Raw genomic sequence first — 72,089 nt, forward strand, 5'->3', positions numbered from 1 at the left:
CCTACATCATGTATAGCCATTTCAGTTCTTCCCAATTTATCTCCACAAACTTGCCCTGTGATATCAATAACTCTTTCAGGTCAGTCTGTTTTTCCTCTGGAAGGTAACTCAACAATTTATCCCAATTTTTAAGAACATCCTCGTTTTCCAATTTAATTTGAGGTATGTCAAATTCACAGTCATCTGGATTTGGTTCGTCACTTTGAGTGAGAATCATTAAAACCTCCTTTTTCTCTCCTTCCCTTTCAAAGTACCTTTTAAGCATATTCACATGACACACTCGGTGAGTCTTCCTTCTATCTGGTGTTTTTACCACATAATTCACCTCGCTTAATTTCCTTTCAATCTGATAAGGTCCAAAAAACCTAGCTTTTAAAGGCTCACCTACTGCTGGTAACAACACTAAACTTTATCTCCACTGGCAAATCTACGAACTTGGGATTTCTCATCCGCGACCCATTTCATCACATTTTGTGCAACTTTCAAATGTTGTCTAGCCAATTTATCTGCTTTATTTAATCGTTCCCTAAAAATTGACACGTAATCCAATAATGTAAGTTCTGATTTCTCACTCACCAATTTTTCCTGAATCAATTTAAGTGGTCCTCTTACCTCATGACCAAAAATTAGTTCAAAAGGACTGAATTTGGTTGACTCATTAAGTGCATCCCTAATTGCAAACAGTACGAATGGAATTCCTTTATCCGAATCCTCTGGATAATCGTGACAATAAGCCCTCAACATTGTCTTTAATGTCTGATGCCACCTTTCTCACGCTCCCTGTGATTCTGGATGGTATGCAGATGATTTAAATTGTTTTATTCCTAAGCTATCCATCACTTCTTTGAATAAACTTGAGGTAAAATTTGATCCTTGATCCGATTGTATTTCTGTGGGTAGTCCGTATCTAGTAAAGAATTTAAGTAAGTCTGCCACAATCTTTTTAGCTGTAATATTATGTCCTGGAATGGCCTCTGGAAACCTAGTAGACACATCCATTATAGTCAAAAGATATTGATTCCCACTTTTCGTTCTAGGAAGCGGTTCTGCGCAATCAATTAGGACCCTTGTAAAAGGTTCCTGAAATGCTGGAATGGGTTGTAATGGCGCTGGTTTTATCACTGCTTGAGGTTTCCCTATCACTTGACATGTGTGACATGATTCACAACATTTAATGACATCTTTATGTAGTCCAGGCCAATAAAAATGTTTCTGGATTTTCGCTTGAGTTTTCCTTATTCCCAAATGACCTCCCACTGGTACCTCATGTGCAACTCGCAACACCTCCTTTCTATACTCTACCGGCAATACCACTTGATGAACCTCTGCCCACTTTTCATCCGCCTGCATATGTAAAGGTCTCCATTTTCTCATCAAGACATCATTTGTACAGTAATAACACTCTGGTATACACTCAGATTCCTCTTCCGTGTATGCTTTCTGATCCATCCATTTTATTTCTACATCTTTCTGTTGTAACTCCGCCAATTTTTTTTTCTGAACTAAAAATATCCACCTCATCCTCCACCTGTTCTTGTTCTTTTTCAACCATCTGATCAAAAATTGTTTCCGATAATTGCACTTCAGCTTCATTTTCACTCTGATTTCTCCTCTTGTCTTAACCTGTGACTTTGCGACCTTGTTACGACACAATCCGGAAAAATCCCAGGATATTCGTCCTTCAACACTTCAGTTGTCTGATTTTCCACTGGCTTATCAACCACAGTAGGCATCACTCCCACCTGCGATCTAGCTATATCATGATCCAAGATAAACTGTATTCCTGGACAAGATAGTTTCTCTATTACTCCTACTACCACTTCACCACTCTTCACTGGACTTTCCAACCTTACCTTATACAATGGAACATGACTCCTCTCACCCTGAATTCCACATATTACCACCTTTTCTGGCAACATTCTTCCCAAACTACATAACTCCTCATCTCTTGCCATTAAAGATTGACTAGCTCCCGTATCTCTTAAAATTGTGACTTCTTTACCTGCTCCTCCTGATACACATGAGTAAACTTTACCCACACAAGTAACTTATTTAAAAAGATCTGGCACATTCTTATTAATCACCTCTTGATCAGGCTGTACAATAATTTGCCCCTCTTCGCTTCACTTGGGCTTTCCTTTACCACTTTAACAAACCCCACTCTCTTATTCTGTTTTACCACATCAGCCTTCCCAGTGCTTTTCTTCAACCACTGTGACTTTACATGGCCTAGGTTATTACAGTGTAAACATTTGAAACTTTTCATTCCTTTTCTACCCTCCTGGATTTCTTTTTTAATCTGGGGTACACTCTCCTTATTATCTCCCATCAGATCACCTTTACCTTTACCACTTGAGTATTTCTCATGTCCCCAGTTTCTATCCTGCACAGGCTGAAACTGATGTCAGAAACCAAGCGTTAATTCATGAACTAATTCATAATCATCTGTCATTTCTGCTGCTAACCTCGCAGTTTTCACCCTCTGCTCTTCCACATGAGTTCTCACTACACCAGGAATTTAATTTTTAAACTCCTCCAAAAGTATAATTTCTCTGAGAGCTTGATATGTTTGGTTATTTTCAAAGCCCTTATCCACCTATCAAAATTACTCTATTTGAGCCTTTCAAACTCCATGTATGTCTGACCAAATTCTTTCCTTAAAATTCTAAATCTTTGTCTGTAGGCTTCAGGCACCAGTTCATATGCACCGAAGATGGATTTTTTTCACTTCCTCATACGTCCCAGATACCTCCTCTGGTAGTGATGCAAACACTTCACTAGCCCGACCTATCAACTTTGTTTGAATCAGTAATACCCACATGTCTGTGGCCATTTCATTTGTTTAACTACCTTCTCAAATGAAATGAAAAAGGCTTCTACCTCCTTCTCGTCAAACCTTGGCAATGCTTGGACATCTTTAAATAAATTCCCATCAAGCCTTCGACTTTGACGCTCTTTCTCACTATCCTCATCACTATCATCCAACTGTACGATTCCCTTTACGTCTGCCAATTTTTACTAACTGTCATGTTTCATGGCCATTTTCTGAAGTTCAAACTCTCTCTCTTTATCTTTTTCCCTGATCTGTATCTCCCTTTCTCCTTCTTTTTGTTCTGCTGGGGCTATTCTTTCTTTTCTCCTTTCTTCTCTCTCCTTTTCTTTTCCCTCTCTCTCTCTTTTTCCTCTCTCTCTCTTTCTCTTTCCACTCTCTCTCTTTCTTTTTACTGTCTTTCGTATTCAAGCTGCTTTAATTCCTTCTCATGTTCCATTTGTTTAATTTATAACTGAATTTTTGCCATTTCCAATGAGTCAAACTGTATCTCAGGCAACTTTAAATTCTTTGCCACCGCCATAATGACCTCGTTTTTTCGCATTATGTCAGGTAATGTTAACTGCAATGATTTTGCCAAATCTAACAGTCTGCTTTTAGTCTCTGTCCGTAAGGTACTGTGTGTGACCGTCTCCACCCCCAAAAACTTCAGAGCCCCTGAAAAAGCCATTGTCCACAACACAATCCCCACTTAAAGTAGAATATCACACCTGAAAAACAACCACAATATGCTCACCCCTCACTGTCTTTAAGTTCACTAAGACAATCCAATAGATAGACTTTTATCCCCCTCGGACCTCCAATTTGTTATGGGCCAGGGTTTAGAGAACCCCAAAGTGTATCATGGAGTTCACCTGACCCACAACTTTTAATAGATTGTGGTATGGGGAGCACACGGCCCACTCTACAGGTGTGGTACAGCAGAAGTGGAAAAGTATTTTTTAAAGCAAAACAATGTTTATTCTATGAACGCAAGTTGATTTTTTAAAAACATACAGTGAACATCTTAGCAACCATCAATTCAAATATAACCCCCAAAGAATACAACACTAAATAATCCTTAAGCTGTCCTTTTAACATCCACTTCTGGCTGTGACTGCAGCTATCCAGCTATCCAGCTCTGGAAATGAAACTAAAACACACCCTGCAGCAAACAGCCTAAAACGAAAGTAAAAAGCTGGCAGACAGCCTAACTCCACCTATTCTCTGACATCACGACATCACTGCAGTAGTAAACACCCATTTCGTAAAGGTACTCTCACTACACATAGTTATATACATACCCATTTATAAACACCCATTTCTTAAAGATACTCTCACATGATAGTAGTTTGTCTTCCATATTCTGCTTTATTGCAGGCTGACCTATTTGAGTTATCAGAGCCATCAGAATCGAATGTGTCCCCAGAAATGTTTTAAAGCTTCTGTCATCTGATTGAATAAGGTATCCTTCTCTGCAAACTGAACTCTTGTCAAAACCAGGAGCCTATCCATGTTGATCACTCTAGCAGAGTCAAGTAATTTAAAGGCCAACACAGACTGGAAATTCCAGGTTGTGTTTCTGCAGCCTTTTATATAGTCTGCCAAATTCCATTATATAGTCTTCCATGGAGAATTCCGCTATTTTCCGGAACCTATCAAAATCCGACTATGCTTCATAAGCACTGAACAAGTCATCCTTTTTATAAATCTTATCCATATAACCTTCCACTGCAGACCTTCTTCTGAGTCTAACTCTTCCAATTCCAGCTCAGAAAACACTTTGCTTCGGATTTTACTGTCATAAGGTAGAGAATGAGCCAATGCCACACCTTGTTATCTCTTTCCCAAGGCCACATAACTATGGCACTTCTCCATTGGTCGTATGATCCCATTTCAGAAAATAAGGGGGGGGGGGGGGGGTAGTCATATCCGGTCATCTTTATCCTTGGTTCAGCCATATATCTTTTTTTTTTCTTCTCACTCCTTGGTTTGGTCTGGAAAAGTTGTATCTTTCAACCCTTCACATTTGCACAGCAACCATCCTCTGCTACCATTTGTTAGCTGTTTATCTGCTGTTGTATAAAGAGTCAAAGGTTATGCTCTTTTTCCACAAAGGTCTTTAATTTAGTTCAACCAAACTCTAACACCACATCACCTGCCACAAAGGCCACCTGAAGCCCCTTTACATATCAGTGTCAATTATTGGATACTTAACATAAATGAGACAACTAATAGAATGTCTCTTAACCCATTACTTAACAGTTTAGGTTTGTAAACATTGTGGTAAGACCACTTGAGGATTACTGAACTATAAATGAAGATGATGAAGCAAGGCTCACAGCTGTCATTGAAGCTGTCAATCACAGCCCGCTCAGGGAAATGAATGAATTGCATGCAGTTCAAAGATCTGAAGGATTTAAATGGTGACACAATGGGTGGCACGGTGGCCTCACAGCTCCACTGTGACATATGTTTGACCTGTAGTGCAGTGGAAGACTTTGGCACAAATTGCACAGATCTCTCCCTCAGGAGCAGTCTCAGTGAAGGCTGTCGTGGGTTGCCTAAATGAGTCCTACATTTCTTTTGGTTCCCTTCCTTTCCTGCCCCCACTGCCTCGAATTGGACATGAAATCTATCTCCATATCAATTAAGGGTTCGCCCCTGCGAAGATCAGAACTTCCACTGGAGGTGGGTTTAAGGCAAGGCTCCTGTTTCTTGTCTCTGTGGTGTAAATCCAGTCACCAAATCATCTGATCTGGATGTGATGCATCCGATGTTGCTGAGGGAAGTAAATGTTTAGGAATGCCCCATTCCTCCTCAGATACAAAACTGGTGCCGGTGAACTGGAAGATTCTAAATGCTCTAAAAATGAGAGAAGGATGAACCTCGCAGTTACAAGCCAATCATTTGAACACAGTGGTGGCTAACCTGTGGCCCATGGGCAGCATACGGCCCATCAGGGTTCTGACTGCAACACGGTCTGTTGAGTGAGTGAGAGCAGAGTTTGCTAGAGTGGAGCAGGGAGGATAAAAGAATGCCAGAAAGAGTGAGCCTGACAGTGGAGCCAGAAAATATAAGGGCGCAGGAAAGAGTGTGACCAAGAGCAGAGCGATTGGTTGCTTTTCCTCATTCATTTTTAAATACTTTAACAATTTATAGGTAGTTGTAAGGTTTTCTGCATAATAAAGTTTTCGTAACAGCAGCAGTAAAGCTGATTGGGAGAGGAAGGGTTTATTCATTAAAATAAAGAAAGGAAAATAAATATAGAACATAGAACATAGAAAATACAGCACAGAACAGGCCCTTCGGCCCACAATGTTGTGCCGAACTTTTGTCCTAGATTAATCACAGATTATCATTGAATTTACAGTGCAGAAGGAGGCCACCCGGCCCCCCGAGCCCGCACCGGCTCCCGGAAAGAGCACCCCACCCAAACCCAACACCCCCACCCAACACGAAGGGCAATTTTGGACATTAAGGGCAATTTATCATTGGCCAATTCACCTAACCACATCTTTGGACTGTGGGAGGAAACCGGAGCACCCGAAGGAAACCCACGCAGACACGGGGAGGACGTGCAGACTCCGCACAGACAGTGACCCAAGCCGGAATCGAACCTGGGACCCTGGAACTGTGAAGCATTGTGCTATCCACAATGCTACCGTGCTGCCCTTAAGAACAAATAAATCTACACGATATCATTTTACCGTAATCCATGTACCTATCCAATAGCTGCTTGAAGGTCCCTAATGTTTCCGACTCAACTACTTCCACAGGCAGTGCATTCCATGCCCCCACTACTCTCTGGGTAAAGAACCTACCTCTGATATCCCTCCTATATCTTCCACCTTTCACCTTAAATTTATGTCCCCTTGTAATGGTTTGTTCCACCCGGGGAAAAAGTCTCTGACTGTCTACTCTATCTATTCCCCTGATCATCTTATAAACCTCTATCAAGTCGCCCCTCATCCTTCTCCGTTCTAATGAGAAAAGGCCTAGCACCCTCAACCTTTCCTCGTAAGACCTACTCTCCATTCCAGGCAACATCCTGGTAAATCTTCTTTGCATCTTTTCCAAAGCTTCCACATCCTTCCTAAAATGAGGTGACCAGAACTGTACACAGTACTCCAAATGTGGCCTTACCAAAGTTTTGTACAGCTGCATCATCACCTCACGGCTCTTAAATTCAATCCCTCTGTTAATGAACGCGAGCACACCATAGGCCTTCTTCACAGCTCTATCCACTTGAGTGGCAACTTTCAAAGATGTATGAACATAGACCCCAAGATCTCTCTGCTCCTCCACATTGCCAAGAACTCTACCGTTAACCCTGTATTCCGCATTCATATTTGTCCTTCCAAAATGGACAACCTCACACTTTTCAGGGTTAAACTCCATCTGCCACTTCTCAGCCCAGCTCTGCATCCTATCTATGTTTCTTTGCAGCCGACAACAGCCCTCCTCACTATCCACAACTCCACCAATCTTCGTATCGTCTGCAAATTTACTGACCCACCCTTCAACTCCCTCATCCAAGTCATTAATGAAAATCACAAACAGCAGAGGACCCAGAACTGATCCCTGCGGTATGCCACTGGTAACTGGGATCCAGGCTGAATATTTGCCATCCACCACCACTCTCTGACTTCTATCGGTTAGCCAGTTCGTTATCCAACTGGCCAAATTTACCACTATCCCATGCCTCCTTACTTTCTGCATACGCCTACCATGGGGAACCTTATCAAATGCCTTACTAAAATCCATGTACACTACATCCACTGCTTTACCTTCATCCACATGCTTGGTCACCTCCTCAAAGAATTCAATTAGACTTGTAAGGCAAGACCTACCCTTCACAAATCCGTGCTGACTATCCCTAATCAAGCAGTGTCTTTTCAGATGCTCAGAAATCCTATCCTTCAGTACCCTTTCCATTACTTTGCCTACCACCGAAGTAAGACTAACTGGCCTGTAATTCCCAGGGTTATCCCTAGTCCTTTTTTGAACAGGGGCACGACATTCGCCACTCTCCAATCCCCTGGTACCACCCCTGTTGACAGTGAGGACGAAAAGATCATTGCCAACGGCTCTGCAATTTCATCTCTTGCTTCCCATAGAATCCTTGGATATATCCCGTCAGGCCCGGGGGACTTGTCTATCCTCAAGTTTTTCAAAATGCCCAACAAATCTTCCTTCCTAACAAGTATTTCCTCGAGCTTACCAATTGTTTCACACTGTCCTCTCCAACAATATCCACCCTCTCATTTGTAAATACAGAAGAAAAGTACTCGTTCAAGACCTCTCCTATCTCTTCAGACTCAATACACAATCTCCCGCTACTGTCCTTGATCGGACCTACCCTCGCTCTAGTCATTCTCATATTTCTCACATATGTGTAAAAGGCCTTGGGGTTTTCCTTGATCCTACCCGCCAAAGATTGTTCATGCCCTCTCTGAGCTCTCCTAATCCCTTTCTTCAGTTCCCTCCTGGCTATCTTGTATCCCTCCAATGCCCTGTCTGAACCTTGTTTCCTCAGCCTTACATAAGTCTCCTTTTTCCTCTTAACAAGACATTCAACCTCTCTTGTCAACCATGGTTCCCTCACTCGACCATCTCTTCCCTGCCTTATATAAATAGATAAAAATAAAATAAGTATCGAAAGCACACATCTGTGTAATTAAGAAATGTATAACCTGTAGTTGTAGCTGGTATTAGCTTTGATAAGCAGAAAAATTGTAATATTTGGGCAGCACGGTAGCATTGTGGATAGCACAATTGCTTCACAGCTCCAGGGTCCTAGGTTCGATTCCGGCTTGGGTCACTGTCTGTGCGGAGTCTGCACATCCTCCCTGTGTGTGCGTGGGTTTCCTCCGGGTGCTCCGGTTTCCACCCACAGTCCAAAGATGTGCAGGTTAGGTGGATTGGCCATGATAAATTGCCCTTAGTGTTGGGTGGGGTTGCTGGGTTATGGGGATAGGGCGGAAGTGTTGACCTTGGGTAGGGTGCTCTTTCCAAGAACTGGTGCAGACTCGACAGGCCGAATGGCCTCCTTCTGCACTGTAAATTCTATGATAATCTATGATAATATATGTATAAAGTAAACGTAAATAATCCTTTTGTTTTTCCCATTTGAGGTTGATGACAGTTCTATTAACATGTAAATGATTTGGCATTTTCTGTAAATAATTATGAAATATTCGGTGTGTACTATATGTATTTAATTTTATTCACAGGGTCATAGTTAGTGCACAGGTCCGATTTCAACCTTGCAGCACTGAGATGAAGGAGAGTCCCTGATGTGGCCCTTTCACTAGCCGAGGTTGCCCAACACTGGTTTAACATTAATGGTGGGGAGGTTTCTAGAACCAAGAGTTGAACTAACCCTGTTGTGTCACAATCCGGACAGTCAAATCAATTGCAGGCCGTGAACCGCCATGTTCAAATATCAGGACTTCTGGAGTCAAGCAGACATTTAACAGCAGCCCTGAAGAAGAGCGGACCAATTCTGGTCAATGGGTGAGTGTTTGTGCCAGCACTTCAATTGAGGGTGCCATATTTAAAGGGCTGACTGCAGCTTTTATACTGGCTCAACCTAGAGAAGGTGCAGCAGAAGCTAGCGTGTGGAGGAATGGAAGGAATGTGAGAAAGGACCATGTGGTGTTCTTTGTGTTCTTTATTTCAGGATGGTTGGCATAGTGTTCACATAGACCACAAAATAGCTTTAACTTAAACAAATGAATTTATTTACACTACTAACTTGGATTCGACAAGTACTCCTTAAGAATACACAGTTGACTAGTCACATCGAACGACACTCATGTGTTCTCACTGGAAGGACGGGGGTTGAGAGGCGACCTGATAGAGGTCTACAAGATTATGAATGGCATGGACAGAGTGGATAGTCAGATACTCTTTCCTAGAGTAGGAGAGTCAAGTACTCGGGGACATAGGTTTAAAGTATGTGGGCAAAAGTTTAGAACTGATGTACGAGGCAGGTTTTTTACACAGAAGGTGGTACATATATGGAAAGCGCTGCCTGGGGAGGTGGTGGGAGCAAGTACGATAAAGGAATTGAAGGGGCATCTAGACAAATATATGAAGAGGGTGGGAGTGGAAGGATATGGATTCCGTAAGTGCATTTGGTTTTAGTTTAGGCAGGTACCATGGTCGGCGCAGGCTTGGAATGCCGAAGGGCCTGTTCCTGTGCTGTATTATTCTTTGTTCTTTGCACAGCTAATTTCACTGTTGGTTTAAACTATGATCTGCACTCACTTGCACTATCTGCTCTTCTGACAACCATTAGCTAACTTCTGTGGACACTCCTCCCCTAAGGTCTCGCATCACTGCCTTATATATTTGTAACTGTAGCTCCCTCTAGTGGCTGCCCTAGACACTACATTAACCCTTGCAATGCTGATAGTTATGATAATACCACATCCCCCTTTCTTTGTAAAAGCAAATTATTATAACATTGGTTGTGATATTTTCTTTAACCCTTACCTTACAGGTGTAATTCTGGGTGGAACGGCAGCACAGTGGTTAGCACTTTCACTTCACAGCTCCAGGGTCCCAGGTTCGATTCCCACCTTGAGTCACCAACTGTGCGGAGTCTGCACGTTCTCCTCATGTCGGCGTGGGTTTCCTCCAGGTGCTCCAGTTTTTTTCTACAGTCCAAAGACGTGCAAGTTGATTAACCATGCTAAATTGCCTTTAGTGTCCAAAGGGGTTGGGTGGGGTTGCTGGGTTATGGGTATGGGGCGGAGGTGTGGGCTTAAGTGGGGTGCTTTTTCCAAGAGCTGGTGCAGAACCGGTGGGCCAAATGGCCTCCTTCTGCACGGTAAATTCGATGTCTATGTTTATTAGCTAGTAACTATCATAAAATCACAATAATCCTGTACATTAATTTATAATAACTGTTACTTTGCTTAGATGACAAAAGTTTCATTCCACAGTCAGTACAAATTAAGTCTCTCTGACAGTCTTCTCGTGGATCGTCTCAACGGAATGTTCAAGTTGTTGCATTGGTCTGCCACATCATCTTGCTGTGTCTGCACTAAGTAAGGATCTGGAAAGGCAATGCCCTTGAATATATCATCACGTGGTGCAACATTCGAAAGCTGTGGCTGAACCTTATGCTTGACACGCAGCAGTGCTCATCTGTTTCTCCTGAACAGCGATCCCTGTTCTGTTTTTACTAAGTATGACATTGGTGCTACTTGTTTCAGAACTTTTGCAACATGTTGCCATCCTTGTTCTGGATTTTCTTTGCTGCGACACAGCATTAATGGCATCATCCATGCATAATTTTTAATGGCCATCATTGCAACACTGACATTTCCCGATTTTGCTCGCAGAAGCTTTTCAGGACCATTAATCTGTGTAGCACCATGTTGTATTGATGTTTATCCTCATCTGCACTGAATTCAAATGAATTGTTCGAATGCTTGCAGTCCAGCCAAATTTTATAGGAGTGCTATTTTCCATTGGTCAGAAGCATTTTCAAGCACGGAGGCAGAAATAAAAACTTCAAACTTCTGCTTAAAGAAAGCCAAGTTCTGGCATATTTTACCATGTGTCTTGAAGTGGTCAGGCTTCTTGAGACTTTCCACCTTCTGATTAGTCTTCGTCATGGATTTTTTCTGAGTTATAGCTTCTGGATTGCGTCTTCAATCTCCTAATGCTATTCTTTCCTAATCTAACTGTTATTGCTTACAAGAAATAGATTCTTGGTACCATGTGGTACTCCTTGTGTTGCTTATTTCACAATGGTTGCCGTAGCGTGCACAAAGACCACAAAATAGTTTTAACTTGAACAAAGCTATGAATTTATTTACACTATCAACTTGGATTCGACACGTACTCCTTAAGAGCACACAGTATTCACAATAATACACAATAAGACCTCACTCCACTCATCTGCAGCTAATCACATGACCGGTTTAAACTATGCTCTGCAATCACTTGCACCATCTGCTCTTCTGACCTTCACTAGCTAACTCCTGCATACACGACTCCCCTAAGGTTTTGCATCACTGCCTTATATAGTTGTAACTGTAGCTCCCTCCAGTGGCTACTCTTGACAATACATTAACCCTTGCAATGCTGATAGTTATGATAATACCACAGGCCATGACATAGTGTCGCCTCTCTGGAGGTATTCCTGCAGGCGATAATGGATGAAAAGATAAGGGAAACCAGCATTATGGAGGTAGCACAGTGCATAGCCAGGGTCCCAGGTTTGATTCCTGGCTTCGGTCACTGTCTGTACGGTGTCTGAACGTTCTCCCTGTGTCTGCATGGGTTTCCTCCGGATGCCCCGGTTTCCTCCCACAGACCCCGAAAGACATGCTATTTGATGATTTGGACATTCTGAATTCTCCCTCTGTGTACCCGAACATGCGCCGGAGTGTGGCGACTAGGAGCTTTTCACAGTAATTTCATTGCAGTGTTAATGTAAGCCTACTTGTGACAATAAAAATTATTAAATTAGTATTAGATCTGGCTGGAAATTGGCTGAAGAGGCAAACAACTGTGGGCTTGCCACACAAATGTGGATGCAATGCCGGAACCACTTCAATGATCTTGTAAGGACTGGCATCCAAACCGAGGATAGCATCACACCAGAGCAGAATGCCCAATCATTTGCACATGAGATAATATGAAGCAAGTCTGAACGCATGCACCAGGCCCCCCAGTGTTGCAATGATGGCCATTAAAAATGATGCAACCTTACAGACTACAAGAAAATGTAGACAGACTCGTGTAATAGGAAGACAAATTTGATGCTGAGAAGTGGAAGGTCATACATTTTGGTAAGTTGAAAGAGAAGGGACATTACGAATTAAGTGGCACAATTTTCAAGGGGGTACAGAGAGATCTCATGGTGTAAGTACGTATACCTGAAGATAGCAGGTCAAAGTTGAGAGATTAGAAACAAAGAATATGTGATCCTTGGCTTTAGAGAAATAGAGTAGATAAACAAGAAAGTTACTGTAAATCTTTAGTTAGACCTCAATTAAAGTAATGTGTTTCTTTCTGGGCAACACACTTGGGAAGAAAATGGGGGCTTTAGAGAGACACAGAAGAGATTTACTGGAAACTGTATCAGAGATGATGTACAGACTGGAAAAGCTGAAATAGTTCTCCTTAGAGAAGAAACGACGAAGAAGAAATTTGATAGAGGCATTTAAAATCTTGAAGGATTTAAATCGAGGAAATGGCTGAAGGGTTGATCACCAGATGGCACAGATTTAAGGCGATTAGCAAGAGAATATGAGGTGACACGAGGAAAGACTTTTTTACGATTTGTAATGCACTGCCTGGTGAGGTGGTCAATACAGATTCAGTAATTGCCTTTAAAAGGAAATTGGATAAATGCTTGATTTAGGGGGATGTAGGATTATGGGAAAAGAATAGGAGAGTGGGACTAACTGCATCAGAGTTTGAATAAACTGGTGCAGACTCAATGGGCCAAGTTGGGCTCCTTCTGTGCGCTCTTGCACCTGTGAAATGGGCATGATGTCATTGAATTTCTAAGCCTACCTATTCACTTCTGCAATTTGAGTTCAGGTTTCAGTCCACCCAGGCAGCACGGTGGCGCAGTGGGTTAGCCCTGCTGCCTCTCGGCACAGAGTTCCCAGGTTCGATCCCGGCTCTGGGTCACTGTCGGTGTGGAGTTTGCATATTCTCCCCGTGTTTGCGTGGGTTTCGCCCCCACAACCGAAAGATGTGCAGGATAGGTGGATTGAACATGCTAAGTTGCCCCTTAATAGGAAAAAAATGAATTGGGTACTCTAAAATTTTTTTTTTTTAAGTTCCAGTCCAACCGATGGGGCAAGACTCCATTCTCTGCCAATGGCTGTATTTAAAATGAGTATGAGCACTGTCAACCTAGTTACTAATGGGCATGAGTCCACAGCATAAAATCTAATTGTGCACTAATAGGCACTAAAGTGGCATTGTTACCCAGAAGCAATTAGGACAGCTGGTGCGTGAAATAGAAATGTGACAAGGACGTCAGTAAAGGGCACTTTTCTAAGCTTGTTGGTATTGAGCGTTGATAGGGCAATGTGGCTGTGGTTTGGGAATGCAAATGAGATGTATTCAGGCTTATTTTACAGTTCATTTGCATCTTAGCATCAGAGTTACTGGGGGCATTTTCCGATGCCCCCGTGGCATATGTCTCGGCAGCCCGCCGCTGCCAATGGGATTTCCCATTGAATCCACCCTCCGTTGGGAAACCTGCGGCGGAGCCGGATTATTCCACTGGCGAGAACGTCTGGAAAATCCCCCCATTATTATTTCTTGTAAAGTCTATAAACTCTCAAGCAGAGCAAAAATTAGGTGCCAACTGTAATTAGTATGGAAAAATGTTCCGAAGGTGCATGCTGATTATTTCATTTTAAACATGGCCTTAATAGTCAAAGTTGCTACAGTGTAGTTACTGTCTGTCAAGCTGTTACAATGAGGAGGTGATTTTAACATCTGTACAAATTCAAATCAGTATGACATGCAAATAACAATTGCTTTAATTGTTGTGTCAAAAATGTTAAAGCAGTTATTCAAATGGCATACAATCCTTCGGAAATTATCACAGGTAGGACAGAAGTTGAGTCAGGGTTAATGATGTTTGCTAAATCTGCTATATGAAGACATAATGTACTCCATGAAATCTGGCAGAATAGAAAAAAAATTTGCATTTAGCAGTTCAAATTAATTTAATCTAAACTTGAATAGAAATCATTTTAGAAATTCTATTTCCATTGGAATCACTGGCAAAAATACAAAGAAGCTGAAATTGCCGAAAAGTTTGCAATTTTTTACATGACTTTCATTATGCAAAGACTTCATAACAAATTCATGTCACATAAGCTTATGACAAATGTTATATATCACTGCCTGCATGTACAAGATTCGTATAAGGAATGTACAAGTTTACAGTACCTTGGGTCATATATGTCCTGGAGAAAACAATCTGTGGTAAGTGCATAGAGCAACAAGGGACAAGACCATATCAGTATATCACAAAATATGAGCTTGACAACCATTTACAAGAAATCCCATTACTTAGTGTGAGTTTTAATCTGATTGAGAGGAGTAGAAATGATCTTAGTTCAACTTTAACTAATATTAAAGTAGGATTTTGCATGATTTGTGGTTTTAAGGAGTATTTAGCTAGATTTTGTAGTTTAATTATAAAATTGTGAATTCTTAAATGATGTTGTTGTTGCTCACAAGGCAGAGCAGGGGAGCAGAGCGTTTCTGGGTAGGAGAGACTATCATTGAGTAAGTAAATGAATGGTCACAAAATATATCAGGAGATGTTTGAGTAAGTAATTTAAAGGGTGCTTGGTTAAAACAAAAGCAATTTTACTTCAGGGATGTTACTGGAAAATTAAAATCTGACTGGGAAGCTTGGCATATTCACTTAGGTCAGAGTAGTTGCTGCCTAAACTGTGATGGAACCTGAATTGTTAAATAAAGATAGATAATTTGTACTGACTGAAGCATACGGAAATTAGTATTGAAGGATTAAGCAAACTGAGGTATCTTTCATCGAGTGTCTGATCGTTTCAGTGTAAGCAAGAGCTGATCTCATAATCATTAAATTGGAATTAACTTTTTTAAAACGCTTTTATTCCATTCTTAAAGGTAGAAAGCCAATGCGCAGAGTGGATAGGGCAAGCCCATAATCCATCTCATTGCTTGCTCCATAAACCAATTCAAATTCAAATTGAATCCAATTCATGGTCTCCACAAGAGAGACCTATAAGCTGCTAAATTTTCCACCTTCGACTCTGAAAATACGAGATGTGATCGGGCGGCGAATCGGGCATCCGGTCGATATCATCGTGCCCGATGCTGAACAGATCACCATGCGGTCCCTCACTGGTAGCAATAGTGAAGACCGCGTCCCATGCTGGCATTCAAAACCAGCATTTAAATACATTTGCATGGCATTAATGGATTAGACCTGTATGCTCCGGGCCTCTCCACCCCTCTCAGGCAGAAGTGATGTGAGCGCGGGTCACAACAAGTATATACAAGCGGGGACTGGGCGCCATGGCTGCTGAGGGAGCGAGATAAGGTAAGAAAAGCTTTAAAACCTGTTAAATACTGTTGTGCTTGTATATGTTTCAAATGCACCCATCTGGTAAACCCACAGGCCACTAGTTGCTCACTGTGCTGACAGCTCACTTTGTCCTGTAAATGTTCACTGAGCCCCTGGTCATTTGGGAGCCCAGCCAGGCCAACCCTCTGGAAACATCAATAAGATCGGTGTGGCTAAGCTCTATCAGTGGCACATCAGGTGCTGGCACTCCTCAGTGCACTCATCAGAATCACAGCCCCACCGCAGGAACTAGCAGAGCTCATCCTAAACGAAATACACATGCGCCATGACCTTTGGCACCCTCCCTGGCACACAAGTGACTCTATCAGCTAGCCCACTCCACAGGATCAAGCTCCGCCTGCCCACTGCACCCACCCTGCTGACGGGATAACACACAGCCCACCCAATGAGTATGCCCACAGATGACCTCACTGGGGAGACAGGACAGACTTTGCAGAGGCCATTGTGACCACTGTTTGTGGCAGCCACTGGTACCCATGTTGCCAGGGACGGGTTTTGAGGACAGTGGGTCCCCAAATCACACGCCCAGTGCCACTCACTGATGGGGACAGGGGTGCAGTGTGGAAGGCAACATATTGGGGGAACAGCTGAGGGGTGGGAGTGGGTTTGGGGGGCACATGTGGAAAGTGGAGCTTTTGAACTGTAACTCAGGGTCACCTTTTCGCCTGTTGGATCTGGATGGGCAAGGGAACACTCAACTGGCTGACGTGTCTTCTCCTTTCCCCCCTGCAGAGAATGAATTTTGAGTTCAACCCAGAATGCTAGCCATCAACCTGGCCAATGCACGGAAGTTGGATTCCCATGCAATCGCAGAAGGTGTAACGCTTGCCCCTTTACCTCTTTCATACTTAACATCCAAAGCCCATAATACTCATTCCAGGTTAAGCAGCGTTTCACTTGCACCTCTTTCAATTTGGTCTATTGCATTCACTGCTCCCAATGTAGTCTCCTTATGGGCAGCACAGTAGCACAGTGGTTGGCATAGTTGCTTCACAGCTCCAGGGTCCCAGGTTCGATTCCCGGCTTGGGTCACTGACTGTGCGGAGTCTGCACGTGCTCCCCGTGTGTGCATGGGGTTTCCTCCGGGTGCTCAGGTTTCCTCCCACAGTCCAAAGATGAGCAGGTTAGGTGGATTTGCGATGATAAATTGCCCTTAGTGTCATAAAATGTTATGTGGGGTTGCTGGGTTATGGGGATAGGGTGGAGGTGTGGGCTTGGGTGGGGTGCTCTTTCCTAAGGGCCGGTGCAGACTTGATGGGCCAAATGGCCTCCTTCGATAGCAGGGCAGTGCGCATGACTCATACCTCCTTCTGCACTGTAAATTCTATGATTTTGGAGAAACCAAAAGCAGACTGGGTGATCGCTGAGCACCTTCGGTTTGTTCGCACTAAGAACCCTGACCTTCTGTTGCTTGCCATTTTAACAAAAGACCCTACTCCCATACCCACATGCCTGTCCTTGACCTGCTGCAATGTTCCAGTGAAGCTCAATGCAAACTGTAGGAACAACATCTCATCTTCCAGTTCACGCTACAGCCTTCCGGTCTCAACATCGAATTCAACAACATCAGATGATTAGCCCAACACTTCAGATGACTACCCCACCTCGACCCATTTGTTTTCATCCCATTTCAGTTTAACTGTCTTTTACCATTTCTTTCCTTCTTATCTTTCTTTATATATATTTACACTCCCCCCATCTTATCCACCTTTCCTTACCCTTCTCCCCTTTGCTTCCCCCTTCCCCTCCCCCCACATCTACATCTGTCACAGTTTACCCTCTGATGTTAGTTTCTCTGCTGTTTGACCTTTCACACCTTTTGTTCTCTCTGGGGACTGCCATTAGCACTCATTCCCCTTGGTTTCTGTGGCCATTAGCACCCCGTTTCTCTGGGTTTCGGTGGCTATGACTCAGCTTTCATTCTCATTCCGCAGTATAAATATTTCCCACTTTCTCTGTCTTTTACTTTTGTCAAAGGGTCATCTGGACTCGAAACGTTAGCTCTTTTCTCTCCCGGCAGGTTTCTCTCCCAGACGCTGTTAGATCTGCTGAGATTTTCCAACATTTCGTCTTTGGTCGCAGAAGTTGGAGGTGTAGGGCCTGCTCTAAGAGGACCCTGCACAGGAGAAACCTGTAATGGGGTTTGCCACCATGGCTGGTATGCTACAGATCCAGCTGGGAGTGATAGATGCAACACATATCCCCCTATGGGCACAGGTTCACCATGGGGTGCCCTTCATAAATAAGAAAGTTCCACTCTCTGAACGTATAGTTGGTGTGCGACCGCCAGCTGTACATCATGCACGTCTACATTCGATAGCAGGGCAGTGCGCATGACTCATACATCCTGCGCATTCGACGGTTCCCCCACCTTTGAGGTGCTCCCTCGCATGAGGAGCTGATGTTGTGTGACAAGATTACCTGCTGAGATTACCCATTAATGGCTCCAGTCTAGAGGCCCCAGACTGAGGTGGAGCACTAGTACAACGACACCCATGCAGCGACCAGGAGCATCATCCAGTGGTGCAGTGGCGTCCTAAAGGTGTGGTTATGGTACCTGGACCGTTCCGGTGGGGCCTTCAATACAGCCCTAGGAGGGTCTCCAACATCATGATGGCCTGCTGCGTCCTTCCTAACATTGCGCAGCCGATGGGAGACATGCTGGAGAAGGAGGAAGAATGCAGGGCCTCTTCTGACGAAGAGGATGAGGAGGATGTCCAACAGCACCAGGGCATGGAGTCTGGACTGGCACAGCATGCCACCCAAAATGTGCTCCGTGGCTGTCACATACGGGAAAACGTAATCACCTTCCGCTTTTCACACAAGGGACCTGGCCACCAGCAACTCCATAATCCTGTCCCACCTCTCTATACTCTCCCCAAACCCCCGAAACTCCTTCCAAGTGTGACCCCTCCCCATAGCCGCTCAAATCTCCACGTCCCTCCTCCCTTCCCTCCACCCCTGATCGCCCTCTCCCTCTGAGGGTAGTGCTCATATCACTACAGGGTTTTGGCCCTGGGTTGGCAGTATCAGCGTGTCTTGTCCACGGGATGGAGGATGATGATGACTCACTGTGAGATGAGATCTGCTGCTCCTCATCTTTTCATAGAATCTGACTCCAGCCATGAGGGTCACATTCCACTCTCCACCCGCATGCTCCCTGCATGTGTGCTGGCCGTTCCAGCTCATGGGCCATACATCCTTTGGATAGGGCACGGGGGTGGGGGGGGAGGTTATGTAGATGATGAGCGGTGATGTGATACTCACTGGGTAAGCAGTCTTACAAAGCAGCCTCACACCGCTGGCCCCATTCCCTGCCATCTTTGAGGGTCAACCCAGCGGACTGCCTAATTGTCCTGCAGGCCCTGCCCCATGCCATCCTCCATCTTTGTTGTTCTTCCACACCAGCAACCTCCATCCCCCTCCAACGTCCCATCCAGCAAACCCTCGACACCCAGCTCAGCCCATCCTTCACACAGGATTGTGGCGAGTTGTTGTTTTGGTGCAAATGTTTTTAACAGTGAGTATATACAGTATTGCGTCCTGACCCCGAACTCTATATGCTGTACCTATGCCAACTTAACTGGTGTCAAACGTCTTCATTTTACATGGCCTACCGCTCCTTGTGGATGTGACCACAGACAGCACATCAGACGTGGAGGTGGCCTGCTGCATATGTTGCCCTGTGGTCTGAGGTGCCTTTGGCAGCTATCCTCTGGAGGGCCTGGACCTGGATGGGGCCAGCCGACTTTTGTGTATCGAAGATGACGAGGTGCCACCCTGTTCTGCCCGTCAGATGCGCCAGTATCAGGTGGTGGGGGGGGGGGATTCAGAAGGGCTGAGGTGTTCCAGCAAGTCCCCTGCAGGAGGTACCACCACCATCACCTCCTCCTCCCTAGGGGTGCACAATGGCTCCCGGTAACTCCATGGGACAGAGGTGAAGCCGGAGGGAGCTCCGGAGGCTCCACTGTCACTCAACAATGCCAGCCCTGGAGGCCACTCTTGTCTGAACCAATGTCTCGATGCCCTCAGCCATGGAGCACTGGGACTGGGACATCTCGCTCAGTGAGTGAGACATGTCTCTCACTGCCTTGGTCATGTCCATCTGGCACTGAGCCAGATCCCCCTGTGGCTGGCCCACATCAGTCAGCGCCTGGTTAATGCTCTCAACATGCTCAGCCATGACCCTTTGTGACTGGGCCAAGCTCTGGAGCGCCGCAGCAATGTCCACGTGGGCCCGGTACGTGGTTGTCTGTGACTGGGCTCCTTTATCCTGAGCCTCACCATCAACCGCACAGTGTGCCCCAAGCCTTGGGCGTATTGACCCATGGCTGTGACTTTTTCATCCAAGGCTTCCACCGTGGTCACCATCCATTCAGTGGTTGCCTGGGTACCACGCATTGTCGGCACCGTATCCTGCCCTGGAGGCAATTGGAATCCTCCAACTGTACCTGCAGGCACTGGAATGTTGCTGACACTCCCTCCTGTGAATCCTGGCTCTGCCTATGCATCTTTACTAATACAGGGCAGCACGGTAGCACAATGGTGAGCACAGTTTCTTCACAGCTCCAGAGTCCCAGGTTTGATTCTCGGCTAGGTCACTGTCTGTGCGGAGTCTGCACGTTCTCCCCGTGTGTGCGTGGGTTTCCTCCGGGTGCTCTGGTTTCCTTCCACAGTCCAAAGATGTGCGGGTTAGGTGGATTGGCGATGCTAAATTGCCCTTAGTGTCCAAAAAATGTTAAGTGGGGGTTACTGGGTTACGGGATAGGATGGATACGTGGGCTTCAATGGGATGCTCTTTGTAGGGGCCGGTGCAGACTCGATGAGCCGGGTGGCCTCCTTCTGCACTGTAAATTCTATGATGATGGGATCATCCTTTCCAGAAGCGCTACACCTGGCAGCACTACAGCTGGTTCCTGGGATCGGGCAATAATTCCTTTGAACAACAAAGAACAAAGAACAAAGAAATGTACAGCACAGGAACAGGCCCTTCGGCCCTCCAAGCCCGTGCCGACCATGATGCCCGACTAAACTACAATCTTCTACTATTCCTGGGTCCATATCCTTCTATTCCCATCCTATTCATATATTTGTCAAGATGCCCCTTAAATGTCCCTATCGTCCCTGCTTCCACTACCTCCTCCGGTAGCGAGTTCTAGGCACCCACTACCTTCTGCGTAAAAAACTTGCCTCGTACATCTACTCTAAACCTTGCCCCTCTCACCTTAAACCTATGCCCCCTAGTAATTGACCCCTCTACCCTGGGGAAAAGCCTCTGACTATCCACTCTGTCTATGCCCCTCATAATTTTGTATACCTCTATCAGGTCTCCCCTCAACCTCCTTCGTTCCAGTGAGAACAAACCGAGTTTATTCAATCGCTCCTCATAGCTAATGCCCTCCATACCAGGCAACATTCTGGTAAATCTCTTCTGCACCCTCTCTAAAGCCTCCACATCCTTCTGGTAGTGTGGCGACCAGAATTGAACACTATACTCCAAGTGTGGCCTAACTAAGGTTCTATACAGCTGCAACATGACTTGCCAATTCTTATACTCAATGCCCCGGCCAATGAAGGCAAGCATGCCGTATGCCTTCTTGACTACCTTCTCCACCTGTGTTGCCCCTTTCAATGACCTGTGGACCTGTACTCCTAGATCTCTTTGACTTTCAATACTCTTGAGGGTTCTACCATTCACTGTATATTCCCTACCTGCATTAGACCTTCCAAAATGCATTACCTCACATTTGTCCGGATTAAACTCCATCTGCCATCTCTCCGCCCAAGTCTCCAGGCAATCTAAATCCTGCTGTATCCTCCGACAGTCCTCATCGCTATCCGCAATTCCACCAACCTTTGTGTCGTCTGCAAACTTACTAATCAGACCAGTTACATTTTCCTCCAAATCATTTATATATACTACAAAGAGCAAAGGTCCCAGCACTGATCCCTGTGGAACACCACTGGTCACAGCCCTCCAATTAGAAAAGCATCCCTCCATTGCTACTCTCTGCCTTCTATGGCCTAGCCAGTTCTGTATCCACCTTGCCAGCTCACCCCTGATCCCGTGTGACTTCACCTTTTGTACTAGTCTACCATGAGGGACCTTGTCAAAGGCCTTACTGAAGTCCATATAGACAACATCTACTGCCCTACCTGCATCAATCATCTTAGTGACCTCCTTGAAAAACTCTATCAAGTTAGTGAGACACGACCTCCCCTTCACAAAACCGCGCTGCCTCTCACTAATACGTCCATTTGCTTCCAAATGGGAGTAGATCCTGTCTCGAAGAATTCTCTCCAGTAATTTCCCTACCACTGAAGTAAGGCTCACCGGCCTGTAGTTCCCGGGATTATCCTTGTTACCCTTCTTAAACAGAGGAACAACATTGGCTATTCTCCAGTCCTCCGGGACATCCCCTGAAGACAGCGAGGATCCAAATATTTCTGTCAAGGCCTCAGCAATTTCCTCTCCAGCCTCCTTCAGTATTCTGGGGTAGATCCCATCAGGCCCTGGGGACTTATCTACCTTAATATTTTTTAAGACACCCAACACCTCGTCTTTTTGGATCACAATGTGACCCAGGCTATCTACACCCCCTTCTCCAGACTCAACATCTACCAATTCCTTCTCTTTGGTGAATACTGATGCAAAGTATTCATTTAGTACCTCGCCCATTTCCTCTGGCTCCACACATAGATTCCCTTGCCTATCCTTCAGTGGGCCAACCCTTTCCCTGGCTACCCTCTTGCTTTTTATGTACGTGTAAAAAGCCTTGGGATTTTCCTTAACCCTATTTGCCAATGACTTTTCATGACCCCTTCTAGCCCTCCTGACTCCTTGCTTAAGTTCCTTCCTACTTTCCTTATATTCCACGCAGGCTTCATCTGTTCCCAGCCTTTTAGCCCTGACAAATGCCTCCTTTTTCTTTTTGACGAGGCCTACAATATCACTCGTCATCCAAGGTTCCCGAAAATTGCCGTATTTATCTTTCTTCCTCGCAGGAACATGCCGGTCGTGTATTCCTTTCAACTGCCACTTGAAAGCCTCCCACATGTCAGATGTTGATTTTCCCTCAAACATCCGCCCCCAATCTATGTTCTTCAGTTCCCGCCTAATATTGTTATAATTAGCCTTCCCCCAATTTAGCACATTCATCCTCAGACCACTCTTATCCTTGTCCACCAGTACTTTAAAACTTACTGAATTGTGGTCACTGTTACCGAAATGCTCCCCTACTGAAACATCTACCACCTGGCCGGGCTCATTCCCCAATACCAGGTCCAGTACCACCCCTTCCCGAGTTGGACTGTCTACGTATTGTTTTAAGAAGCCCTCCTGGATGCTCCTTACAAACTCCGCCCCGTCTAAGCCCCTGGCACTAAGTGAGTCCCAGTCAATATTGGGGAAGTTGAAGTCTCCCATCACCACAACCCTGTTGTTTTTACTCTTTTCCAAAATCTGTCTACCTATCTGCTCCTCTATCTCCCGCTGGCTGTTGGGAGGCCTGTAGTATACCCCCAACATTGTGACTGCACCCTTCTTATTCCTGATCTCTACCCATACAGCCTCACTGCCCTCTGAGGTGTCCTCTCGCAGTACAGCTGTGATATTCTCCCGAACAAGTAGCGCAACTCCGCCTCCCCTTTTACATCCCCCTCTATCCCGCCTGAAACATCTAAATCCTGGAACGTTTAGCTGCCAATCCTGCCCTTCCCTCAACCAGGTCTCTGTAATGGCAACAACATCATAGTTCCAAGTACTAATCCAAGCTCTAAGTTCATCTGCCTTACCCGTAATGCCCCTTGCATTAAAACATATGCACTTCAGGCCACCAGACCCGCTGTGTTCAGCAACTTCTCCCCGTCTGCTCTGCCTCAGAGCCACACTGTCCCTATTCCCTAGTTCTCCCTCAATGCTCTCACCTTCTGACCTATTGCTCCCGTGCCCACCCCCCTGCTTCAAAAATAAGACAGTAGGGAAACAGGAATATTGTTTAAATTATTTCAGTTCTACTATGGTATCTCTGAGACAACATTATTCAAAAAGAAAAAAATGTTACAAAGATTTCCTACTGTCTTAATTGATCCTTTGGAAGATCTTGGGTGAGCAGTGGCAGAAAATCAGTAGGGAATATGTTTTCTGTGTGTCTGCACTTAGTATAACATGCCTCCCATTCCTGGGATCATAGATGGACATTCAATCAGACCCTATGTACAGATTACGGCAATTGACTCTTTGGAATATTAATTGTAAGCAATGCCTATAAATGCAATACATCCATCATTCCCATTGCAGCAGAAAGGAAACCAAGTTTTGTTGACTTGCTGAGTCCATGTAACCTCGATCAGAAGCTACCTACACTCCTTCGCTGAAGCCGGCCACCACACTTTGCTGCAGCAAATCCGGAATTTGTTGGGCTACCGGTAACTGTCCAAAAATTCAATCGACCTGGTTGCTGACTCTTGCCAGAGTCCGGAGTGGAATTTCTTGGTGGGTGAAAGCCCTGCTGACCCCACTTATAGGAAGTCAAAAGATTCAAGCTGTTGTATCTCTGTCCAATTTTTCCAGCCAACTCTTCTGCAGTAATAAGCTCTATAGACTTTTAGGCACTCCATTATTAGCAATAGGTGAAAGGGTTAGAAGTTATACTTCAGCACTGAGAGCAATCAAACATGTTGGTCCAGATTTGTGGATCGGATTGGTTGTGACCTAGGATCTGCAACTTGACCCTGAATTAATATCATATCAGTCTGTGTTTTGGCCTCCCAATTGTTTATGATTCAGATTGAAGGAAGGAAGGAAACGTATTGCGAGCTATAGGACTGGTGGAATTTTTAATTAATTTTGAAATTTGCGAAGATTAGGGCCAGGCATCCCCAAAAGACTATTCTGAGGATTATTTCCCACAACACAAGGCTGACATCAGCTGCTCTTGAGTGTTCAGCATGGAAAGCCTACTCGCAATTCCAATGATTGTGGTTCTGGGAGAGGAACAAGTGAAGGGGCGGATGAAGCTTTAACATTTAGATCTCATTGGAACTCATCTGAGTCACCTTAGACTTTCTGACATGGGGGGCAGGATTTTCTGATTTGAAGACTAAGTGCTGACACCGGCATGGGAACAGTGGCGTTTCACTGCAGAAAAAACAGCGCAAAGGCTGCACCAATCCTCCATTCAGTGGGGTGATATCAGCCATGCAGCGTAAAGCCCCAAGCTTTACCTGCAGATACGGCCGGAGAATTGCCGCGTTCATGGCCGCGCATGTACACGCCGGCAGCCTGCAGCAGGCACGCCGTGTAACATGGCGCCGGCCGCGCGCAGACCCGGTCTGCCAAAAGCTCCCCCCTGTAACTCCCCTCGCCACCCCCGGACCACCTCCCAACATTCCCCCCCAGCGCCCGCCGAAACCCCCACTGCCCGTGGAACGGCTCCCCCCCCACCCAGACTGTGACTGCGTTGGACGCAGCCGCCAAACGGGGTCCACAAATAAAAATAGCATGAGTGACCTATGCCGTCGGGAACTCAGCCCATCAGGGGCGGAGCATCGGGGAGGGCCTCAGGTGACTTCCTGACGCCATCAATATGGTGTGCGGCGTGCTCCCCGAGTATGCTGTTTTTGAGGGGGCGGAGCATCGCAAAAGCGGCGCTATCCCCGATTTCGTAGCAAACATGGATTCTTCGGCAGATCGCCAAATGCGATTTCGGCGTCGGTTACCAGAGAAGCCAGCCCGGGATATATAGCAACCTTGTCTTCATGATCAATGCTTAGTGGTAAAACAAGTCACAGGGTTATGTGGTGTATCCAGTCTAAATCACTGAATGTCAGTTGCTGTGAAGTTTGCTGTAACATTAGTTTTATTCTTATGAATGGATAGTTTACACTATTGTGATCCAAGCTGATGTTACTACTGGACAATCAGGTCCCAAAATGAGACCCTGGCTCGATAGACCGTAACTTTTAATCTTTGTTTGGAGACATGGATGAACAGACTCAGAGGAGTGCAAATTAACTTTTAACAAAAGAGTAAAACATGTATTGAACATGAAAAGATTGAATGGAATACACTGCACCTTCACCCCACCTATATTTTCACAGATGTACGCAGATTCTTAAGGATAACACAATTTACAAAATGAATCTTATACTATAATGTACTTGGTAAGTATACAGTCATTGTAAACTGTCATGTGAGAGTACCTTTAAGAAAAGGATGTTTATCAAATAGCTGTAGTGGATGTATCTTTAAGAAATGGGTGTTTATCAAATAGCTGCAGTGATGTCAGTGTGTGGGTGGAGCTGAGCTGTGACTCTGCTTTCACTTTCGCTTTGAGCAGAAAGCTGTGTGGCTGTGTGTTTTAGTTTCGGTTTTCAGAGTTGAAAAAGCTGCAGTCACAGCAAGAAAAAAAAATGAAAATCGCTTATTGTCACAAGTAGGCTTCAAATGAAGTTACTGTGAATAGCCCCTAGTCACCACATTCCGGCGCCTGTTCGGGGATGCTGGTACGATAATTGAATCGTGCTGCTGGCCTGCCTTGGTCTGCTTTAAAAGCCAGCTCTTTAGCCCTGTGCTAAACCAGCCCCTGAAGATGCATTGATCTCTCTCTGCAACCAAAGACTGTCTCCAGATCATTTGAGGATTTCAATGTAATACCTGTTTCTGTAGAGAATTTAAACCTGCTGTCTTTCTGTAAAGGATGTTGTTAGGAAAGTTACGAAGGGTTACTTATAGAATATTGAACCTGTGGGGATTATTGGTGTTGATAGTTGTTAAGATGTTTACTGTGTGTTTATAAAGTGTTAACTGGGTTCATAAATAAACATGGTTTTATTTTAAAAGTACTTTAGATCTCTGTTGCACCACACCTGTAAAGTAGGCCCTTGTGCTCCCCATAACAGCAACCTAGTAAAAGACGTGGGTCAGGTGAACTCTATGATATACGTTGGAGTTTTCTAAACCCTGGCCCATAACAAAATCAACAGGTCAACTCTGGTCAGACACACCACACTCTGAAATCAAGTGGCAGATGCCATCCAATAAAACATTGGAGGATTTCTCATCAAAGTCCCCCAGATGCTGTCGTACTCTGAGCCAACTAGTCTTACTGGAATTCTGGCTTCCATATAAGGGTTTCAAAACTCCACTCTAGAAAAACATTCTTCAAAATCTTCTGCCAAACAACGCTTTCTCTTGGGTCGCCTTCACCAAGAGTCCACTTCCTGGATTTCAATCTCTCCCTTCAGTATTTCTCTGCCTTGGATTGCCATGTGCATTCATGCTTCTGCACAATCTCTCAAGTGCCAGCCATGCAAACAGAACACCACTGCTTCACAAGATTTATGAAGGTTGTCACCTACTTTAGGATTAATTCAGATATTGGGAACTTCACCAGGTCTTCACCTTGCAGCTCTGTCTTTACTCTGCCCCTTTCTTTATCTTCAGTCAACAGTACCTTGTTCAGATTCCAGTTCTTTGTCCCTTTGATTTCAGTCTTCCTGGGATTTCCCGTTTCATCCCTGGTTTCTAGAACTATCTGTTCTTTCATTTGTGGGACCTACTTTCCGCCCTTGACTCTCTGCTGAAAGTTTCTGTGTGAGCTGCTTTCTTTTCAGGTACCTTGTTCCAACTGGACCACGAGTGCTTCTGCTCTTCAATGTGGGCCACTGGTTTCTAAGCAACAGCCTTGTCTTTCTTTAAACAATACTTGTTTATACGTCATAAAATCATTACAGTTTAATTATAATACAGTATATTTATTTACTTTTTAATTTAAAGTACCCAATTATTATTTATTTTCATGAAGGGGAAATTTAGCACGGCCAATCCACCTACCCTGCATGTCTTTGAGTTGTGGGGGTGAGACCCATGCAAACACGGGGAGAATGTGTAAACTCCACATGGACAGTGACCCGGGGCCGGGATCGAACCCAGGTCCTCGGTGCAATGAGGCAGTAGTGCTAACCACTATGCCACAGTACTGCCCCATAGATACAGTTTAAAATGAAACCAAAACCCACTGAAATGCAGGCACCTTTGTTTAACATGAAGCTAAATAACGTTTGAAATATTTCTTGCACAGAAACTCAAAATTAAACTTGCTTAATGCTGAAACTTGTTTCAGAATACAAATTTAGATTATGTAAAAATATCTCTGTAAAAATATCTGTTTCCTGACATGTAACACCTTCTTATTGGAGGGCAAGGTATTTTTGGATGTATAGGTTTTGTCCTTAAACCCAGGATTCTTTCCATAATTGCGAGGGGTTTGCGGAAATATTCCAGTGTGGGAGATTAAGTGAGGTTCAGTCTATGATTGGCAGATTCCAACAGATCTGTAGAATAATTAAGCTGAATGGCCTTTCTTATTCAGTGTACTGTAAACTTGCATTTTCACATGCTATACAGTCACTGTGCCTCCCCATCATCCCCATTATACTCGCAGCACGATAGCACGGTAGCACAGTGGTTAGCACTGTTGCTTCACAGCGCCAGGGTCCCAGTTTCGATTCCCGGCTTGGGTCACTGACTGCGGAGTCCACACATTCTCCCTGTGTCGGGTTTCATCCGGGTGCTCCAGTTTCTTCCCACAAATCCCAAAAGACGTGCTGTTTGGTAATTTCGACATTCTGAATTCTCCCACTGTGTACCTGAACAGGCGCCGGAACGTGGTGACTAGGGGCTTCTCACAGTAAGTTCATTGCTGTGTTAATGTAAGCCTATTTGTGACAATAAAGATTATTATTAAAAAATTAGTCAATTTGCAATGGTGCATTTGGGCATACCCAAGGTTTCCAGGGTATAGTTCTTTTCATAAACCTACAATATAGCATCTGAGAAAAGTGCAGCAAAATGTAAGAATGTTATGCTTCCAATATTGAAAATGTTGGAATTCACAAAGAAACTAGGTAAGAATGGTGAGGTGAAAGTTTTGTATGAAACATATGGGGCGGGATTTTCCGTCGGCCGCGCCAAAATCAAGAAACGCGATTGCACGGAGAATTTGTTCCCACGCCAAAATCACGGAGGACGTCGATTTGACACCCAATCGCAATTCTACGTCACCTCGACAGCGGCGCCAATGCATTCCGGAATGCACATACAATAAACACCATTTGCATATCATTGGCGGGCCTGACCCGGTATTCTCTTGGGCCTCCGCGATTCTCCGCCTCCATGGGTCGAATTCCCGACGCCACTGTTCACTTGTGCTTTTAAAAATTGTGAATCCAGCATCGTGGCTGATGAGGCAGCGAGACGGGGTATTGGAAGTGTCCAACATCGCCATAGTTTTCGGACAGTTATGCCGCTGGCCAGGGGGCTTCTGCCAGGACTGGAGGGGTAGCGGGGGGTGGCCAGGAAGTGGGCTGTGGGGTCGGGGTGCACGGACACGGAACACCATTGCTGCGACCCACTGTGAACCTAGGGCACCAGTTTGTAAGGATGTCCATGCAGGATACGCCCCTCGGTGCCCTCTGGCCCCAACCAACCCATCAGCATGATGGGCCGCTCCAGACCTACCAGTGCCATTGTTTTGGCTGGGATGAGTGTGCGTGGGGTTGTAAGGTGTTTCTGTGGCTGCAGCTTGTCAGCCTCCCGAGTATCAATCATGAATCTGGCGAATCCCGCACCATTTCTCATTAGAATAAATTGTGTTTTCTGTGCTGCCAGTTGGTGCTAGCCCCTCCACAGTTGCTGTATCGGTCCAGTGGGGCACCAGTTTTACTGTCGTGGAACTCCACAAATCCTACGCCGACATCAACACTTAGTCTCAGGAATGGAGAATCCAGCCCATGGTGGTAGTGTCCCACCAGTTCACAATATCAACAAGCAGCGTGAAAAACTACTTAAATACCATGCATAAATTGACACAGTTAAAGGAATTACTGCGTACAGAATTAAAGTTAGAACGAAGGGCTAAATTTGCTGACCTTGATAATGTGCGTTATGAATGACACTTTGGAAGCGGCAATATGGAAGGTACAAAAATTGGATCAGCAAAACAATTTTTATGACTGATTTAGAATATTTTATCACTATTTTATGTTTCAGGTAAACATTTATATCTGCTATGTGTTCTGTCATAGTGAGGGGGTTCCTATTTCAGGGACAACGCTAACATTTCTGTGGGGAAAATTACAATGGAGGAGAGAATACATCTGTCCTCCTGCTTTATTTGCTTTCTGGAGCAATAACGTTTTATAAGTCAGCAAGATGTAATGCAGGTGTACAGGATCCAAAAGAAATGAATGAAGGAACAACCAAAATACATGAAACAACTGAAGTTCCAGCAAATGCTTGGTGAAGCTGGGAAATCTTATACACATTCAAACCATGAGTGTCAGTAAGCCTAATCGGATCAAGCAGCATACAACACTGGACTCAGCATTAGCTGCTCTTGCCGTTGATCATCAGTCACAGTCTTCTATGCCCCTTCCAACCATTAGTGAAATAAAATTGTACGGAATATCCTATTCCCTTGAAACCATCGACGTAATTTCAGTTCCATTTGGAAGCTGAAACATTGAGCATGCAGTATTTGAATAAGAAAACAATTTTTATTACTGCTTTGTGATGCTTTCTCACTGTTTGATGTTTCTCCCATAGCCTATGAAAAGTTTGAGAAGAAAATATTCATGCCCAAGGGACCCTTGTAATAGCGAGACCCCCTACAGGAGCCTCCTTCCTATAGGAACCTTCTCCACAGACCCTCCCCTACAGACCACCCTCGCAACACACAGAACGCCGCACAAACAACTCCCCCCCCCCCCCCTCTGAAAAGGGACTTTGTCTGGAGGCTGCAGAGCAGTGGGAAGTATTATAGCTACAATACTTACCTTGCAGATCCACGTGTCCATTCCTAGAAGGAGAGCAGCTGTGCCTGCGTTTGGTTCCCACGGATTTATTAGCTGCAAGCCATTCAAAGCTTTGGAGTAGTGGTCTGTGATTGACAGCTTCTCCAAACCGTCTGCAACTTTGATCCATTCATCTTCCTTCACGGTTCAGTGGCCTACGTGATGAAACCCAAATGTTTACAAACAATTGCCACATCAAAGAGTGGTAAGTACATTCCAATCACTCAAGTGTGTGATTTCACTGCACTTAACTCTCCTAAAAGGGGGGACCCTTTAGACAAGGTGTCTTGTGGGGGTTCGTTTGAGCAGGGCCCCAGTCGGGAGGGGGGGGGGGGTCCCGTTATCACAGGCGTGCCTGTGGGGGGGTCTCCGTTTCACAGCGGTACCTGTGATGGCTCCCCCTATGACAGGGGTCCCAGGGCTCTCTATTACAGTGGTACCTTAGGAGGTCCCTTTGGCTTAAGGAGGCAAATGCAATATTAACATTCATGTCGAGAGGGCTAGAATACAAGAGCAGGGATATACCTCTGAGGCTGTATGAAGCTCTGGTCAGACCCCATTTGGAGTATTGAGAGCAGTTTTGGGCCCGTATCTAAGTAAGATTGAGCAGGCCTTGTAAAGGGCCCAGAGGAGGTTCACAAGAGTGATACCTGGAATGAAGAGCTTGTCATATAAGGAACGGTTGAGGACTATGGGTCTGTACTCGTTGGAGTTTAGAAGGATGAGGGGGATCTTATTGAAACTTACAGGATACTGCGAGGCCTGGATAGAGTGGACGTGGAGAGGATGTTTCCACCATTCCACCAGTCGGAAATACCAGAACCAGAGGGCACAACCTCAGACTGAAGTGACAATCCTTTAAAATTGAGATGAGGGGGAATTTCTTCAGCTAGAGGGTGGTGAATCTATGGAACACTTTGACGCCCAAAGCTGTGGAGGCCAAATCACTGAGTGCCTTTAAGACGGAGATAGATAGGTTCTTGATTAATAAGGAGATCGAGGTTATGGAGGGAATGCAGGAGAATGGGGATGAGAAAAGTATCAGCCATGATTGAATAGCAGAGCAGGCTCAGGGGCCTAATTTTGCTCCTATGTCATATGGTCTTATGGTTTTGGCGAGGGGACTCCTGTTGGGGTCTTCCTATTACAGGGGTCCTTGTGGGTGGTCTCCCTATTACAGGAGTCCCTGTAGGGATATCTTGCTATCATCGGGGTCCCTGCTGGGTGTTTTCCTATCACCAGGGTCCCTATGGGGGGGGGGGGGGGAGTTGATCGGTTCGTCCCAGACTTGGGGCTCGTGGGGCACCCAGGCAATCCTGGGTAGGTGGGCTGCTGTGCAGTGCGGGGCAAGGGATAGGGCGGTGACTGACCACAGGACCTCGCTATCAGGCAGCATGCTCAAGTTGGCGATTAATAGTCGGATTCCCTGTGAATCCCTCGTATTCCATGCCATGCATATATCAGGCCATTTCAGAGGGTACTTACAAGTCAACTACTTGGCTGTGGGTCTAGTGTCATCTCACCTATGTACAAATTGGGAAAGTGAAACTAAATTAGGCTTGTTTTCTCGCCATCATATTTCTTTACTATCTTCATTGCCATAAAATGCAAAGCACATGTGCACAATATTAAAAACAAGAATATCAGAAAATCCACACACAGAAATGACACTGGGCAGGATTCTCCATTTGTGAGACTATGGTCGTGTTACCAGGAAAATGGAAGATACGTAGTGAATACTTTATGAAGCGTTTAACAATTCTTGGGTTACAATCTTCAGTGATTATTGATTTCATTGAAGTTTTTTAATTGACACATGTCCTTACTACCCCGAAGCCTGAAAAGTTCTTTACTCACAATTACAGTATTTTGAGTGGTCATCAGTATAAACTACAGAAATTTGGTTTGCATCTTGATCTTCATCATTTTTATTCACATATAATTGGTAATACTTGGAATGCTTTGCTTGATTTTGTTGTGAATGCTGAAAATTCGTGACTATTAGAAGATTCGTTAGAAACACAGTGGGCTGGATTTTCCACTTCCCGCTGCCTGTAGCGGAGCTCCCAATGCAGCAGAGAATCCAGCAATGGGGCAAAAAAAGGGGATCGATGCCTGGCGTCGATCCTGTCCTGGTGCTTCGGTTCCCAGTTTGACTCGTTTGTATCCTATTTAACAGGCTGCGCCAACCCTGCATGAATCTATCGTCCTTTGGGCCTGGATTCACATGGGTGGGAATTGGTGCAGGTATTTAGCAGCGTAGCCCTGGCCCGGTGGAACTTGCGGTGGGCCAAGACTGGAACAATTGAAGGGAGTTGCCCCCAAAGTCCATCAGAGGGGCATCATCCCCGCCACAATGCAAATCTTGCCCACCAGACCCCCTACCATGTCCTCACCAGAGAGCCCCCATAAGAGAGACTCCCACCAGAAACCCCCCTTTACAGAGACATCTACCAGAAACACTCCCATAAGAGACACCCCACCAGACACCCCCAATTACAGAGACCCCCCCACCCCACCAGACACCCACAATTGCAGAGACCCCCAACAGAGATGAATCACCAAAATTGGGCTGCTACTTTAAGGTGGACTCCCACCCCCACCCCCCCCCCCCCCCGCCCCCCGAAACACAATTCTGTCCCCCGTTCACCATGGGATTTTCTGGGTCACCACCTCCCCAAAGGCACGAGGGTGACCCCCCCTCCCCAACAGAAAGAGACCCCCAAAAGAGACCCCTAATTACAGAGACCCCAACCAAAGTCCCCCAAATTATAGAGACCCACACTAGAGATCCCCCATAAGAGAGAACCCTATCAGAGACCCCCCATGAGAGAAACCCCCACCAGAGACCCGTAAATTTGTGGGCAGCACGGTAGCATTGTGGATAGCACAATTGCTTCACAGCTCCAGGGTCCCAGGTTCGATTCCGGCTTGGGTCACTGTCTGTGCGGAGTCTGCACATCCTCCCCGTGTGTGCGTGGGTTTCCTCCGGGTGCTCTGGTTTCCTCCCACAGTCTAAAGATGTGCAGGTTAGGTGGATTGGCCATGCTAAATTGCCCTCAGAGTCCAAAATTGTCCTTAGTGTTGGGTGGGGTTACTGGGTTATGGGGATAGGGTGCAGGTGTGGGCTTGGGTAGGGTGCTCTTTCCAAGAGCCGGTGCAGACTCGATGGGCCAAAAGGCCTCCTTCAGCACTGTAAATTCTATAAATTAAAGAGACTCCCACCAGAAACTACCCCATAAGAGAGACTCCCACAGTTAAGTGCTTTCTGCAGGGTAAAGGAAGAAGTGAGAGCATTTAATTGTCTTTGATCTGGTCAGGGGCTGTCAACCATAACTAGATGTTTATAAGTGTTGCACTTAGTATCACCACTGATTGCTTGAAATCCACTCAAGCTTGAATGGAGATGAATTAAACAATGCAGACAGCTGGGTATGTGTGGAAGCTGTCAATCATAGCGCAGTAAAATCAGTTTCCTAGAGAAATGAATGAAAGGCTTGCAGATCAAGGGTGTGATTCAGCGAAAAATGTTGTAAATGTCATTTCGGGCAAGCTTGGCAGAGTGCTTCCTGAAAGCTTTTTGGGAGACATCCAGACCTAGATTCACCCAAATGTTGTCATTTTCTTAGGCCTTGGGGAGTTTCTTCCGGGTTTAGTCCACACTTTCTGCAGTGGGGTTCTGAACTCACTGGCTAGACCTGCTCCTCAGAGAGCGAGGCAACATTTTGAAAGGGTGCCCCAATCTCTAAGTATGTTTGAGGGTCCCCCACATCACCACCCATGGACAATGCCACCCCCTGCATTCATGGACATTACTTCACCCAAGTGAGGACACCCCAATAAGGGGTCACTGAGGGCCCCCACTTTCAGCGCCCCCACTCCCTTTTCAGAGTTTCCCTTTTCAGGACTCCACCTTCACCACCTAAAACTTTGAGGCCCCTACATACCCCGCCTTTCATATTCCCCTCACCATGCCTTTCATGGGTATGGTACTCCTCAGGCCCTGACCCTTGGCAGTACCAAACTGGTACCTGGGCACCCTGACACTGCCAAGCTGACACCCGGGGTGTGCCCTGGCACCCTGGCATGACCAGGAAGTTGAGATGGCTCTGCCAGGGTGCACAGATGGCAGGAGCAGTGCCAGGGTACTGCCATACCCTGTCCCCAACCACCAGCATGGCTCCAATGGCCTCCTAGACCCCCGACTGATGTCCACTTGTGGAGACCAGTACTAAGCGGCGCCTTGTTGAGGCCTTGCCACTGCGACCATTGACTCCGGGGCACCGGGTGAAAGCAGCGTTGGCATATTTAAATGAACCTAATGGCTCATTTAAATATCATTATCTGAATCATGCCCAGTGAGGCTATGATCCAGAGCATGCTGGGTACAGTGAGTCAGGTGGCTCACAGTTGCCCAGCGTGAAGCCCGATTTGGGTCTCGCCCATTATACACCCATGATACCCGACCGCATGCCAGGGGCAAAGCGGTGGCTGAATCACACCCAAAAGACCTGAAGGGTTTGAAACCCAGGTGGTGTGGTTTTCCCTTTCTAGGAATTGAAAGCTGCAGCTTCCTCCTCCTAGACCAGCAGGTGTATTGCACAGGTAAGTATTGAGGGAGTGGGTTTTTTCACTGCCTCTGTCTGGATTGCTCTCTAGCTTCCAGGCAGGGGTCTCTCTTATGGGGGGCTTCCAGGCAGGAGTCTTTCTTATGGGGGGCTTCCAGGCAGGAATATCTCTTATGGGGGGATCTCTGGTTGGGGTCTCTGAAATTGGGGGGTCTCAGTTGACGGTGCATCTCATGCACGGTCTCTGGTGGGGATCATTTTTATGGGGGCTCTCTGTTGGGGGTCTTTGTAATTGTGGGTGTCTGGTGGGGGGGGGGGACCCGGTAATTGGGGGTGTCTGGTGGAGGGGGTCTCTGTAATTGGGGGTGTCTGTTGGGGTGTCTCTTTTTGGGGTGTTTCTGGTAGGTGTCTCTGTAAAGGGGGGTTTCTGGTGGGAGTCTCTCTTGTGGGAGGTCTCTGGTGAGGACATGATAAAGGGGTCTGGTGGGCAAGATTTGCATTGTGGCGGGGATAATGCCCCTCCGATGGTCTTTGGGGGCAACTCCCTTAAATTGTTACCTTCTTGGCCCACCACAAGTTCCACCGGGCCAGGGCCACTCTGCTAAATACCTGCACCAATTCTCACCCACGTGAATTCAGGCCCAAAGGACCAGAGATTCATGCAGGGTTGGCGAATATGGTGCCCAGCCTGTTAATAGGATACAAACGAGTCAAACTGGGAACCGAAGCATGAAATGAAATGAAAATCGCTTATTGTCACAAGTAGACTTCGAATGAAGTTACTGTGAAAAGCCCCTAGTCGCCACATTTAAGCGCCTGTTCGGGGAGGCTGGTTCGGGGAGGCTGGCATCAGGACAGGATCGGCGCTAGGCACCGGTCCCCTTCTTTTGCCCCACGCTGGATTCTCTGCTGCATTGGGAACTCCGCTGCAGGCGGCAGGAAGTGGAAAATCCAGCCCACTGTGTATCTAACAAATCTTTTAATAGTCACGACATTTTCAGCATTCACAACAAAATCAGCAAAGCATTCCAAGTATCACCAATTGTATGTGAAAAAAAATGATGAAGATCAAGACGCAAACCAAATTTCTTTAGTTTATACTAATGACCACACAAAATACCGTAATTGTGAGTAAAGAACTTTTCAGGCTTCGCGGTAGTAAGGACATATATCAATTTATAGACTTTAATGAAATCAAAAATCAATCCTCACTGAAGATTGTAACCCAAGAATTGTTAAACACTCTTCATAAAGTATTCACTACATATCTTCCATTTTCCTGGTAACACGTCTTTGCACTCTCTCTATAAATTGTATACCTCTCTGAAAGTGTGGATTATAAACTGTGGATGCAAGGTGTGGGTATATCAGCTGCTTACAGAGTTTATGATATATATAGCTCCAACCCATTTATTTGACATTAGCTGTCACCCAACCATTTTCTGCCCTCAATCTAAACCAGAAATAGGTGGAGTCGGGTTGGGACACAATGTTCTCACAGTTTAATTCTCCACCTGACCTAAACCTGTCCATTTTATCAAGTTAAAATTCAGCACTTTGGTCTGACATTTGGTGGTTCTCCTGAGATGTCCCTTCAGGCTCCAGGAAATAAAAGTTAGATTAGCCTGTAAAAGCATTCGCTTTTGGCTGTCAGGTTTTACTGACCGTCCGGTTTGTGACTCATTTTTTTTTTCATATTCATTTACGGGATGTGGGCGTCGCTGGCTAGGCCATCATTTATTGCCCATCCCTAATTGCCCTTCAGAAGGTGGAGGCGAGTTGCCTTCTTGAACCGTTGTAGTCCTCATAGGGCCACAATATCCACAAGGTTCTTGTCTGAATAATGGGCTTCAATTTCCTCTTTTTTAACTGTTCACTTTGATTATTTTTTCCTGTTGTCTATCAGCAATCATATTGTGCAAAATGCTTCTGCCCAATATTAATATTCTCCAAAACACATGCTTCCAGAAAAATGTTCAATTAGTTCTGTTGCAGCAAAACAAAATCTGCAAGGTTTTGCAAAGTAAAACTCATCTATTGGGAGTAATGTATTGATGTGGATAGAGAATTGTTTGATGGACAGGAAGCAGAGAATGGAAATAAACGGGCCCTTTTCAGACAGGCAGGCAGTGACTAGTGGGGTACCACAAGGTTCAGTGCTGGACTATGGCCAATGCCACCCCGTGCGTGGGTTTCCTCCGGGTGCTCCAGTTTCCTCTCACAAGTCCTGAAAGATGTACTGTTAGATGAATTGGGCATTCTGAATTCTCCCTCTGTGTACCCGAACAGGCGCTGGAATGTGGCGACTAGGGGGTTTTCACAGTAACTTCATTGCAGTGTTAATGTAAGTCTACTTGTGACAATAAAGATTATTACTTTTCAAAAAACAGATGTATTGAGTTGAGGGGACCTGGAACATAATCTTGGCAAAAATAAATTGTGTTCCTTCTTTGGTTGAATCAAACTAAAATATACTGGATATCTTGACTATGGGTGGATTACATGTTGCTGAGAAGTGGACAAGAGTACGACCCGGATGTGGGTGCACCCCCGCCCCATCATTGAAGGATGCCCAATTATGTGTCTTTCATCGAGCTGGTGGGCACTGGGCAGGACTCCGGCCAACAACAGTGGGAAATGGTGGGCAGCATGCTCAAATTGGCAATGCAAGGTGTCTGAGGGCAGAATGGTCAGGGAACCAGTCACAGCCACCCATTAGAAAGGCACCCCCTGGCACAGGACTGTGGCAGTGATGCGCTAAGCGTCAAGAACCACAAAGACATGTGAGACTTTAACTCAGGCTTTAATATACTACATGGGAGGCTTACCCGACACAGACGACCCCAGACAGAATGGGGGCTGTCCCAGAAGAGGTTCTTATACTGACTCCCGGGGGAGTGGCTAAGGCGGAGCTCTCCGTGGCCAGGTCGGGTTACCTACCAGTGACCGAACCTCTGCAGAGTTACAGTACAATACACAGTATTACAGGGCCACGTTACGCACAACTATTATATACTATGTACAATGGTAGGGAGGTACAGTGGTGTATCACCACAGGCAGGTGCAGCATAAATTACTCGTAAGGGGCACAAGATTAATGAGCAAAATTAAAGCTCATGGTAGTGAGGGTAATGCACTGATGTGGATAGAAAATTGGTTGACGGACAAGAAGCAGAGAATGGGAATAAATGGGGCCTCTTCAGATTGGCAGGCAGTGACTAGTGGGGTACCGCAAGGTTCAATGCTGGGACCTCAGCTGTTCACAATAGACTTCAATGGTTTAGACGATGGAATTTCATGGAGTATCTTCAAATTTGCAGATGGCACCAAGCTGAGTGGCAGTGTGTGCTGTGAGGAGGATGCAAAGAGGCTGCAGGGTGACTTGGCAGGCTGGCTGAGTGGGAAAATGCGGGCATCATGTGGGCAACTGTGAGGTTATCAACTTTGGTGGCAAAAGGCAGCACGGTGGCGCAGTAGTTAGCTCTGCTGTCTCATGACGCCGAGGTCCCAGGTTCAGTCCCGGCTCTGGGTCACTGTCCGTGTGGAGTTTGCACATTCTCCCCGTGTTTGCATGGGTTTCGCCCCCACGACCCAAAGATGTGCAGGCTCAGTGGATTGGCCACGCTAAATTGCCATTTAATTGGAAAAAATGAATTGGGCACTCTGAATTTATTTTTAAAAAACTTTGGTGGCAAAAACAGGAAAGCTGATTATTATCTGAGCGGTGGCAGTTTAGAAAAAGGGAAGTGCAACGAGACCTGCGTGTCATGGTGGAACAGTCGCTGAAGGTTGGCAAGCAGGTGCAGCAGGCAGTGAGGAAAACTAATGGCATGCTGGCCTTCATAGCGAGAGGATTTGAGTAGACATATCTTGCTGCAGTTATACAGGGCCTTGGTGAGGCCACACCTCGAGTATTGTGTGCAGTTTTAGTCTCCTAGTTTGAGAAAGAACATTCTTGCTATTGAGGGTGTCCAGCAAAAGTTCACCAGACTAATTCCCGGGATGGCAGGACTGACATATGAAGAAAGACTGGATCAACTGGGCTTGTACTCACTGGAGTTTAGAAGAATGAGAGGGGATCTCATAGAAACATATAAAATCCTAATGGGACTGGACAGGCTATATGTGGGAAGAATGTTCCCAATGTTGGGGACTTCCTAAACTAGGGGTCACAGCCTAAGAATAAGGGATAATTCATTCGGGACTGAGATGAGGAAGAACATCTCTCAGAGTTGTGAGCTTGTGGAATTCTCTACCACAGAAAGCTGTTGGGGCCAGATCGTTTGATATATTCAAGAGGGAGCTGGACATGGCCCTTGTGGCTAAAGGGATCAAGAGGTATGGAGAGAAAGCGGGAGTGGGATACTGAATTTGTATGATCAGCCATGATCACATTGAATGGTAGTGCAGGCCCGAGGGGCCGAATTGCCTACTCCTGCACCTATTTTCTATGTTTATATGTTTCTAAAGTTTTTTGCAGGAAGATATTTAAATTCTTTGAATACTTGCAGCAGCTTGGAACTTAGTTTTACATGTGTGTCGATTTCAGTGCTCGCAGTGAATCATTCAGGACCTATGCCAGGGAGGAAATTTGAGTGCAGCTGACCCCTTCCTCTTGTGAAAAGAAAGTGTCGAGGAAAAAACGCAAATTCAACCCTTTATTTCTTCTTGTCTCTCCACAGGTGGAGGAGGGAATGGACCCACCAGCTGGTAAGGGGCCCAGAATAGCCTCACAGTTTGGTGGTGATTCCCTGGTCTTAAGTCCTCCTCCAACCTATGTGTGATAGACAGAAGCTCTCATACCGCAAGGGAGGAAGAGGAGACCTCCTAGCAAGAATGGTCGGCGCCTGTCATTCCCTGCTTTAATCAGACAAATTGGTCCACCTTTGCGGGGATTATAAGATTATGATCAATTGGGCCTCCCTACACCCATAGGACATGCCAGGCAGGCAATGGGTACGAGTGCACATGAGTGCACATAAACTTTGCCGGGCCTTTCCTGGGTTCTGTGTTTATGATCCTGTTGGATGTACACTACAAATTGTTAAAGATACATCACATGAGTTCCACGACCTTCCACATTATGATTGAGAATCTACAACAGCTTTTGCATGGCATGGCATACCGGAAGACCAGGGGCGTCATTCTCCGCCGGCGGGAGTCTCCGTTCTGCCGGCGCCCGGGGGTTTCCCGACGGCGTGGGGCTGCCCCACAATGGGAAACCCCATTGACCGGCCGGTGTTACGGAGACTCCCGCCGGCCGGTCGGTGCAGAAATGTGGCGGGGCGGGTAGGAGAATTTCGCCCCTGGTTTCCGACAATAGCACTACCTCCCCCAGTGGGGATTTCCAGGGATTCATGCAATCCATTGACATCAAACACGTTAGAACTGCATCATATCACCTGTCGTCAGATGGACTGGCAGAACGGGTGGTGCAGACTTTTAAATCCGCATGTTAAAGGAAACGGCACCATCCATGGAGACCGAGTTGGCACGAGTTTTATTTGATTATAGGTCCACTCCTCACACTATGGCAGGAATTGCCGTGGCAGAACTGTGAATGGGATGGCTGCTTTGCAGGAGATTAAGCCCACTATTCCCAAACCTGGCAGGAGGGTTGCATCCCAACAAGAGAATCAAAAAAGAAATTATGATTCTGTGAGATCCAAGAGAATATTTAAGACGGTTGACCTGGTCTTTTTAAGGAACTTCGGAGATGACTCCAGTTGGATCCCCAGAGCTATATTGAAGAAAACAAAGTGAAGTTCCAGGATAAGGTTTCTTACCTGGAAACGCCTGGATCTCCTCAGAAGTAGGGAGTCCGTCCCTGTACAAACCTCACCACCGGACACAGAGGTAGCTGTCACCCGAGCTGGGCTCAGGAATCAGGTGATCTGACTGCAGCAGAACTTGACCACTCTTCAGCGCGCTCTCCGGAAGCGAATATCACCAAACTGATTCGCATATTCAGATCTGGATCCCCCGCTTGAGGTACCTCCGGCCGATCATGAAGAGGCGGAAAAGACCTCCTCACCACGGGAGTACTGATGGGGAAACAAACTTAAGGGAGGAGCGATGTTATTGTGTCCATGAAGGACACGGGGGATTGACAATAGAGCTCCCCATGGGCATTGTGGAATGTGAATTCCTCTATTGAACGGGTGGAGGCTCGCCCAATAGGAGAAGCATGGCAGGAATTTAAAACTCGTATTCCCGACCTGGGCTGGCATCTCCCTAGGCTGGCAGAGACACAAGTGTTGTACGGTGTGGCAGCGGCCCTTTTTGTTACTTTAATGATGGGAGTTATCGTTAGAAAACTGGACTTCACAAAGTTCTTACAGCCTCCATTTCAAATGTTGGGTGGGATTTCCCGTGCCCCCACGGCCTGTTATATGGTGGTGGATGTGGCCTGCCATTGGCTGGGAGCGGGAGGTGTCAACCTATTCTATGCAACTCTGCCGCTGGGAAACCCACAGCAAGGGTCCGCCATTGGCGGGACCGGAAGATACCGTCAGCGTGAATGGCCAGAAAATTCTGGCCCATATCTTCTTTATCCAGCATCCGTGAAAAAACAAATATCCTCATGTCAAAGAACCCCAGCCCTGAGTATAGAAATTAGACCTGAATAGCAATTCCATCTCTCTCTAGTAGTCCCTCAAAGTGAGAAGGCACTTTCCACAGAGTACAGCCCATGGCACAAGCTTGTTCGTGGAGCATTTTGCATTGCATTGCAGGAAACATACAGTTCTGCATGACTAGGCATTTCAGAAAGGAATTATGGATGGATAACCAACCTATTTGGCTGCATTATGAACGTCACTTCCATAGCCATCAAGTTCCAAAGTAGGTCATGAACCTGGAGCTTTGCGCTCAGAGACAGAGACGCTGCCACTGCATTACAAGACCTCATGGGAACCCCACTGAAATGGAACTGTGAGAAATGTAAAGGACATTCTTGTTACATGGTGCCACCCTCAGATGACGCAAGTAGCTTTTGTGTATCAAACCTTTTGTGTGGGAGAACCTTTTGGGATGAATTAGATTTTCACAGTGAGTGAGAGGCATGCGATGAATTACAAGTACAGAGCGCCTGGGTGTAATCAGATTGAATTTCCCCAGTCCAAGGAGCTGCTCCATCAGGCACCATAGCTCCATGGGAATTTTGAATCTGTTGATTTAATATGGAGATGTCCTGTTGCTTTCGCAATGACTATTCCCTAAAATTCCTCACCTGCTCACCACTTCTTGAAAACTAAAAAAATTGTCAGCTGAGTGCAAGTTGTGTCAGAATAAGAATGCATTGCTCTGATCTAAATATTAAAATCGGAAAAACAATTGGTTCTTTTATGTTGAAACCTAAGTATCAGCAGTTAGACTTCCTCGGCAAATAAATAATGTATTCAAATGCTTATTTCAGGCATGCCTTCCTGTGTGCTTCCTTTAAGGATGTTTTGTCTTGTTGCCTTTTGCTTTCTTATTAAACACTCAACACACTCCCAGAACCAATGCTGCATTTAAGACCACATGAACTATTGATATAACATGAACCTAAACTTTACTGTGTTCTCACCACTATTGGGCGGCACAATGGCACAGTGGCTAGCACTGCTACCGCACAGTGCCAGGGACCCAGATGGGACCCAGGTTCGATTCCGACCTCGGGTGACTGTGTGCAGTTTGCACATTTTTCCCATGTCTGTGTGGGTTTCTTCCGGGTACTCTGCTTTCATCCCGCAGTTCAAAGATGTGCAGGTTAGGTGAATTGGATATGCTAAACTGTCCCTAGATGGGGTTACAGGGATAGGGTGGGGGATTGGGCCTAGATTAGGGTGCTCTTTCAGAGGCTCGGTGCAGACTCGATGGGCTGAGAGGCTTCCTTTTGCACTATAGGGATTCTATGTGCTAAATTATATTTGAAAGACGTGTGTGATTTTTTAACACTCATCCATTTTCAAGTGGTGTATACTTATTTGTCTGGAAAATTATGTCACCAAACCTGTGGACCAGGTTAAGACCATTTGTTTATAATAATCGTTATTAGTGTCACAAAGAGTGACATTAACATTGATGTGGAGATGCTGGTGTTGGACTGGGATGGGCACAGTAAGAAGTCTTACAACACCAGGTTAAAGTCCAACAGGTTTGTCGTGTTATTCACCCAGGGGTAACACGGACTGCAACTGGATGCAGTTGTACTTGAAAGTAGACTCCAAACTTTGGTGTTGGTTCAATACGCTTTATTGAACTCGTTAAGCAGTGCACACAGTTCGCTGTTGGTTTGACACTCTACTAACTAACTAGACCAGACTAGCTCTGAGCCACGTGTGGAAGATGCTAATTGATATATACACCCTGACTGTCACTCCAGTTGTCACCAGTGGAAAGAGGCAGAGTGTTGATGCCTCGTGTGTTTTATAGTGGGACACCACCTTCTAGTGTTCTGCCTGGTGATTGGTTGTGTTCTGTCCTGTGTATTGATTGGCTGTACTGGGTGTCTGTCACTGCCTGTCTGTATCTCATTATGTGCATGAGTGCATATAAAAATGTTGATTGCTTGGAGCATACGCGACTATATTTACATGTAGAACTATTTACTTTGAATGGCGAGTGGATGAAAGCGAGTGGATGAATATATACATAAGAGGTGTCTAGCGTGCAGATGCAGAACAAAATTTACAAAATAAATGTCTATAAGTCCAATCTTTGGGGCCTGTGGCTGATCCTTGTCGACAGCCTGAGAGGTGGAGGTGGGGACGACGGCGCCTTGACAGGCGGGATCGCTGCCAGATTGGTGGCCTCGTGGTGCGAGGTGTCCGGAGGAGGCATGGCAACATATGGAAAAGTAGGATCTGGTGGTGGGCAGGCAACTTTGCGCAGTACCCTTCTGTTGCACCTGACAATGGAGCCATCAGCCATACGAACTACAAACAATCTGGGAGCAGCCTGTCGAACAACAACAGCTGGCGCTGACCAGCCTCCATCAGGTAGCTTGATGCGAACAGCATCTTCCGGAGATAGCACAGGCAATTCGGTAGCATGAGCATCGTACGTCAGCTTTTGCCAGTTCCTGAGTTGCTGAACCTTTTGCAGCACTGGGAGGTGATCCAGGTCTGGTAAGTGTATGGCTGGAACAGTCATCCGCAGGTCTCTATTCATGAGGAGTTGAGGCGGAGAGATACCGGTGGACAGAGGGGTTGCCCTGTACACCAACAGCGCAAGGTTGAAGTCAGAAGCAGAGTCCGCAGTCTTGCAGAGCAGTTGCTTCACTATATGGACCCCTTTCTCAACCTTCCCATTGGACTGCGGGTAGTGTGGGCTTGAGGTGATGTGGTTGAATTGGTCTGACTTGGCGAAATTGGACCACTCTTGGCTGTGGAAGCAGGGACCATTGTCACTCATGACAGTGAATGGAATATCATGTCTGGCAAATGTCTCCCTGCAGGCCTTGATGACTGTCCTTGATGTGAGGTCTGACAGCTTCACAACTTCCGGGTAATTTGAGACGTAATCTATGATGAGCACATAGTCACGCCCATTGGCGTGAAAAAGGTCGATTCCCACCTTGGACCACGGAGAGGTCACGATCTCGTGTTGCTGGAGTGTTTATTTTGGTTGAGCAAGCTGGAAGCGCTGGCAGGTCGCACAATTGAGGACCATGTTAGATATTTCCTGGCTGATTCCAGGCCAATAGACAGCCTGCCGGGCCCTGCACCTAGGTGTCCCTCGTGGATTTGTTTGAGCACTAAGCTCTGCAGACTGTGAGGAATAACAAAACAATTTAGCTTGAGGAGGATCCCCTCGACGACTGTCAGGTCATCCTTCACATTAAAGAACTGAGGGCATTGCTCATTTTGCCAGCCATTTGCAAGGTGGTGCATTACACGCTGCAGAAGAGGATCTTTGGCAGTCTCTTCATGAATGCTGATCACTCTTTCATCTGAGGCTGGGAGGTTGCTGGCACACAGCTGCTCCTGTGCCTCAATCTGGCAGATGAAGTCAACCTGTTCACAGGGCGAGGTGATGGAGCGTGACAGGACATCCGCAATTATCAACTCCTTGCCTGGTGTGTATACTAACTCAAAATCGTACTTTCGGAGTCGTAGGAGAATGCGCTGTAGCCTGGGCATCACGTCATTCAAGTCCTTATGAATGATATGGACCAAGGGCCTGTGGTCAGTCTCCACTGTGAATGTTGGTAGACCGTAGACGTAGTCATCGAACTTTACAATGCCGGTTAGGAGGCCCAGTCACTCTTTTTCTATTTTGGCGTACCTCTGTTCAGTAGGAGTCATCGCCCTTGACGCAGAAGCAACTGGAGCCCAGGACGAGGAGTCATCCCTCTGGAGGAGCACCGCACCAATGCCGTCCTGGCTTGCGTCCGTGGAGACTTTTGTTTCCCTCTCCGGGTCAAAAAACGCTAATACCGGAGCAGTGGTGAGCTTTGCTTTGAGCTCGAGCCATTCTGCTTGATGTGTGGGTAGCCACTGGAATGCAGTGGACTTCTTCACCAGATGCCTGAGGGCCGTGGTGTGTGAGGCCAAGTTGGGAATGAATTTTCCCAAGAAGTTCACCATTCTGAGGAAGCGGAGTACTGTTTCTTGTCTTCCGGGGTCTTCATGGCGTTAATGGCCTTGACCTTGTCTGAATCTGGTTGCACAGCCTGCTGGAAAATCTGGTCGCCCAAGAACTTGATGGTTGACATGCCAAAGGAGCATTTGGCCTTGTTCAGCTTGAGGCCGTTTGCATGGACATGTCGAAAGACCTGTTTGAGACTAAATATGTGCTCCTCGGGGGTCGTGGACCATATGATTACATCATCTACGTAGACACGCACACCCTCAATGCCCTCCATCATCTACTCCATGATCCTGTGGAAGATTTCAGAGGCTGAGACAATGCCAAACGGCATATGGTTATAACAGTACCTGCCAAATGGTGTGTTGAACGTGCAGAGCTTCCTGCTGGACTCGGCCAGTTGTATCCATCAGAAACCACGCGATGCATCTAGCTTCGTGAAGAATTTGGCGTGTGCCATCTCACTGGTCACTTCCTCCCGCTTCAGGATCAGGTAGCGTTCCTGCATTATATTCAGGTTAAGATCTTTGGGATCTATGCATATCTGCAACTCTCCTGAGGGCTTCTTCACACAGACCATCGAGCTGACCCAGTCAGTCGGTTCCATCACTTTGGAGATGATGCCCTGGTCTTGGAGCTCCTGTAGCTGTGCCTTTAAACGTTCCTTCAGAGGAGCCAGCACCCAGCGTGGTGCATGGATTACAGGCATGGAATCAGGCCTGAGTAGGAACTTGTAGCAGTATGGCAGAGTGCCCATTCCATCAAACACATCTGGATATTGAGCAAGAATGTATTCAATGTCAGCCTGAAGATCCACATTGGAAGAAGACATGGCATGGACTCGCTGTACAAGGTTGAGTAGCTTGCATGCATGGGCACCAAGCAGGGATGCCATATCAGGCTTGATGATTTCGAATCGCAGTGAGACATTGATGGTCTTGTTGGAGACGAATAGATGACGAGATCCTAGTGCAGTTATGGCATTGCTATTATAATTGAGGAGCTGGCAGGCTGGCGGAAGAATTTCGGGTTGCTTTTTAATGCGGTCAAAATCAGCTTGAAGATGCATTTGGCAGAAGCACCAGTGTCCAGCTTGAACTGGATGCTGCATTGATTAACTTGTATGACAGCACGCCATTCGTCCGCGGAATCCACATTGAGGATAGAAAGGCGTCTTGCTGAATTTGAAGAGGCATACTCACATGTAGTGATGATGCCCACACGATAGGGGGTCTCCAGGCAGTCGTCCTCTGGATCCATAGTGCTACTAGGATCAGAATAGGGTAAACATTGCTGTACACATCGAACGCGCTTGTGTTGGAATTGGGCCCTTGACCGGTGGTGCAGACCTGCACAAGGCTGCATCATGTCCAGGCTTCCCGCAATTTAAACATTGCCGGCCTTTTACAGGGCATTGCCGCTTTAAGTGGGCAGTGCCACAGTTTGGGCATGTCATGACGTTGACTTTGTTACGCTCCATGCGTTGTCGCACATGTGCAGTGCGGTCAGCTGACGTTCGCACCGGCGCAGTTTGGTTTTCAGCCGCTTCGTTCTCCTGTTCGTGTTACGCATGCGTGGGGCCCCGGGAAAAGTGCGCAAAATGGCTGCTTTTAGCGATACTGAGGCGCTGCATCTGGGCGATGTCCTGTACACTCTCTGCCTCGTGGGAGACACGTTTTTCGTATTCTGCCGATTTGAAACAGGAGTACCGATTTCTCGCATGCTCATGCACTATACACGTCTCGATTGCGACTGGCAGGGTCATGTGCTTAATTTTGAAGAGTTGCTCCTGCAAGGAATCAGAGTGCACCCCAAACACCATCTGATCCCTGGAATCAGCGGTTGCACCATAATTGCAGGACTGCGCTAATATACGGAGATGTGTTAGAAAGGATTGGAACGGTTCATCCTTACCCTGAAGCCGTTGCTGGAAGATATAGCGCTCAAAGGTCTCATTTGTTTTGACTTCACAGTGACTGTCGAACTTCTCCAAAACGGTCTTGAATTTGGTCTTGCCCTGGCTGTCGGTAAAATTAAGCGTGTTGAAAATTTGGATGGCTTGGTCCCCCGTAGTTGACAGGAGCAGCGCGATTTTCCTGGCATCGGACGCATCTTCGAGGTCAGAGGCCTCAATGTAGAAAGGAACCTTTGCTTGAAGCCCCGCCAGTTGGCGCCGAGATTGCCGAAGATCCGTAGCTGTGGAGGGGCCTGGATCTTCTCCATGCCGCTGGAAGGCACTTGCTGGTCGTCACGGAATCACTCGAGGTAAACCACTTAGAGATAGTAGACTATGTGGTGATGTGCATCACTGTAAATACATGTAAGCTAGACAGACACTAGAGGGAGCACCAGAAACATCACACACACACACACTCAACCAATAAATACGTCACATGGGAGGCGACCAAAGGACATTCACGATACACAAGGAGGTGACACGACCACAGGGGGGTACTACACCAACCCATACATAAAGGACACCACACACATGATCAGCCCCTTCGGCCGGTGGAGACAGTCAGTGAGGAGAGGCACAGGGTTGATTCATTATTACACCCACCACGTGGAAGACAGCAGCTGGTCAGTCAGTTTAGGTAGCTACAATAGGATTAGCAGTAGTGTCGAACTCAAGTTATAAAAGTGTACATAGTGTAAATAAATGAGTTGAAGTTATTTACATGTCTCGACCTTCCTTGACAAATGCAACACAAGGAAGCCGCTTATGTTACAAAGGAAACATAACAAAACATGGTACCACGAGTGAACTGCTTAAAATCCAGATAGCCATACCTCAGCATACAGTGACAACCAGCAATACCCAGGCAAGATGTACGGGCTCCCGATTCCGCAGCCTCTCCAGTGCCACGGCGATCTCCGGCAGGCATTTGAATTCTACCTGGTGGCAGCCGAACTTCAAGACCTGTCCGATAATGAAAAAGTAGAGTTTCTCCTCACCATCGCTGGTGCAAGAGCAGACAAAATCTTTAAGGAATTCAAGTTCTCCAAGGGGCAAAACAGGGACGACTTCCAGGCAGTCCTGGACAAATTCGGCAAATACTGTGAGGAAAACACACTCCAATCAGCAAGGAAAGGTAAGAGAAGCGCCAGTACTCACCTCGAGGCCGAAATCCCGGACCAGAGTGCGATCTGGGTCGAGGTCGGTGGCCATCTTGCTAAAGGGACTACACTAGCGCAGTTGCGCGAGAAGTGCGCAGAAACGTGCATGCGCAATCAAGAAAACGGCCATCGGTAAAGGAACATCGATCTGCGCATGCGCAATCGCTTCCTACGTGCTACATCACGCGCGTCATGACGTCAGAGGCCCCAGACCGCACCAATTTAAAGGGGAAACGTCCGAAATACAATTTAAAGGGGAAACGTCCCAAATCAAAGAAAAAATCTTTTAAAGCTGTAAAACAACCTTCCTTCACCTGGAATGACAGCACAATGCCTCAAATTGAACCAGGAAATGAATTTAACCTCCGAAGAACCCTGCAACAAGCAGTTACCTACACACAAACCGATGATTCCGACCTCGAATACTTCGATACCGATCGCGAGCCCAATGACAGCTCCATCGTCCTAGACGACTACGACCTGGACGAACCTTTCGTGTTGCACATTGGCGACCCCCGCATTGAATCCGACGCAGATGCGGATTCACTTTTCGGATTTGAGGATCTTCAACCCAGCAGATATGACGTCCCAACTCATCAGTGCAGGATGATGCCGCAGCCTGAAATTAAGAGACATAAAGCGGTACAAGCCCACAGAGAGCGGCCTGCTGCCACACAGAGCGTGGTCCACGCCCCGCTCAGGGTTCCCGACTCTACGAAACAAGACGTGAATCCAGTGTCACAAGACTCCACAGCAAGCTCGTGGACAGACTCCACAATTGCAGAAACGTATGACTCCGATGCGCAGTCCTTGCAGGAACAAGACCATGAGGGTCTAGCAACCTCCTCTGACCAACTAGCAGCAGACAATGCAAGTCTGCCATGCTCACGTAAACAGCAAGAAGGCTATAACAGTCTACCATGCTCCACTGCACAGCAGGACGAAAATGACGGTCTATCATGCTACAATGAAGGGCACAGCGCTGATGACTGTTCAAGCCCAAATGAAGACAAGCCAAAGGAATCGCCTCTTCCAAGCCCGAAGAAAAAAGGATTATGCGCTGACCTTCAGGATCATTCCAGGCGAAGAGATATTAATAATGCTGCACAGTCACAGAAGAATGCTGAGGACTTGCTAAAGAAATTGCTTGTATGTCTAACTTGCAAGGAGCAGACTGAAAATTGCCATTGCTTTAGTACGGATCGAAAAAATGGACAAGACATTGATCCTCATTTAATGGAAACAACACAACCTGAATCATATCTACAGCAGGGACAACTGTCTCCCTTCAACACAAAACTGCAAAGTCCCAACTACAGAGACCAGCAGTTAGTCAGTAATGACTCTTCAACCCCTGAATATTAATCGCATTGAACCTTTGCACACTCCACTGATAAATGAGCAGAACATTGGAGCAAGAATCCTGAGGACCCCGACATCGAGTAGCCAGATAAAGCACTTAAAACCCGCAGCAGTTTCAAGTGAACCAATTGTGCTTTCCAGTGATGGTGAAGATGCAGATAAGGTCGACCCGATTATCCATTGTACCACATTAACTCCAGAGATTAAGCATTTATGTCTGGGGAGTAGAATGTGGGCAATTGAGAACAGTAAAAGAAAGACTGTGACTGTGCCAGTCCAAGCAAAATCAGAGCCAGAGACTATGAAGGCATGTACATTAGAAAAGGATGCATATGAAGTAACTGAGAAGAAAATTGAAATGGACTGTTCTTTGGAAACTAGTACAATGATGAAAGAAACAATGGATCTAACATTTGCTGCCCTACATATGGGAGAAATTGAGGGAAATGAACAAGGTTCTGTAATGTCTGGGGGAAGATTTAAAATTCCAAAGAAGAAAAGTCCAAATGAAGGACAACGGCAAAACAATGACAGTCCATCCACATTGTTTGCACCACCAGATGAAAACTCTGATAATTTACCCAACCCTAGTGAACAGCAAGCAGCTACTGAGGATCTACCCACGGTATGTGAAACGAGTGACGACAGCATCCCACTTCCCATGCAAAAGGTGCAAAGTGACAGACCTCAGCTAGTGCATACAGAGGCACTCGACGATCACTGTGAGACCACTGGTGACTCCGGTGACACCACACTACTTCCACCCTCAATTGCTCGAACCTCTCCACTAGTCAATGCATTCCTGCATGTTCCGACTCCAGACGTGCAGCTTCAAGAACTCTCAGCTGACTCCAGTGAACCTGCTAAGACTCCTGACGGGGAGCATCAAAAAAAACCAGACCAGACTCCAGATCGGGAGCAACCAAATGCCGACTCTGATTCATGTAAGCCAGACTTTACTCCAGACAGGCACTGTCGCAACCTCAGTGATGGCACGCTCAGGGTGACAGCAGATGCCACAACGACAGGAGATGGATCACGTGACAATCACACTGGGTCAGCAATAACAAGCAGCAGCTACAGTCCAAGAGAAATGCACCAATTTTCACCACAGCTATGTCCACCCATTTGTTCCACACCGACAGTGCGGCCAATGACAGCTCATGCTGGACAAACCCAGTATTCAAGCCTGCAGCAGCCAGCAGTCTATGCAGCATATTCGCAAACAGGCCAGCACTACGGATTGCCCACTAATGGAATCAAGACCGAAGGAGGACTACCGCCAGCGCAATCTGCACTACAGACTGGATGCCTTAGTTACTGCCCAGGATTTGCTGCACCACAGCCTGGCCAGGCAGCATATCCCTATCAGATGCAAGGTTCTAGTTTCACACCATCACCAGACATTGATGCGAGCAGCAATTCTGTCTCCAAATTGACATGCTTCAACGCTTCTCAGCAGAATCACCCTTCCAGCACAGCATGTGGCCAGAACCAGTATGCACAGTCTCATCCGACTTCAACATCTGGCACATCCATGACCTCGAATGATACTGTTGATGGTACCTCTTCAATGTCAATGAACTATCAACTACAAGATGCCATCCGACAGCACCACCACAAACATAAAAAGAAAAAAAGAAAAAGACTCCAAAGCGGACAGCAGTGATTCGACCACTTCTTGGTTCCTGTTGATGGCGTTCATAACCAAGAGAGACATTTGACCATGATGATTGATGGTTTATGGACTCACATGAATGATTTGGACTTATTGTTTAATCACCGTTCCCATGACTTGTATATACCTTACCTTCTCTACCTGTTCTTTGTTCAGTTTTTCTTAAAGTGTACAGAAAATATGAACATATAAAAAGGGGAGGATGTGGTGATGTGCATCACTGTAAATACATGTAAGCTAGACAGACACTAGAGGGAGCACCAGAAACATCACACACACACACACTCAACCAATAAATAAGTCACATGGGAGGCGACCAAAGGACATTCACGATACACAAGGAGGTGACACGACCACAGGGGGGCACTACACCAACCCATACATAAAGGACACCACACACATGATCAGCCCCTTCGGCCGGTGGAGACAGTCAGTGAGGAGAGGCACAGGGTTGATTCATTATTACACCCACCACGTGGAAGACAGCAGCTGGTCAGTCAGTTTAGGTAGCTACAATAGGATTAGCAGTAGTGTCGAACTCAAGTTATAAAAGTGTACATAGTGTAAATAAATGAGTTGAAGTTATTTACACGTCTCGACCTTCCTTGACAAATGCAACACAAGGAAGCCGCTTATGTTACAAAGGAAACATAACAAAACAGACTACTGGTACCATGTCATGTTAATCACCCTGCAACTGGATGCAGTTGTACTTGAAAGTAGACTCCAAACTTTGGTGTTGGTTCAATACGCTTTATTGAACTCGTTAAGCAGTGCACACAGTTCACTGTGGATTTGACACTCTACTAATCTAAGTGTGCTTACTATGACTAACTAGACCAGACGAGCTCTGAGTCACGTGTCGAAGGTGCTAACTGATATATACACCCTGACTGTCACTCCAGTTGTCACCAATGGAAAGAAGCAGAGTGTTGATGCCTCGTGTGTTTTATAGTGGGACACCACATTCTAGTGTTCTGCCTGGTGATTGGTTGTGTTCTGTCCTGTGTGTTGGTTGGCTGTACTGGGTGTCTGTCACTACCTGGCTGTATCTCATTATGTGCATGAGTGCATATCATGACAAGGTTTATTTGGCATCACGAGCTTTAGGAGCGTAGCTCCTTCATCAGGTGAGTCCCTGATGAAAGAACTACTTTCTGAAAGCTCGTGATTCCAAATATACCTGTTGGACTTTAACCTAGTGGTGTAAGACTTCTTACTGTACATTAACATTGTCATGCGGTTACTGTGAAAATCCCATAGTTGCCACACTCCAGCGTCTGTTCGGGTACACTGAGGGAGAATTCAGAATGTCCAATTCACCAGACAAGCACGTCTTTTGGGACTTGTGAAAGGAAACCCACGAAGACACGTGGGAACGCGCAGACTCCGCACAGTGACCCAAGCCGGAAATCGAACCCGGGTCCCTGTCGCTGTGAAGCAACAGTGCTAACCACTGGGCTACTGTGCCGCCCAATATATTCATACAGTTCAATTTAATGAACAAAATGTGAAATAAGCACTGTTCACGATTTCTCCTTTGTACGATTTATTCACTCAAAGGTATGAAAGTACTGTATATGTTCAATATCAGATGCATACATAATACTGATGTCATAATGATATCAGACTACATGACTGAGAAGTACATAACTGAGGTGCAAAGATTCCTCAGGATGGTCACCTAAGGAGGCAAGTTCCTACCAAATTTAGCTGAGGTCAATAATCCCTTGAACCAATGTTTAAATTGCATTAAATCATTCAAGCAGCCAATTAATGAGAATCAATGATAAATTATTAAATGTAAAGTAACTGTCACATTTTCTAGCTTTACTTATTTTCAAAGTAAGAAAAGAACTTTAGCCAAAGCAATAAGACATAATTCAGCATTTCGACATTGAGGTTGAACCAAGTAAAGATATGAATTGTTCTTAGATTGGATTGGTTTGTTGTCACGTGCACTGAGATACAGTGGAAAGTATTGTTTTGCGTGCAGCTCAAACAGATCATTCTATACATAATAGGGCAAATATAAGATACACAATGTATATACAAAAACACAGGCATCGGGTGTAGCATACAGGAGTATAGTAGTACTCAGTAGAGAAGATGTGTGAAGAGATCAGATCAGTCCATAAGTCCATTAGTCCATAAGAGGGCCATTTAAGAGTCTGGTAACAGCGGGGAAGAAGCTGTTTTTGAATCTGTTAGTGCGTGTTCTCAGACTTTTGTTTCTCCTGCCCGATGGAAGAAGTTGAAAGATTGAGTAAGCCGGGTGGGAAGGGGCTCTGATTATGCTGACCGCTTTCCTAAGGCAGCGGGAGGTGTAGACAGAGTCAATTGATGAGAGGCGGGTTTGTATGATGGACTGGGTGGTGTTCACGATTCTCTGTCGTTTCTTCCGGTCTTGGGCGAGCAGTTGCCATATCAGGCTGTGATACAGCCGGAGAGGGTCCTTTCTATGCTGCATCTGTAAAAGTTTGTAAGATTCAATGTGAACATGGAAACAAGGAAGGATTAAGGACTGCATCTTGCTCTCTGCATCAGGAAATGTAAGTCTGATCACTTCCCAACTTTGTAATCCTTCTTGATATATTTGAGTAAAAACAAAGATAAAAATAACTAAGATTTGGATAAAATAAAGAATTGTATAAAAGGGGAACCTGTCTGGAGGGTTTTTTTGATATGCGAATTAGCATAACAGCAGGAAAACTAATGTTTATCTAAGTGGCTCGGGGTTTGAACAATGGTATTTAGAAATAGGTGTTTGAACTATAGAAAAGGTGAGATCAAAGTGGAGAAGATTATAACAGTATAACAACAGCAGGATAGCTGAGTACAGAAAGGGCGTAGCAGCGACTACCATACCCACGCACAGCTGGAGAAAGAAGGCTCTCCCCAAAGGAAAAAACAAAGCGATGAACAAAACTGCTGCTTTAAAACTCTAATGGAGAAAACCTGCTGTGCTGAACTGAAGAGGGTTTTCCCAACCTGAGAAAGAACCTGTGGGTTGTAATTATGTGCTGGATTTAGCTAATAGAGTTGTATAATATAGGATGTTGTTTTGGAAAGATCAGGAACTTAGATAGCTGGGAACAGGGGTTAACTTCATGAGATACTGTGTGTATGTATCTGTTATTGTACAGTAAGAAGTCTTACAACACCAGGTTAAAGTCCAACAGGTTTGTTTCAAATCACTAGCTTTCGGAGCACTGCTTCTTCCTCGGGTGAATGAAGAGGTGGGTTCCAGAAACATTTATACAGACAAAGTCAAAGATACAATACGATACTTTGAATGCAAGTCTTTGCAGGTAATTAAGTCCAGGTGAAGCAACTGGAGAGAGGGATAACCACAGGTTAAAGAGGTGTGAATTGTCTCAAGCCAGGACAGTTGGTAGGATTTCGCAAGCCCAGGCCAGATGGTGGGGGGTGAATGTAATGCGACATGAATCCAATGTCCCGGTTGAGACCATACTCATGTGTGCGAAACTTGGCTTAAGTTTCTGCTCGGCAATTCTGCGTTGTCACACGTCCTTGGAGAACGCTTACCCGAAGATCAGAGGCTGAATGCCCTTGACAGTTGAAGTGTTCCCCGACTGGAAGGGAACATTCCTGCCTGGTGATTGTCACGCAATGTCCGTTCATCTGTTGTCGCAGCGTCTGCATGGTCTCGCCAATGTACTATGCTTTGGGACATCCTTCCCTGCAGCGTATGAGGTAGACAACGTTTGCCGAGTCGCACGAGTATGTATCTGGTGGGTGGTGTTCTCACGTGTAATGGTGGTACCCATGTTGATGATCCGGCACGTCTTGCAGAGATTGCCATGGCAAGGCTGTGTGGTGTTATTGTAGATAGTATGCGGTTGTAGTGTATTGCATTCCTTCTTGTTGCATGTTTCTTTTAAGTTAATAGATATTCTTTATTAAGTGTTTAAAACAAGACTGGACTGTTTCGCACTGGTTGGCATAGCTTTTCTCACATTATACCAAATTGAAAATATTCACCACTAAGAACCGATGTTTCCAAAGTTACCCTTCTGGCATTTGGGATACCCTTGCATTGAACATCAACTGGGCTCTTAACATCCTGAACCCCTCGCCTCATGCCACTCTTTACCTCTGTGTGACAAGGGTGGACAAGATACAAACTCGGAGCAGAAGTAGGCCACTCGGCCCTTTGAGCCTGCGCCGCCATTCAATAAGATCATGGCTGACCTGACTGTAACCTTCCACCTATCCTCAGTAACCTTTCACCTCCTTGTTTCACAAGAATCCATTTACCTCTGCTTGAAACATTCAAAGACTCTGCTTTCATTTCCTTTTCAGGAAGGGAGTACCCCCCACGGGGTCGGAGAATCGCCGGGGGCCGGCGTGAATCCCGCCCCCGCCGTGTTGCGAATTCTCCTCCACCGGAGATTCGGCGGGGGCGGGAATCGCGCTGCGCCGGTCGGCGGGAATCCCCCGGCGATTCTCCAGTCCGCGATGGGCCGAAGTCCCGCCGCTGTCAACCCACGCCAGCCGGCGTGGATTGAACCACCTTTGGGACGGCGGTACACGGCGGCGCGGGCGGGCTCCGGGGTCCTGGGTGGGGCGCGGGGCAATCTGGCCCCGGGGGGTGCCCCCACGGTGGCCTGGCCCGCGATCGGGGACCACCGATCCGCGGGCGGGCCTGTGCCGTGGGGGCACTCTTTTCCTTCCGCCTTCGCCATGGTCTCCACCATGGCGGAGGCGGAAGAGACCCCCTCCACTGCGCATGCGCGGGGATGCCGTGAGCGGCCGCTGACGCTCCCACGCTTGCGCCACCCGGCAAAGTAATTTCCACGCCAGCTGGCAGGGCACCAAAGGCCTTTCCCGCCAGCTGGCGGGGCGGAAATCAGTCCGGCGTGGGCCTAGCCCCTCAAGGTGAGGGCTCGGCCCGTAAAGATGCGGAGACTTCCGCACCTTTGGGGCGGCGCGATGCCGGACTGATTCACGCCGTTTTTGGCGCCTGTCAGCGGACATTGCGCCGATATCGGAGAATCCCGCCCCTTATTTTTAAACAGAAATCCCAGATTTGGGCCTGCCACTTCTCTAGGCAAGTCCGTGGTGGTGACAGAGGTGAATGGGTGCCAAGATAGCTAGGTTAGAACTCCAGACTCAGTTCTCTAGGTCTTTGGCACAATTCTGTTCATGATTGTTCGGCCCGTAACCCACATTCTTCACCCATTCACGTTTCTCATTGAGCTTTATAATGGTGACACCGTGTCATACGATTTGGATGCAAGATCACGATTCACCACGTTTCTCGATTGGGAGAAAAAATGTTATGGGCTGAGAATGCAGGGGTAAGTTCATAATTGCAGGCTGGGGGCAAAACCTCATTTTACCAATTCCCGAATCATTTTCTAATGTTACATTTCGACCTCACTAATAATTTAAGTGCATAAATGAATATTCAACATATGCTATTCCATTCATGCTCCGCACAGAAAACGAGGCACAGGGCTTTTAAGGTTGGTCTCTTCCTCCCATCACAGGACTTAGGATCTCTTCTGACACTTACAGTCTCTCGCATCACTTCCAGGGAAGAGTCGGAAAACTGGAGAAGCAGCTTTCTCCTGTCTCCCTGCCTTCTTCTTCCTGCAGTGTTCAGAAAGAATTTTGGAGTTTGCCATTCTGCAAGGGTTGCTTTAAACAAAAAAATAAAATGTAAAGTTCCCACAGTACCATCAGCTGCTCTCCCCTTTGAGAACTGACTGCTGGTGATTTAACTGAGGATCACCACACCTCAGGTGAGGGCAAATTTGAGAAGGTGGGCCTTCATGAACAACATAAGCCTATATGGGAACTGAACCCATTCTGTTGGTGACACTCCGCATGATGAACTAACTGTTCAGTCAACTAAGCAAACTGTTATGGGCCAGGGCTTAGAAACTAGAAAGTGTATTATGAAGCTCATCTGACCTATGACTTTTATGTTGAATTTGGCTAAGACGAGCACAAGAGCGTTCACTTCGTGTGTGATTCATCAAACTTCCTAAGCGCTTTTATCAAAACAAAGTTTATTCTAAGAATGTAATTAACATATATAAAACGTTTAACAAGAAGTTATCAATTACAAACATGAAAAAACACACAATAGCTACAGTAATCTATGTGCTTAACTCTTAATGAATCCCCCTGCTGTTCCAATTCAATACAAAATCCAATTAAACCAAAACCCCTTTCAAAGGCAGTGGCCCAGCAGGCTGTAATCTCACTTGAATGGTACTGGTCCTACCTCTGAGATTTTGGTCCAGCCTCCAACCAGCAGAATTAAAAACTCCTTCCGGAAAGCAACTCGATCTTTACCGAGACAGTTTGCCACACCCAATGTGCTTTCAGTTCACTGCAACAGCTTTAAAATAACAACAGAGAAAATAGGGAAACTTCCTGCAATCCAAACCAACAAGCCAACAATGAAACCAAGGCACTAAACCCCCTCTCACCTGACAGCCACAGCCCAACTCCACCCACAAATTACATCACTGAAGCCATGCTACAAGCCATGTGGTAAGACAAAACCTTTCTTAAACGAACACTCACATGACATAACCAACCTCCTTCACTTTAACTAGAAAGCCTTCTATTGATAGGTTCTGGTTGTCATCACACCCATAATCTGTGAATGGTTGGCAAATCTGAAAGTGGGTTGCTTATGCCATGGCTGATCTCAACAATGTGGTTCCTGACCAGCTACCTAGCTTGACAGGGTTAGTTCAAATAAAATTCTTCCAAAAGGGTCAGGTTCTTGGCTTCCTACTCTTAGCATCCTGAAGCCAATGATCAATATAATTTTCTTAACTACCAAGCTATCTTCCTAAGTATTTCACAACAACTCCCTTGGTTCTTATTTTCTAGTTGGCATTGCGACAATGTACTTGGAGGAAATGCTTGTTATGACTTTTCTCATATGTCAATCAGTTGTATATAAAAGTTCGAAGAGACATAATTGGCAACTGGTGAGCCATTAGCCTTTAATGGAATGGCAGTAAAGTTTTTAGTCTGGAAGAATGCGATACAATTTGCCTTGTTATTTTTAGAGTGACATTTGAAGCTCTACTTAAAGTTTTGATGAAAGGTGATTAACCTGAAATATTAACTCAATGTTTTCCAGCAGATATTGCCTCAGCTGCCAAGCATTTCCAGAATTTCCTGTTTTTATTCCACATTCGTGATATTTAAACTATCTTGTTTTAATGCTCAGACTGTATTGGTTGGTATTATGCCTTGCTTGCAGCTCCCGATCAAATGGGAGAACATCAGTCTAATCATCTGACCAAAGCGAAATTGTGCCAACATTTTGGTGAAAACGAAGCAGTGAGATCTCCCATGAATCAGTGCATTCAAGCAGCATAATCAGCTGTAATTGGTTTGTGATTGGAACAGGATGAAAGATCCCCCTTCAGAGGGAGGTTCGAGACCACACAGTAAGTAAGCAGCTCTTATCTCTCTGCAAACATTTCAAACTGTATTCAGCAATTGATTTAAATCACAAGGATTTGAACACAATTTAAGTATTGTGCTAATAACATGACATGAGTAAGGTAGAAGATGGCTTGAGCAAAGCATGGGCATTGACCCTTTGGGCTGAGTGGCCTGTTTCTGTGCTGTACATGTTGTGTGATTGGTGATTTTTGAAACAGCAGAACAGAGCTCTGGGTTCAATTGTCTGTTGGTCCCTGCTAGTTAGATGATTAATACTGAATTGATATGACCACGAGTCCCTGTGTGGCTGAGAGGTCGGTGCACTTCAATGAACCACCCATGAGCCATTGGCAGAAACCTTCTTTTCCGTCCGACCTGGGGACATGTTCAATATTATTTGCGGGACTAGTTCAATTGAAGATTTAATTGAATGGCTTTAAAAGATCACAGATACTTGGGTGAAATGAAGGTATGGAAAAAACTTCTCTTGCCTAATATGTAGTAACATTTTGTGTTTTTTAAATTGTTTCCGTCCAGCTCAAATAATTCTCAGATCAAATAATTATATTATTCTATCAGTCAAAATCATACAGAAACCCAAGGCCATTGTTCCAAAAGCTCTTCCTTGCTGATTTTTTTGTATGATATTTGTAGGTCTGTTTTAGAACTTATTGATATAAATCGATCATTGTCATTAGTCAAAAATTCCATTATCATTGTTACAAAATCTGTTGAACGCTTCCAAAATTTTATGTACTTATCATAGATTATAACATGGAACCAACAGGTTGGTAAAAGATGGACTATTTGGGTCCTGGTCTTTTCTTGCCGAGCTATTCCTTGTTTCCGAGAAAGCAGGCATACCACTGGTTATTCCATTCATCGAAGGGCCTGTACTGCGCTGTATTGTTCTATGTTCTATGTTCTATGAGAGAAGAAGCATTTGCCAATATTTGATGGGTTAATTTTTGCACTTTATGTACAGCTACCCTGGGCTGGATTCTCTATTATTGGGACTATGTCCCCACGCCAGGGTCAAAACTGTGGAGTTTTACTCCTGAAAATCCTGGAAAAAAGTGACAGGAATTCATAGCCCTACAGGGGGCTATCAGGGACCCGGAGTAAATCTCGCAGCTTTTGCTGCAGATATGGGCCCCCCGCACTTCCGGGTCAGATGCCGCACATGCGCATGGCAGTGGCCTCCAGTGGCCACGCCATGCTCCATGGCGGACTCGGACCGTAGAGGTAAACCGACAAAAGAGACCTCCCAATCGGCCGCACGCCCAACCCTGAAATCCCGCACAAACATTCCCCGCCGCCTATAAAGCCTCCACTGGCCTCCGATCGCCCTGCCCCCGACCAGGGTGGCCGCCAGGCGAGCATCCCAACCAGGTTAGTTCCACGCCGTCGGGAACTCGGCCGGTCGGGGGTGGAGGATACCGGGAGTGGGCCTCTGGCAATGGCCCCGGCAGTGCGGCGTACTCCCCTTCTGATGCTGCTTTTCGGTGCCGGAGAATCGCCGAACCGGCACCGGGCCCAATTTCGACGTCAAACTAGATTCTCTGCCCAGCGGCGGCCACGATTTCAGCATCGGGGTACAGAGAATCCAGCCCCCTGTTCTTCCTTCGAAACTTGTCAAAATAAATAAGCTCACGTTATCCTTAATGTTCATATTGTCCTTCACAGCTGTGACAACAAGCCCTGCTGAGCAGCATCCATTTGTGTCTTTGAACACAGCCAAAATCTCAGTCATCTGCCAAAGCCTTGAAATAGACGAAGAAATGCCTGAGTTGGACCTCAAAAATTGCTTTTAAAGCAATGGGAAAGTTTCAGGCATTCCGATCTGGATTCAGTGCACATTGTACTCGAATGCATCTCAAAACATTTCCACTTTCCAAATGCTCGGCTTTTGCCGTGCCAAAAGACAGAACAAGAGTAGGAAGGCAGCGCAGGTGTCCTCTGCGGTCATCTCCCCGCAAAACAGATATACCGCTTTGGATACTGTTGAGGGAGATGGCTCACCAGGGGAAGGCAGCAGCAGCCAGGTTCATGGCACCATGGCTGGCGCTGCTGCGCAGCTGGGCAGAAAGAAGAATGGCAGGGCTATGGTGATAGGGGACTCAATTGTAAGGGGAATAGACAGGCGGTTCTACGGACGCAATCGAGACTCCAGGATGGTATGTTGCCTCTCTGGTGCAAGGGTCAAGGATGTCTCGGAGCAGTTGCAGGACATTCTGGGGGGGGGAGGGTGAACAGCCAGCTGTCGTGGTGCACATAGGCACCAACGATATAGGTAAAAAACGGGACGAGGTCGTGCAAGCTGAATTTAGGGAGTTAGGATTTAGACTAAAAAGTAGGACCTCAAAGGTAGTAATTTCAGGATTGCTACCAGTGCCACGAGCTAGTCAGAGTAGGAATGTCAGGATAGATAGGATGAATGCGTGGCTCTAGAGATGGTGCAAGAGGGAGGGATTCAAATTCCTGGGACATTGGAACCGGTTCTGGGGGAGGTGGGACAGGTACAAACCGGACGGTCTGCACCTGGGCAGGACTGGAACCGATGTCCTAGGGGGGGGGGGGGGGGGGTATTTGCTAGAGCTGTTGGGGAGAGTTTAAACTAATGTGGCAGGGGGATGGGAACCGATGCAGGAAGTTGGAAGGTAGTAAAACAGGGACAGAAACAAAAGGCAGTAAGGGGAAAGTGTAAAGCAGAGAAGCCATAGTCAAAAATCAAAAAGGGTGACAGTACAAGGTACAGTGACTGAGGGGAGCTCAGTGATTAGGACCAGGAATACTAAAAGGAATAAAACGGGAAGTGAAAACATGAATGGTAAGCGACGCGGCAGGTGTTACATGAAGATATGGGTTCAACGACAAGGAAAATTGGGAGAAAGGTTAAGAAGAAATATAACTTAGGAGAGATTACTGATCGAGGTGTTAAGATTCAGAACAGAGGTAAAAAAGCCAACATAAGTGGACTTTACCTGAATGCTCGTAGTATTCGGAATAAGTTAAATGAGTTGATGGCGCAAATCATCGTGAATGACAATGATTTAGTGGCCATTACTGAAACATGGTTAAAGGGTGGTCACGACTGGGAGTTAAATATCCGAGGGTATCAAACTATTCGGAAGGACAGAGTGGATGGTAAGGGAGGTGGTGTAGCTCTGTTATTTAAGGATGACATCCGGGCAACAGTAAGGGATGACATCGGTGCTATGGAGGATAAAGTTGAATCCATTTGGGTGGAAATCAGGAATAGTAAGGCAAAAAAGTCACTGATAGGAGTAGTCTACAGGCCACCAAATAGTAACATTATGGTGGGGCAGGCAATAAACAAAGAAATAACTGATGCATGCAGAAATGGTACAGCAGTTATCATGGGGGATTTTAATCTACATGTCGATTGGTTTAACCAGGTTGGTCAAGGCAGCCTTGAGGAGGAGTTTATAGAATGTATCTGCGATAGTTTCCTAGAACAGTATGTAATGGAACCTACGAGGGAACAAGCGGTCCTAGATCTGGTCCTGTGTAATGAGACAGGATTGATTCAGGATCTCATCGTTAGGGATCCTCTCAGAAGGAGCGATCACAATATGGTGGAATTTAAACTACAGATGGAGGGTGAGAAGGTAAAATCAAGCACTAGTCTTTTGTGCTTAAACAAAGGAGATTACAATGGGATGAGAGAAGAACTAGCTAAGGTAGACTGGGAGCAAAGACTTTATGGTGAAACAGTTGAGGACCAGTGGAGAATCTTCCAAGTGATTTTTCACAGTGCTCAGCAAAGGTTTATACCAACAAAAAGGAAGGACGGTAAAAAGAGGGAAAATCGACCGTGGATATCTAAGGAAATAGGGAGAGTATCAAATTGAAGGAAAAAACATACAAAGTAGCAAAGATCAGTGGGAGACTAGAGGACTGGGAAATCTTTAGGGGGCAACAGAAAGCTGCTAAAAAAGCTATAAAGAAGAGTAAGATAGATTATGAGAGTAAACTTGCTCAGAATATAAAAACAGATAGTAAACGTTTCTACAAATATATAAAACAAAAAAGAGTGGTGAAGGTAAATATTGGTCCTTTAGAGGATGAGAAGGGAGATTTAATAATGGGAGATGAGGAAATGGCTGAGGAACTGAACAGGTTTTTTGGGTCGGTCTTCACAGTGGAAGACACAAATAACATGACAGTGACTGATGGAAATGAGGCTATGACAGGTGAGGACCTTGAGAGGATTGTTATCACCAAGGAGGTAGTGATGGGCAAGCTAATGGGGCTAAAGGTAGACAAGTCTTCTGGACCTGATGGAATGCATCCCAGAGTGCCAAAAGAGATGGCTAGGGGAATTGCAAATGCACTAGTGATAATTTACCAAAATTCACTAGACTCTGGGTGGTCCCGGCGGATTGGAAATTAGCAAACGTGACACCACTGTTTAAAAAAGCAGGTAGCCAGAAAGCGGGTAATTATAGGCCAGTGAGCTTAACTTCGGTAGTAGGGAAGATGCTGGAATCTATCATCAAGGAAGAAATAGCAAGGCATCTGGATAGAAATTGTCCCATTGGCCAGACGCAGCATGGGTTCATAAAGGGCAGGTCGTGCCTAACTAATTGAGTGGAATTTTATGAGGACATTAACAGTACGGTAGATAACGGAGAGCGAATGGATGTGGTATATCTGGATTTCCAGAAAGCCTTTGACAAGGTGCCACACAAAAGGTTACTGCATAAGATAAAGATGCATGGCATTAAGGAGAAAGTAGTAGCATGGATAGGGGATTGGTTAATTAATAGAAAGCAAAGAGTGGGGATTAATGGGTGTTTCTCTGATTGGCAATCAGTAGCTAGTGGTGTCGCTCAGGGATCAGTGTTGGGCCCACAACTGTTCACAATTTACATAGATGATTTGGAGCTGGGGACCAAGGGCAATGTGTCCAAGTTTGCAGACGACACTAAATAAGTGGTAAAGCAAAAAGTGCAGCGGATACTGGAAGTCTGCAGAGGGATTTGGATAGGCTAAGTGAATGGGCTAGGGTCTGGCAGATGGAATACAATGTTGACAAATGTGAGAGTATCCATTTTGGTAGGAATAACAGCAAAAGGGATTATTATTGAAATGATAAAATATTAAAACATGCTGCTGTGCAGAGAGACCTGGGTGTGCTAGTGCATGAGTCGCAAAAAGTTGGTTTACAGGTGCAACAGGTGATTAAGAAGGCAAATGGGATTTTGTCCGTCATTGCTAGAGGGATGGAGTTTAGGACTAGGGAGGTTATGCTGCAATTGTATAAGGTGTTTGTGAGGCCACACCTGGAGTATTGTGTTCAGTTTTGGTCTCCTTACTTGAGAAAGGATGTACTGGCACTGGAGGGTGTGCAGAGGAGATTCACTAGGTTAATCCCAGAGCTGAAGGGGTTGGATTACGAGGAGAGGCTGAGTAGACTGGGACTGTACTTGTTGGAATTTAGAAGGATGCGGGGGGATCTTATAGAAACATATAAGATTATGAAGAGAATAGATAGGATAGATGCGGGCAGGTTGTTTCCACTGGCGGGTGAAAGCAGAACTAGGGGGGCATAGCCTCAGAATAAGGGGAAGTAGATTTAGGACTGAGTTCAGGAGGAACTTCTTCACCCAAAGTGTTGTGAATCTATGGAATTCCTTGCCCAGTGAAGCAGTAGCGGCTCCTTCATTAAATGTTTTTAAGATAAAGATAGATAGTTTTTTGAAGAATAAAGGGATTAAGGGTTATGGTGTTCGGGCCGGAAAGAGGTAATATGGCAACCATATTCTTTAATAGTCAGTTACTTTTTCAAATCCGAGCACTATGATTAATCACTGCAGTAAAAACAGACCAAGCATATGTTACAACATCCTATAGTGACATATGAAGTAGCAAACACTTTTTGTATTTACCTTTTTTATACAGCTCCCACCTCTAATACATGGTTCACCCATATTTCATAGAATAATTCATCGTATAATAGAATCCCTACAGTGCTTAAGGAGACCGTTCAGCCCATAAAGTCTGCATCTTCAAATGAGCACTCTGCCCATTTACAAGTGTCCATCCCATAACCTAACCTGCACATCCCTGGATGCTAAGGGGCAATTTAGCATGGCCAATCCACCTGACCCCGCACATCTTTGAACTGTGGGAGGAAACTTGAGCACCCGAAGGAAACCCATGCAGACAAGGGGAGAATGTACACACTCCGCACAGTCACCCAAGGCCGAAATTGAACCTGGGCCCCTGGCACTGTGAGGCGGTAGTGCTAGCCACTGTGACATGTTGTGCCCTCATTTCATTTCATGACATTTCTCTGCTGGAGTGTTACTCACCAAAGCCCTCCCTCTTCCATCAAAATTGCAGAAGTTTAGAAATTTGGACATATCCACATCAGCAATGATTCTGGTTACATCATGACAGCTGCGTGTCTACTCCTCACCTGCCTCCTTATCCCGTACCAATGAAAATTGCCAGTACCAGAAATGGAGATGAGAATTCTGGACTTGAGTCCTACCCGTAATTTCTAAAGACTGCTTCATGAACTTCATTCAGCCCTGTGTCGGGATGGGAAAATCCGGCCCCATTCTCAGAGATTCCACAATACACTGCGCCAAGCAATGCAAAGCCTGTGTCTATGAGCTGCTGATTACATCTGTATGGGCAGTTGCCAAGTCGAGAACAGGTATTTGCAGAGAGGAAGAAAATGTAAAAACATAGGACCAATGTTACACAGTAAGACATTGCTTAGTGTTGTGTTCGTTGATTGTTAAATGATGATAATGCTGAAGATTTTTGGATGGAAGGCAAAATGAGATTGGTGGATAAATGTGCTGATCACCTTTCCAGACTTTATGACTCGATCTTAAGCTTTATATTAAAGTATCGGAGTATTTGACATTTGATGATTATCTGCCCATTCCACCTAGATGTCATAGAATGCACCAAAGATTTCCAACTCTATTCCTTTTTGATAACTTTTCACAGATGTTTATCTGGCAGTCTTGATATGATATTCAATGCATTTACATGCACTGAAATTGTTGCGTGGAGTGTCTCTGCTCAAGTAAAATGAAAACATGTTATTATCACATTTACATGATTGCCATTGAGAGGAGTTAATGAATTCTTGAGAGTACACTATCATCTGTATCCACTGTTGTAAAACCTCACACATGCTACAGGGACAGAAGGACATTTTGTGGATTAGAAAAAATTAACTTTTTCCTATTTTAACAGACAGGGCCAAATCAGATGACCAAGAACAGCTGCTGAATGCTTACTTCAGAGACTGGAAGAGTCTGGCACTTAATGCTGTAGTTATTGAGCAATCACAAATAAAAATTCAATAACATTCATCTGGTGGACGTATTCCACAAAGGTATTTTTAAAAATGTAGTCAGCTGAATTATGCTACAAAAGGAAACTTTTCACATATGCAGTGAGCTAATATTGTTATAAATGGTACAGAGAAATCTTATTTTGCGCATAGATATAAGCTGACAACATGTATTTCTGGGCCATAACCTTAAATACTAAATACAGATAAGGGTCAAAACAAAAATGTGGTGCGCGATTTAATGTAAAAATTTCGAAGTGTCATTTTGGATGCGATTACCAGATGTTTCTTGACAGCCATGTTGGTGAGATCGCGGTCCGTATTTTAACGGCACTTAATGCTGGAAATGGGCCCCTTCGAGCTTCTCGCCATTACTGGCTGTCTTGCAGTCTGTTTCGCCAGACATGTGCATCAGCATCTCACCGTTAACAAGGAAGCGCTGCTTTTGGCATCAGAGAATCATAGAATCATAGAATTTACAGTGTGGACGGAGGCCATCGGGTCTGTACCAGCCCTTGGAATGAGCACCCTACATAAGCCCACACCTCCTCCCTATCCCCATAATCCAGTAACTCCACCTTACCTTTTGGACACTGAGGGCCAATTTAGCATGGCCAATCCACCTAGCCTGCACATCTTTGGGCTGTTGGAGGAAACCGGAGCACCCAGAGGAAACCCGTGGAGAAACGGGGAGGAAGTGCAAACTCCACACAGACAGTCACTCAAGGCTAAATTGAACCCGGGTCCTTTGAGCTGTGAGGCAGCAGTGCTAACCACTGTGCCACTGTGCCATATTCACAAGGTTTCTCTACACTGTGGAGGTGAGACAGGACATCCTGTTCCCGAGGGTGTGAGAAGACCATCAACAGGGTCACCAATGCCACTGCAGTGACTGTCAGTACGGGCAGCATAATAAGGTGGACCGCCATCCAAGGTAGGAAGAAGACCAATGACATCTGCCAAGCTGCTGGTGTAAGTTACTAGCCTTTTCCTAACATTAGTCCCGCCTGCCACCCTTCAAATTCCCTCCCACATCCGACCTTCGTGCTTTCTCTTCAGCACCCCCTGGCACCCACCAACAAAACTCTTTCATGTCCAGTTGTGGTACCCACACATTTAACCAGCTATAGACCCACCTGATTCTGAAAGTGCATGGCTCATAAAGCCCTCCTCTTTGTCCCCACAGGAGAAGATAACCCATAATAAGCAGAAAAGGGAAAAAATGGGGGGGAGAGGGGAGTATTCGAGAACTGTGTCCTCACCGCTTATGTGGAACGGGCCCTGGAGATCACGGGGCTGACTGAGGAGAGAGCAGTCACTGACAGCGAGGTTTGCCTGTGCCACAGAGGTGAGGATCCAATGCCCCTTCACCCAGATGGCCTGTGTCAAGTGAGTTGTTCATGTCAGAAAAAATAATCCTTCCCTCGAACTGACCATCTGTCCATTCCCTGGCAGGATCTCAATCTGATGGGGCCGGGTCATCTGGAGTCATTCCCCACACCACCAGCCCCCGCCTCGCCGCCCAAGGGACTACCTTGGAGTAGAGCTCTGAGGAGACCTACATCGTGACCTACATACTATCACCCTCACCTTTCACCAGGGCAGAAACACACATCTTGGTGGATGCCATCAGTGGAGGCATCAGGGGCATAATCTGGTGAGCACCACTCAGTTACTGATGAACATCAAATGAAGGCAGGAACATTCAAGGGAGTCAGCATCAGAGGTCGGCTGGATTCCAGGATTCTTCTGAGGCCTGGTCAGATGCTGAGCCTCTGGAAAACGTTACCCCAGAACTGATGCATATGTGAGGTCATGGCAGTGACATTCCATCAAGAGCATAGCTGATTGGAGGAGTTCCAAAGGCCACGGGCGCAGGAGATGATGCCAACAATGCGTGGCACTGAGGACAACACCCGAAAGGCGGCTGTTACAGTGGAAAGCCTGCAGCACAGGGACAGCATCTTGAGTGATGGTGTCCAAAGCATCGGTCAGTCTGGGATGATCATGGCTGATGACCTCAACATCATGCCCCAATCACTGCGGAATGTGGCTCAGACACAGGCGGACATTGCCGAGGCACTGAGGATCATTGCTGAGGGCATCGACACCATTGTACAGACAAGTGGGAGCTGCCAGGGTTGGCAGAGCCAGATGATGCAGGGATCTCTGGAGCTCACTCCATTCCATGGAGGTGTCCAGGGCTCTGCAGGCACCACCAGGGAGAAGGAAGCGCTGGAGACCAACCAGGGCCTGCCACCAAAAAGATGATGGCAATCTCCAGTTCAACCAAACCCCCCTCTACTCTTGACACTGGTGCATCTTGAGGGTAGCAGGCAGAACACGGTGGCATGGCGATGCTGGTGACACCGATAAGTTGGCTGGGGCCCTCCGGCTCCAGTCACTTCAGAGAACGTCCATCAAGGCCTCATGGCTTGAAAAGCAACAGGCTGCCTCCACCGCTGATGTGCATCCTGGGGGCACACAATGGATGCACGTCCACCCACACAATTAGCCTGTTCACTCCAATGGTCTGTGTCGCACCATGCCAGGGTAATAGGTCTGTGTCGCTACTGTCAGTGGATAAATATACAAGGCAGGAGAGTGATGATAACTCATTGTGAGGGAAGTTCTGGTGCTCCTTCATTTTCTGGGCGATATGTCACCTGGAGCTGTCCTGGTCTGCTGACAAGAAGGTGACTGTACTCTGGTCAGCTTTAAAAATTGCACCCAGAGTGAGAAAGCGGTGATGTCACATTGTCCGCCGATGGTCCAGCAAGTTTCACGTGGATGAATATTTAATTTGCTCTGAAACATATGATAGGGCCTGAAAACACACCACTCCGGATGGCAGGAAAAATGCTGTTATCCATGCCTGCCACTGCACTTAGTGCGCAAAATGGAAAATTCCACCCTTACAGGGCAGTCTGAAGGGGGAGGGTGAACAGCCAGCTGTTGTGGTGCATATAGACACCAACGATATAGGTAAAAAAATGGGATGAGGTCCTACATGCTGAATTTCGGGAGTTAGGAGATAAATTATAAAGTAGGGCCTCAAAGGTAGTAATCTCGGGATTACTACCAGTGCCACATGCTAGTCAGAGTAGGAATGACAGGATAGGCAGGATCAATGTGCGGCTTAAGAGATGGTGCAGGAGGGAGGGTTTCAGATTTTTGGGACATTGGAACCGGTTCTGGGAGAGGTGAGACCATTACAAATCGGAAGGTCTACACCTGGGCAGGACTGGAACTGAAGGGTGAGATCACATTGATAGGACTGTACTAAAGGCCTCCAAATAGTCAGTGGGAAATTGAGAAGCAAATATGTAAGGAGATGACAGATTATTGCTGGAAAATAGGGTGGTAACAGTAGGGGACTTTAACTGTCCCAACATTAACTGCGACAGCCATAGCACTAGGGGTTTGGATGGAGAGAAATATGTCGAGTGTATTCAGGAAGGATTCCTCATTCAAATGTGGATGACCCGACTAGAGCGGGGACAAAACTTGACCTCCTCTTGGGGAATAAGGAAGGGCTGGTGACGGAAGTGTTAGTGAGGGATCACTTTGAGACCAGTGACCATAATTCCATTAATTTTAAGATAGCTATGGAGAATGATAGTTCTGGCCCAAAAGTTAAAATTCTAAATTGGGTCAAGGCCAAGTTCGATGGTATGAGGCGGGAACTTTCAAAAGTTGATTGGGGGAGCCTCTTTACAGGCAAGGGGACAGCTAGTAAGTGGGTGTCTTTCATAAATGTGTTAACTAGGGTTCAGGGTGAGCACATTACTCTTAGGGTGAAGTGTAAGGCTGGTAGAAGTATGGAACCCTGGATGACTTGGGATATTGAGGCCATGATCAAAAGGATAAAGGAGGCATATGACATGCATAGGCAGCTGGGATCAAGTGGACCCCTTGAAGAGTATAGGGCTTTTCGGGGTAGATTTAAGAGAGAAATCGGGAGGGTAAAAAGGAGACATGAGATTGTCTTGGCAGGTAAGGCAAAGGAAAATCCAAAGAGCTTTTACAGATACATAAAGGGCAAAAAAGTGACTAGGGAGAGAGTAGGGCCTCTTAAGGATAAACAGGGCCATCTACGTGTGGATCCACAAGGGATAGGAGAGGTCCTAAACAAATATTCTTCATCAGTATTTACTGTTTAGAAAGGCACAGATGTTAGGAAAATTTGGGAAATAAAATGTGATGTCTTGAGGAGTGTACATATTACAGAGAAGGAGGTGCTGGAGGTATTAAAGCGCATCAAGATAGACAAATCCCCTGGACCTGATGAAATGTATCCCAGGATGTTGCGGGAGGTTTGGGAGAAAATTGCCACCCCACCAAGCTGAGATATTTAAATCATCGACAGCCACAGGAGAGGTACCTGAAGATTGGAGGGTAACAAATGTTGTGCCCTTGTTTAAGAAGGGCTGTAGGGATAAGCCCAGGAACTACAAACTGGTGAGTCTTACTTCTGTAGTGGGTAAGTTGTTAAAAGGTATTTTGAGGGACAGGATCTACAAGCATTTAGACATGCAAGGGCTAATTAGGGAACGTCAGCATGGCTTTGTAAGGGGAAAGTCATGTCTCACGAATTTGATTGAGATTTTTGAAGGGGTAACCAAGAAGGTAGATGAGGGCAGTGCGATCGACATTGTCTACATGGACTTTAGCAAGGCCTTTGAAAAGGTACCGCATGGTAGGTTGTTGCAAAAGGTTAAATCTTACGGAATCCAGGGCGAGGTAGCCAATTGGATACAAAATTAGCTTGCCGACCGAAGGTTGTGGAGGGTTTTTTTCAAACTGGAGACCTGTGACCAGCGGTGTGCCTCAGGAATCGGTGCTGGGCCCACTGTTATTTGTTATATATATATTAATGATTTGGATGAGAATGTAGGAGGCATGGTTGGTACGTTTGTAGGTGACACCAAGATTGGTGGCATAGTGGATAGGCTGGGACTATTTTCACTGGAGCGTAGGAGGCTTAAGGGTGATCTGATAGAGGTCTGTAAAATAATGAGGAGCATCGGAAAGGTAGATAGTCACATCTTTTCCCAAAGGTAAAGGAGTCTAGAACTAGAGGGCATAGGTTTAAGTTGAGAGGAGAGAGATACAAAAAAGACCAGAGGGAAAATTTCTTCACACAAGAGGGTGGTAAGCATCTGATACGGGCTGCCAGAGACAGTGGTAGAGGTGGG

Source organism: Scyliorhinus torazame, chromosome 11 (assembly GCF_047496885.1).
Source record: "Scyliorhinus torazame isolate Kashiwa2021f chromosome 11, sScyTor2.1, whole genome shotgun sequence".
Lineage (NCBI taxonomy): Eukaryota > Metazoa > Chordata > Chondrichthyes > Carcharhiniformes > Scyliorhinidae > Scyliorhinus > Scyliorhinus torazame.